This window comes from Lycium ferocissimum, chromosome 8 (assembly GCF_029784015.1).
Source record: "Lycium ferocissimum isolate CSIRO_LF1 chromosome 8, AGI_CSIRO_Lferr_CH_V1, whole genome shotgun sequence".
Lineage (NCBI taxonomy): Eukaryota > Viridiplantae > Streptophyta > Magnoliopsida > Solanales > Solanaceae > Lycium > Lycium ferocissimum.
The window spans coordinates 55,649-127,737 of NC_081349.1; the positions used below are offsets into that span (position 1 = coordinate 55,649).

The 72,089-nt window shown below is 37.1% G+C and overlaps 1 protein-coding gene, 1 long non-coding RNA gene and 1 pseudogene across 2 annotated transcripts; all 3 read right to left on the reverse strand.

The window, feature by feature from the left end:
- Positions 1-32,851: 32,851 nt before the first annotated feature.
- Positions 32,852-36,913, reverse strand: LOC132067111 (uncharacterized). Its single transcript, XR_009417018.1, has 3 exons — positions 36,699-36,913; positions 34,035-34,157; positions 32,852-33,121 (listed from the first exon to the last, which is right to left on the reverse strand). It is a non-coding gene; the product is annotated as an uncharacterized LOC132067111 (long non-coding RNA).
- Positions 36,914-43,930: 7,017 nt separating this feature from the next.
- Positions 43,931-44,735, reverse strand: LOC132067089 (uncharacterized). The gene is made up of 3 exons (XM_059460223.1): positions 44,397-44,735; positions 44,246-44,299; positions 43,931-44,146 (listed from the first exon to the last, which is right to left on the reverse strand). Exons 1-3 carry the CDS (start codon positions 44,733-44,735, stop codon positions 43,931-43,933), a joined length of 609 nt encoding a protein of 202 aa, XP_059316206.1.
- Positions 44,736-55,145: 10,410 nt separating this feature from the next.
- Positions 55,146-56,689, reverse strand: LOC132067090 (probable aspartic proteinase GIP2; annotated as a pseudogene).
- Positions 56,690-72,089: the final 15,400 nt, after the last annotated feature.

Here is a 72,089-nt window from a genome sequence, read left to right on the forward strand (position 1 = left end):
ATAACACAGCATAACACCATAACACAGCGTAACACCATAACATATATATATCATACTCGGCCCTCTAGTGAGGGACACGGTGAACAATGCAGTGAAACTGTGCACGATAACATACCCAGCCCGGGACTCGGTGAAAGATGTAACAACAGTATGCACGAGCAGAGTAGTGAGCAACCATATGCATATAAATCATCTTTTAAGACTCAATAGATAAGTAGACAAATCAACGCTCGAGTATCAGGATGACAGTCATACTCAGTACTCTTTGAATATCATTATGAACTATATCAAATAAAAGCCTCAGGGATCATAGACATATATCAAATTAATACGAGATAGCTTATGAGAGTTAAGGATATTATTCGTTACAGAATCCTTTAAGAACAGGAACTTTTATATATCATTTACCATCCAATCATATAGAAGACTCGAGGGCAGTAGCTCGACTACTTTGAGAATTCGAACATCAAGAAGTGATTAAGAATCATAAATCATGCTCGGAACTTATGAATAGAGTTACCCCAAAGCTCATATCGTACCTTACTTACGTCTAGGACATGCCAAAAGAAAGAAGGGATAGCTTTACATACCTGTTAGCGACTGTCCGTAAATCTGTTCGCCTCGTCGCTCTTTTAGCCTATTTAATATAAGAGTAACGTTATCGTTAGTAACTATATTTTCTAGTTCGTAAATCCGTAGGCCGTCGGTTATAGAACTTATTCTTTAACCTATATGTCTCGTTTAGGATTTCTCATTATTCAAGGACTTAAAAAAAATCGGGCAGCATTTCCCCTATATATTCGCCTAACCCGACTTTCTAATTATCCTCCTGTCAACACAGAAATACCAACAACAGCAATACCAACAATTTCATATCAAACTAGAATTAAATCCATTCTTAAATCACTTCCAAAACAGCCTAATATGCATTCCTATACCGATGCTTGTATATACTTCTTTATTTTTGTATATACGTTGTATAACAACAAACACAACGACAACAACTACAGCCAATCCCTCAACATTCCAGCCCACAAAATGATTCATAACAACCACCAAACAGCCCATATGATAACAACAATAATTTATCCGATTTCCCGCAATTAATTTCGTCGTTCCCATGTCACAATTTAGCTATACCGGGATGAATTTAAATATATCTAGTAGAGGAGAATTATTACCTCATATGCCAAGAAAGAAATGACCTTCTTTCATCTTACTTCCCTTCGAAGAAAGCCCGAATTCAACAACGTGATTAAACAGAACAACAAGATCGAAGCGGTGAGCAAAACCCGAATATTGTTCTTGAGAAAAAAATAAAAATTATACTTGATCTCATTAATTTTTTGATCACGTTACTACGTACAGGGAGTATCATATTGTTGTTCTAGAAATATATGTGAAATAGGTATGTATATCTACGTCCATACTTACTAATTGAGGGAAAAGAGCCTAATATCACTTTTGTGATTACACATGGCACCATTTTGTTTATCCAACTTACACGTAATCTAAGGGTGCCACAAATCATTAATCATGCATATGAGTAGCCTAATCTACCAGCTACCCACTAGTCAAGGGCACACATGGATTGGTGTCTCACTCACCACCATGTCATCAACTTAATTTATTTCTTTATCTCACTACAATCAAACATTTAATCAATTGCACATAATTAATTTCTTGATCTCAATTCACTTAAACATGGACCACTTTTAACACACTTCATATCCTTATTATCATAATCATGTGATATACCATAGTCCATGGCCTCATTTGTTACACATAAAATATTATTATCAATCATCGTCGTCACATTTTTTTGTCTTAATAATTTTGGGACTTCATTCCTTGTATACACCGAGCTCTTGATTTTTATCCTTGGATATGATCGAATTCTCCGGGCTCGGGTAAATTTGCTCATGTTGGACGATTAAATTTTCTAGTCCAAAAATACTGGATATTATAGCTTGGACCGCATTCCATTCAAATAAATTTCGAACCTCGACGAAACTCATTTTCTTCGATTGGTTTAACTTCAATTCCTTACGATACATGTGTACCATTACTTTAACCACCTATAAGCTTGGGGGATAACCTCGTGTCCGTTACTAATATCATTTACTTGCAGACTTTCCGACGCCCGAAAATACGGGATGTAACAAATAAATCCCTGATCTCCACTAATATTTCTATACTAATTAAAATTTATAAGCAATTCGTGCACTTATTAAAATCGGGGATTAAAAGTCCTTGTTGTATATCCCAAAATAATCTTGTCCTTGAACTTATCTCGATTAGCTTACAAATATTCTAATGTGCAAAAATACGGGATATAACAAAACTGCTCGTCGATAGGACATCGGAGTAGAGAATTATGGACGTTACAAGTTCGGCTGACAAAGCAAAAATGCGTGCTACAGTGCTGCTACAGTACTGCTACAGTACCGACTGCTACAGTGACCCGACCCGAATTTGACCCACTATTTAAGGACCAAATCTGATCCAACACCTCATTTTTCAGCCAAGAATCCTCCAAATATTTCCTACATCTTCTAGAAAATTCTCCCAACTTCTATCCACTAGATTTTAACTCGAATTAAGTATAATCTCCGGATTTAAGGTTGGACAACGCGTAGTTGCGATACTACTATCGTATTGAGGTGGAACTTGGCTTGGATTCAAGGTGATAATCGAAGATATTTCAATTCTAGCGGGTGAAAGGTATGAATTTTTCCTTATTAGTATTGATTTAAGCTTATCTACGGATGAAAAGTTACTAAATGAGCATATAAGGAATTTATGGGTCGAAAAATTGGATAAAACATCGTGTGGGATGTTTATGGAATATTTTGGTGTTGATAATATTGTTGTTGATGTTGGTATTGTTGTTGTTGTTGTTGGTTGCTGAGTTGAGATTTTGGGCTAGGCATATAAACAGAGGAGATGCTGCCGAAATTTCGGCAGACTCTAGAAAGGTTTATTTGGAGGCTTAGGATAAGTATATAACAATGGGCCTAATAATAGTATAAATGGTTTTATATGTAGATTTCAAGATAGGAGGTAGGTTGGAAAGTCGGAAAGCGAGCTTCCAGTTATGTTAAGGTTAAACCTTTCTTTCAAAGGCATCACTTCTATGTTTTGATTCCATACATGACATCCATAATATTTTTACTCCTACAAATGCCAGAAGTCTATAGTTTTTGAAGAATCTTACGATGACTCCAATCCTATAGATTTTCAAGCCTAAGGTTCTAGATGATTTCATGACGTGACTGAGTGAGCTATATAACTTATGGCCTCAGCTTATCTCCGAGCGAGCTATATGACATATGGCCTCAGCTTATGTCTGAGCGAGCTATATAACTTATGGCCTCAGCTTATGTCTGAGCGAGCTATATGACATATGGCCTCAGCTTATGTCTGAGCGAGCTATATAACATATGGCCTCAGTTTATGTTATGGATCATTCAAAGTGAGACGTGATAATGGTGATTATTATGGTAGTGATGAAGATCCTTATTATCCAAACGAACCCAGCAAATAAACAAATTCCAAAGACTCTATTCTTAGACAGTGTAGGGATATTCGTATCCTTGACCTCTTAAGTCCCGAAGGGGCACCCATAAGTTGTGCGATTTCATAATGTTGTCTAATTCCCGAAGGGGGCATTCATAAGGTTTTCTCTCTTCTATGCATTTTCATTTGATTTTTGAGTCTCGAAGGAGACAAATGAAAAGGGTAAGAAGTTCCCATTTTTAAGAAAAGGGGAAGAAGTTCCCATTTTTAAGAAAAGGGAAGAAGTTCCCGTTTTGAGATAAAAGTTGCTCCGAAGGGAGTCTTTTGATGGTTTTCAAAGATTTTCATGCATTTGCATATTTACATACATGCACGACATCATTCATAGGGAATGGAAAAGGGCTAAGGCATTATATACGCAAACCACCGATAAATTTGGTATACGATGATTATTAAGCGGAAGCCGGCCGCCCGAAGGGGCCATTATGCTATTATGCCCGAGCGGGCCGAAAGGTGGTAAAGGCATGCATTATATATATATATATATATATATATATATATATATATATATATATATATATATATATATATATATATATATATACATACTCATGCTGCATCAAAAGTTCATATGCACATACATGTTTATCAGAGTTGGTTACAGGTACAGATTGAGTCTGTTACTCTTTTATCATCCGAGTCGAGATATATTATTTCAGTTCTGCCTTACATACTCGGTACATCGTTCGTACTGACGTCCCTTTGCCTGGGGGTGCTGCGTTTCATGCCACGCAGGTGTACACAGACGAGTAGAAGACATTTGGCTATAGGATGTTCCCAGGCTATCAGCTGGATTGGTGAGCTCCATCTCAGTTCGGAGTGTTGCCTAGTCAAACTACTTATATTTTGGTATTTTGTATATGTTAGAGACTTTGCAGACAGTGTCCTGTGGTATGTTTATCGAGATGTCGACAGAGTGATGTCAGTTGAGTCATTTGGGTACTTTAAAAGAGTATGTATTTTAGATGATTTCTTTTTAGAAAAGCTTTATGTTCATAAAAGTTTTTGAAATGACAGGTTTTGATAGAGCGAATGTCTGAGGGTTCGCTCGACTCTGATGAGAGTCGGGTGCCCGTCATGCCCTATCAGGATTGGGGTGTGACAAAGTGTTATCGTAAGTTCGTACTAGGGGTTGCCTCGCAAAGTCGTGTCCAGTAGAGTCTTGTTTATGGTGTGAAGCGCGCCACATTTATAAACAGGAGGCTACAGGACATCTAGGATGGTTACCTTTCTTTCTTTTCTTAGATCGTGCCGTAGAGCTATGTCATAAGTTACGAAATCCCTGGTCCTAACCCCAGAGGTCTTGATTATTGATGAGTGATTGCTTGCTTAGTTTTAAGGTTACTAGTAAGGATTGGTGCTCGTATCAGAAAGGTATGTTTTCCGTCTATTAGTGCTGATATATGAGAAGAATTTGGTATAGGCTCGAACTATGGATCGTTTGTATTTACGCGGTTGCCCCCGAGGCATTGGACTTGCTTTTACGAGGCCGTGGCTGTTTGGGATAGTAAGAATTACAAGGGAAGCTCTTGTTAAAAATCTCTCAAAGCTAAATCATGTGAGTATGTGTACATTGCGAGTAAGGAAATAGGAAACCAAGCGACGAGATGGTAAGTGAAATATGTTGAATTAATACTTGTGAACTGCTCTAGAAGGAACTCTTAGATGGCTCAGTTGAGATTAAGGGGATTCAGATGGGTTATATTAAAGGCTTTATAGGAATGAGACTTATTGGGATTATAAAGAAAATTGATAAACAAGTAAGATATCCTGAATGATCTGCAAGGAAGGTGATCAATAGTACAATTTGAGGTTTTATAAAAACAAGTGAGTGAAGTATTGCGAGTCATATGAAGACAATAAGGTAGTAAATTATCGAAAGGATTATGGAATCAGCTATATGTTCAAGTCAAGTTAAAGAGTATTGCTGTACATAGTTATGGACTGATTTTGAGATTTATGGTCGAAGCTATTGAGATAATTATATACGAGTGGGATTAAGGGGAATAGTAGGATTTTGAGAATGAGGTGATACAATATGAGGGAAAGATTAAGTAAAGAGTTGAGCCCAAAGGTGGGATAACAAGCGAAGGATATATGCCACGATATTACGGATGAATTGAGGGAAAGTACAAAGCAACGCAAGTTAGAGTGTTAAGGTAAAAGCTGAGATCAAGATTAGGCTATTTCGATACTAATGGAAGGATAAAAGTGTAGGGACATAAGGTGAGCTACGAAAGTATTGTTGAGCTAAATTAAATAGAATAAACCAAAGTGAGATCCGAAAAAGACCGAGGACAGAAATGGACTGCAAAGGATGACCAGGGTGGAAAGAAGCAAGGAAGTAGAGATAATCACATGGGATAGTATTTATGGAAAAAGGAAATACAATAAGAGGAAATGAGGAAATGGTTGCTCAAGAAACGGGAACAACTGGTGACAAATAAAAGGAAGCTGACAAATGAAAAACGCAAATGAGTTCAAGAAAAGACATGAGATTTAGAGTTCCGAAAGGTACCATAGGACGATACTTTTAAGGAAAGAATAAAGGAAAAATAAGTGGGCATGTGGAGGCAAAAGGAAAGGATGTTAAGGATCATAACAAAACAACTATGACTACAGATTCGAATGGAATACTCTGGATATAGTGATACCATAAGATAAAACCTTAAAGGGGGGAAGCAAGTAAGCTTGAATACGAGCACAAGGATGGATTATAGATACAGTTTGAAGTAAGTTTCATCTTAATTTAACATTCGAGGACGAATGTTTTAAAGGGGGGAAGGATGTTACACCCCGTAGTTTCGTATGTTGAGATTCGAGTTACCGTTCAGGAGGTATGTGAGCTTATATGTGTTTAACTTATGGTTATAAGGGTTTAAGTACATATAGTGAGCTATGGAAGGATTGAAGGGCAAGTGGATTAAGGAAATTAAATTTGTTGGAACTTGGAAGAGAATACGAGGGGTAATTTTGGCCCAACTTGGAGAAAGAATATCTTTTAGTAGATGAGGAGTTTTGAAGCAAGGTAAAAGCCTAACATGAAGTTCGTCGAGTCTAGTTTCCAACCCAATAAACTGCTCGTCGATAGGACATCGGAGTAGAGAATTATGGACGTTACAATTTCGACTAACAATGTCACGACCCAACCCCGTAGGCCGGGACTAGTGCCCGAGCTTGACACTAACATGTATACCTGTTAACTATAATCAGACCACAACTAGCATGCTAAGAAACTTATATATAAAAGGGCATGATGTCATCTCAAACTGTTGCATATGTATATATACCAAAACCATCTGTCTCCTGTGGAGTCATAGCTACCAACAGATAACATCGTACATAAGTCGGCAAGGCTATCACAACATGTGGGCACACCCCAACTAAACATGAACGCAAGCCGACAAGGCTGCCACTACGTACAACATACCAAAATATATATATACGCAAGCCGACAAGGCTGCCACTACGAATGGGAACGTCCCAAAACATATATCATACAGACAGAACTGAACGACAACTATATACAAACCCACACATATGTCTACAGACCTCTAAGAGTATTAACAGTAACATATGAAGGGACAGGGCCCCGCCGAACCCCTGAGTAAACATATACATATATCAGCAGATCTGTGCCAAAAGTCTAGGCTCCGGAACAATGGAGCACTCCAAGACAGCTGAGTGGAAGTCCTAAGCGGAAGGATCATCAAATTTAGCATCTGTACCTGCGGGCATGAAACGCGGCCCGAAGAAAGGGGGCCGACGAGATACGTACTGAGCATGTAAAGCATGAAATACAGTAAACAGGATCATACTGAAATAAAGAGTATAGAGAACTAGTACAATAACCAGAAAACCACAAGGCTTGCCTTTGAAACATAAATCATGCATGTCAAGATCATATCCCATTTCATTATGGGACTTAGAAACATAATTAGATAATCATCTTGTACATATGCATATATAACGTGTCCCGACCCTCTAGTGAGGGACTCGGTGAATGGAATCATCATATGCCATCCTGGCCGCCATCCCCGTATCATCATATCATCATATACATATACATATAACGTGTCCCGGCCCTCTAGTGAGGGACTCGGTGAATAATGCAGTGAAACTGTGCACGATAACGTGTCCTGGCCCGGACTCAGTGAAAGAAGTAATAACAGCAAGCACGAGCAGAATAGTGAGAAACCATATGCATATAAATCATCTTTTAAGACTCAATAGATAAGTAGACAAATCAACGCTCGAGTATCGGGATAATAGTCATACTTAGTATTCTTTGAATATCATTACGAACTATGTCAAATAACGTCTCGGGGATCATAGACATGTATCAAGTCAATCCGAAGCAACTTATAAAAGTTATGGTCATTAGACAATATAGAGTTTTTCAGGAATAGAAACTTTCATGAATCGTTTACTATCCGATCATATAGAAAGCTCGAGGGCAGTAACTCGACTATTTTGAGAATTCTAATATCAAGAAGTAAATAAGAATCATAAAACAAGCTCGGAACTTATGAATAGAATTACCTCAAAGCTCGTATCGATCATACTTACATCTACGACATGCCAAAAGAAAGAAAGGATAGGCTTTACATACCTTTAGCGTTTACTCGCAACGCAACTCGTATACGCTGCCCAATAGTATCTCAACCTATATTAAGATGTCAAGAATTACGATTAACTTACGAAGAGGTTCAAACGCATCCTAATGATAGCAACTCCTTTCTAAACAACTTGACGACATTTCCATTATATTCAAATCAACTACGTACAATCAAGCCAACATCAATGGTCATGCGTTCAAGTACTAAACCGAGACCATTTAAACAAGACTCGACAACGCCTCGGACAACCCACACAACATCTCAAACAGCCCAACCAATACATCATACCAACCGAAATTCCAATTCAACAAGAACAACAACAACACATTTTTTTCTTTCAATTTCATGAACTACACCAACAACCATGTTATATCCCGCATTTTGTACGTCGGAATATTTTAGGACAATTGCGGGAAGTTAAGGGCAAGACCATCTTCAAAATTATTTTAGTGCATAAGTTGGTTATGAACGTTTATGAATATTATTGGACGGAAATATTGAGAAAGGCTAAGGGCAAGAAGAGAAATTCGCAAAATGGGTCGTGGAAATAATGGCTAGGGACAAAAAATATTAAGTCGAGGGGTAAAATAGTAATTTCATGAGAAGGGCAAGGGTGGACGAAATAAAAAAAAAATTAGAAGATGGCTAAGCAAGTCATCTTTATTTTAGAAAAACTAAGTGAGAAAAGAAAAGTAGAAAAAAAATTAGAAGATGGCTAAGCAAGTCATCTTTATTTTAGACTAAGTCAAAGAAAAGGAAATTTCTAGAAATTAAAAGAAAAGGAAAAGAAAAGAAAATCTAGAGAATAGCATGTGCCCCTCACATGCCTCTACTAACCACATATATATATATATATGTGTAAGCTTGCATTATAAGACATAAGAGTCTTCATCCAAGAAAAAAAAAAAAAAAGAAACAAAAGATGAAGAGAGCAAGAGTTGAGGGGTGCACGCCAAGAGGAAAAAATTTGGCCATGGGAAGTTGGCCAAGAAAATTATTTTCTTCCATGTTTTCTACTCTATGGAAGATGCTAAACACCATGGAACACTCGTTGGAGCAAGTAGAAGGCCTTATGGGTCACGTACCAACCCTAAACCAAGGGTGAAGTTGAATAATAAAGGTAAGATTCTATCCCCCTTTTAGATGTTATGAAGGGTTCATTTGCATTGTAGTATGTAGAAGTGAACGAAAATCATGAAAATTTGGAAGTTGTTGGGGTGGCCGAATAGAGGTGGCATTGTGAAGATGTGATGAATTGATTTTATTTTGGTAGTTTGATTGTTGTGTAGTGAATTCTATAATGTTGAACGGATGAAAAAAACATAAAAATATGAATGTAGCATGTGGCCGTGTGAATGGCATTGTGGCCGTGCATGGTGTGTGTGGGTTGTATTGTATGGAGATGGTGGACTAATGTCATGCATATTTTGGTTGTTGTTGTGATATATAGAAAGTGATAAAAAAAAAAATGCATGAAAACATACATAGGGTTGTTGGGGCCGAATGAAGGGTAAGTTAGCAAATTATGGTAATTGATGTTGTTTGATAGTTTAGTTGTTGTTGTTGTGGGTTTCATGTTGCAAACAAGAGCTTACGATAATTGAATATAAAGTTCTTGCATGTATGGAAAATTAATGATGTTAGTATGGTATTGTTGGGAAGTCTTGAAGGAAGTAGTGTGTTGATTGAATTTGTTGGTATGATCGTTGGTAATGTTGTTAGTTTGGCCGGGTTGCATTCCGGGTTGTTGGTTGATTTAAATCGGCCAAGTTTAACTTGGCGGCATGATATATTTACAGGGAGGTCTTTGCCGAAATTTCGGCGGGCAAGAACCAATTCAAGATTAGAGTTTCAAATCTTATGAATAGTAATTGGTAAGCTTGACCAAAGTGAAGATTTTGGCGAGATTGGGACGGAGATTTGGAGCCCGGCAAGAAGCGGAAAAGGTATGTAAGACTTTGCATTTCTTTCTTGGCATGCCCTAGATATGTAGTCCCGGTTTCGCGCCTCGGGAACCATTCTAACTCCCGAAATTCGCGGTTGAAAAATAGTCACTATTCATTCAGTAACGTTGAACCAAAAGAGCACGAAAGGTGTAAGAAAGGTCGAAACACCCTAGTACGTGCAAGAATAAGACCCGATCACTCTAAGGCTTTCATAAGCAATACTATGAAACGTATTACATGTAAATTGTCTACGCCGCCTCATTCGACCGAGGCGGGCCCACTATTCCCGAATTCTTTCTTATTGTCCCCTTTGACTTATTTTCATTCTATAGTTAAGAAAAGTTTTTGGTTATTATTTTAACTACTAAAGCATAATTGTTTTAACTAATCCTCGATTCCAAAACATGATTTTCCTTCCTAAAAGTTTACAAGTGTTTCCAAAATATTCTTTTCCTTCAAAAACCAAGTTTTACAATATTGATAGTTCTTTCTTATGATCTAAACAACGACTATGAATCTAAGATGCCTATGATCCTATGATGACTATGATTCCATGGGAACTATGATTCTATGAATACTATGGTTCTATGATGACTATGATTCTAAGATTCTATGATGCCTATGATTCTATGATGTCTATGACTTTATGATGACTATGATCCTATGATGACCGTGATTCTAAGATGACTATGATTCTATGACAACTACGATTCTATGATGTCAGATATGCTATGCCTATGATCCGATATACTATGATACGCTCTATGTTGATAGTCTCGCCTTATGATTATCATTCTTCCAAGGTGAGACAAAGCGTCCATGATTACTCCATAATGCGATCGGAGGTGTCCGACCTTACGTCACTCCGATAAGTATATAATTTTCCTTGGGCTCTCTTGCATGCTAAATATGACCAAGGGTTGGGGGGATGGGAACTATGCATACTTGGGGATTGGGAAGGATCTCTGTTTTATTGCCACCTGGTCAGCTGGCTTATCATCCCGGACGCGGGATGCCCGGACGCGGGATTTATGGCTGAGCTGGAGTATTCCGGCGCTATGTGGGCGAGCCGCCTCGTGCGGTACTATGACCTGATATGACCAAGTAAGCATGCATGACATCCGCCCCCAGGGGCACTCATATGCACAGGTTACTCCGATATTCTATGATATATTCTATGTTCTCCATGCAGTATATGATCCCTATGTGCAGGTCACAGCTTGACATGACATGTTCTATGTTTCTATGCGGTTGTTGTTCATGCATACATTTCTTACCATGTTATTATTCATGTCTTACATACTCAGTACATTGTTCGTACTGACGCCCCTTCTTGTGGGCGCTGCGTTTCATGCCGCGCAGGTACCCCCAGACGAGTAGAAGTCATTATAGCAGATGTTCCAGCAATGTTGGCAAGCTCCACTCACCCCGGAGAGTTCCGAGTCGCATACACGTGCTATGGTCCATGATTACGCGTTAGAGACTTTGCGGACGAGTCGTGGGTCTAGAGCGTTAGCTTAAAAAAAGTTTCAGAGTCCCACTGGTTGATGTGTTATTTACTTTAAAAAAAAAAAAATTTACTATGTATTTTACTTTACTTTGTCTTATGATTCCAAGAGAACATGCGTGTACTAAGAGTCCGAGGGTTCGCTCGGCTCCGAATATGGGGTCGGGTGCCCATCACACCCTAGTAAAGTCGGGGTGTGACAAAGTGGTATCGAGCGGGTCGGTCCAAGGGTTGTACGCAAAGTCGTGTCGGTAGAGTCCTGTTTATGGGTGTGAAGCCGGCCACATTTATAAACGGGGAGGTCGCGGGGCATTTAGGAACCGTTGACCTTCTTTCGTCCTATGATCGTGCGATAGAGCCAAGTCCTAGGAAAATGGAATCTCCTACGCGAGGCCTTACCTACGACGAAAGAAAGCGAGAAGTGATATGGAAAGTTATAAGGACAAAAATTGATGTTACGTTTTCGCCACCCGAAGCTAGGGGCTCGGTATGGGCCGAGATGAGTTGTATACATACGCAAGCACCGCAAGGTATTGTTAATAACCGCGTGTGCGGATCTCGAATAGTGAAGATAATAAAGAAGGCCCTACCGTAATGGGCATGTCTAAGAGAAAGAAGCGTGAAAAGGGAATACGATAAACGGACAATAAACGAGATGCGATGTTTCAAGAAGGGTTATGGATTTGGCACGACGACGAAGATGCGATCACTATCTCGGGAACCTGAAGGCCCAGGATAAGAAGTGGTTATGCACACAAGTGAAAGGTGAACATTCGGAACTGAAAGGGGCAAAATGGTAATTTTAAGGAAAGGACGTGTTATGAAAATATTACAGAATCGGTAAGACTTTGACTTGCCCCAGGATATGTAATAAAGGTTATACCAGGAAGTGGACGCGATTATATCAGCGTGAAGACACCGATTTTACCGAGTTTCGAGGTTAAGCGTGCTCGGTGGGAGCAATTCTACGATGGGTGACCCCCTGGGAAGTTACGAGAAATTTTATATGTTCAGACCTAAGAGACACATGAGAGGTTAGGGTAGCCTAAGGGAAACTAAGATATATGGGATGGTTAGAGATCATAAGAAGACGTGTAGGACGAGGCAAACTTGCTTGGTGAAGAGGGGAAGTGTATCACAGCCCTAAGACTAGGATAGGCTTGAACAGCGTTTGGACGTATTTTGTGGGCTAGCTGGTAGTAATTGAATATATGCATATGTGAAGGTGTAGGACATCTCAAATATGATGGTATCGGTGAACATGTGAATCCCAGCGACCAAAGTTACGATACGAAAGGCATTAATCGAGCAAGGGTACCGAAGTTCGAGTGACAGCAAGAGTAAATGGTACAAGTGCCGTAAAGTAAGCTGTTATTATCCTACTATAGATTGAGATTGGGAATAAAGATATGAGACGAAGAATAAATGAATAATGGTATAGGTGCGCCCCAAAAGGGGGGAAGCAGGCGAGAGGAATGTAAGGATAAGGTATAGACAGTTGATGCGGTAATGTATTTAATATGAACACTTGAGCTGTTAAGGAGGCCCTTTCTCGAAGTGAATTGGTAAGGTCGGGGAAACCGACAATGAGCGGATAGAAGTCCGGATGATGTTTAAGGTAATATGAGGAGTTCGCACAAACTTTGAGTAGTGCGACGCCAGAAAATGGACGTGTATGAAGAGGAAGAGTATGACAAAGAGGATGATAACGGATAACTTAAGAGCTAATATGAAGGATGGAAAATAACTTTGAAAAGAGAGCTCCCCCGAGGTGCTTATGCGACCCTGTAAGACTAGTTGAACATTCGAGGACGAATGTTTCAAAAGGGGGGAAGGATGTTATATCCCGCATTTTGTACGTCGGAATATTTTAGGACAATTGCGGGAAGTTAAGGGCAAGACCATCTTCAAAATTATTTTAGTGCATAAGTTGGTTATGAATACTGTTTATGAATATTATTGGACGGAAATATTGAGAAAGGCTAAGGGCAAGAAGAGAAATTCGCAAAATGGGCCGTGGAAATAATGCGGAAGGCTAGGGACAAAATGGTAATATTGAGAAAAGTCGAGGGGTAAAATAGTAATTTCATGAGAAGGGCAAGGGTGGACGAAATTGTAGAAAAAAAAAATTAGAAGATGGCTAAGCAAGTCATCTTTATTTTAGACTAAGTCAAAGAAAAGGAAATTTCTAGAAATTAAAAGAAAAGGAAAAGAAAAGAAAAATCTAGAGAATAGCATGTGCCCCTCACATGCCTCTACTAACCACATATATATATATGTGTAAGCTTGCATTATAAGACATAAGAGTCTTCATCCAAGAAAAAAAAAAAAAGAGAAACAAAAGATGAAGAGAGCAAGAGTTGAGGGGTGCACGGCCAAGAGGAAAAAATTTGGCCATGGGAAGTTGGCCAAGAAAAATTATTTTCTTCCATGTTTTCTACTCTATGGAAGATGCTAAACACCATGGAACACTCGTTGGAGCAAGTAGAAGGCCTTATGGGTCACGTACCAACCCTAAACCAAGGGTGAAGTTGAATAATAAAGGTAAGATTCTATCCCCCTTTTAGATGTTATGAAGGGTTCATTTGCATTGTAGTATGTAGAAGTGAACGAAAATCATGAAAATTTGGAAGTTGTTGGGGTGGCCGAATAGAGGTGGCATTGTGAAGATGTGATGAATTGATTTTATTTTGGTAGTTTGATTGTTGTGTAGTGAATTCTATAATGTTGAACGGATGAAAAAAAAACATAAAAATATGAATGTAGCATGTTGGCCGTGTGAATGGCATTGTGGCCGTGCATGGTGTGTGTGGGTTGTATTGTATGGAGATGGTGGACTAATGTCATGCATATTTTGGTTGTTGTTGTGATATATAGAAAGTGATAAAAAAAAAAAATGCATGAAAACATACATAGGGTTGTTGGGGCCGAATGAAGGGTAAGTTAGCAAATTATGGTAATTGATGTTGTTTGATAGTTTAGTTGTTGTTGTTGTGGGTTTCATGTTGCAAACAAGAGCTTACGATAATTGAATATAAAGTTCTTGCATGTATGGAAAATTAATGATGTTAGTATGGTATTGTTGGGAAGTCTTGAAGGAAGTAGTGTGTTGATTGAATTTGTTGGTATGATCGTTGGTAATGTTGTTAGTTTGGCCGGGTTGCATTCCCGGGTTGTTGGTTGATTTAAATCGGCCAAGTTTAACTTGGCGGCATGATATATTTACAGGGGAGGTCTTTGCCGAAATTTCGGCAGGCAAGAACCAATTCAAGATTAGAGTTTCAAATCTTATGAATAGTAATTGGTAAGCTTGACCAAAGTGAAGATTTTGGCGAGATTGGGACGGAGATTTGGAGCCCGGCAAGAAGCGGAAAAGGTATGTAAGACTTTGCATTTCTTTCTTGGCATGCCCTAGATATGTAGTCCCGGTTTCGCGCCTCGGGAACCATTCTAACTCCCGAAATTCGCGGTTGAAAAATAGTCACTATTCATTCAGTAACGTTGAACCAAAAGAGCCTGAAAGGTGTAAGAAAGGTCGAAACACCCTAGTACGTGCAAGAATAAGACCCGATCACTCTAAGGCTTTCATAAGCAATACTATGAAACGTATTACATGTAAATTGTCTACGCCGCCTCATTCGACCGAGGCGGGCCCACTATTCCCGAATTCTTTCTTATTGTCCCCTTTGACTTATTTTCATTCTATAGTTAAGAAAAGTTTTTGGTTATTATTTTAACTACTAAAGCATAATTGTTTTAACTAATCCCTCGATTCCAAAACATGATTTTCCTTCCTAAAAGTTTACAAGTGTTTCCAAAATATTCTTTTCCTTCAAAAACCAAGTTTTACAATATTGATAGTTCTTTCTTATGATCTAAACAACGACTATGAATCTAAGATGCCTATGATCCTATGATGACTATGATTCCATGGGAACTATGATTCTATGAATACTATGGTTCTATGATGACTATGATTCTAAGATTCTATGATGCCTATGATTCTATGATGTCTATGACTTTATGATGACTATGATCCTATGATGACCGTGATTCTAAGATGACTATGATTCTATGACAACTACGATTCTATGATGTCAGATATGCTATGCCTATGATCCGATATACTATGATACGCTCTATGTTGATAGTCTCGCCTTATGATTATCATTCTTCCAAGGTGAGACAAAGCGTCCATGATTACTCCATAATGCGATCGGAGGTGTCCGACCTTACGTCACTCCGATAAGTATATAATTTTCCTTGGGCTCTCTTGCATGCTAAATATGACCAAGGGTTGGGGGGACGGGAACTATGCATACTTGGGGATTGGGAAGGATCTCTCGTTTTTATTGCCACCGGTCGGTGGCTTATCATCCGGACGCGGGATGCCGGACGCGGGATTTATGGCCGAGCCGATAGTATTCGGCGCTATGTGGGCGAGCCGCCTCGTGCGGTACTATGACCGATATGACCAAGTAAGCATGCATGACATCCGCCCCCGGGGGCACTCATATGCACAAAGTTACTCCGATATTCTATGATATATTCTATGTTCTCCCGCAAGATATGATCCCTATGTGCGGTGTCACGACTTGACATGACATGTTCTATGTTTCTATGCGGTTGTTGTTCATGCATACATTTCTTACCATGTTATTATTCATGTCTTACATACTCGCACATTGTTCGTACCGACGCCCTTCTTGTGGGCGCTCGCGTTTCATGCCGCGCAGTACCCCTGACGAGTAGAAGTCATTATAGCAGATGTTCCAGCAATGTTGGCAAGCTCCACTCACCCCGGAGAGTTCTTTGAGTCGGCATACACGTGCTATGGTCCATGATTACAGTTAGAGACTTTGCAGACAGAGTCGTGGGTCTAGAGCGTTAGCTTAAAAACAGAGTCCCACTGGTTGATGTGTTATTTACTTAAAAAAAAAAAAAAAAAAAAAATTTACTATGTATTTTACTTTACTTTGTCTTATGATTCCAAGAGAACATGTGTGTACTAAGAGTCCGAGGGTTCGCTCGGCTCCGAATATGGGGTCGGGTGCCCATCACACCCTAGTAAAGTCGGGGTGTGACAAACCACATGTTGACAACATCATTTACATAACTATAACAAACTATATTAACATCATATTAACCCCTACAACAGCCCACAACAATTACAACTTCAATCTAGAACCATCAAACCTTCATTTTCACCATACAATCCATAATAACAACAATCAAATACCAAGTAAAATTAATTCATCATTTTCCCTTAAATCAGCTCCTACACGGCTTGGACAGCCTTCCAACATCAACATACATAATTTTTATACACATCTACACATTACCACACGTCCAAATCATTCACAACACATTCAAGAGAAGATTGAATCTTACCTTATAGACTTGGTTTCTCAACTTGGTTCCAACTTGTGCCTTGAATTTATTCTTGTTTTTGTTGCTCTAAGCTCAGCTCCACATTATTATACACTTCCTACTGAGTTGAATTACTTGGAAAAATAATTTTTTTGGATCAAGGTTGAAGGGTCATTCTCGGCCAGCCATGGCCGAGAGTGTCTCTCTTTATCTCTTAGGGTTCTTGGTTTGGAGAAGATGAAATGAGTTCTATATTGGATGTATGATTCATCATCTATGTATATATATGAAGTCCAAGGCCTGGACATGTGTCCCACCCAAAACGTGCAATTGAATTATACTTGGCCACGTCACGGGTGGGGCCCACACGGCCACTATGGCCAATTAATGATGTGATTAAGTATTAATTCCACTTTAATAATCTAATCTTGGTGAATTAATCCCTAATCTCCAATAATATTTCCATACCAAATAAAATTTGTAAGCAACTTGTGATTAAAACAAAATCGGAGATTAAAAATCTCTACCCCGTATCCCAAAATAGTCTTGTCCTTAACTTGTCGCGATTAGCTTTAGAGTGTCTCAATGTTTAAAAATACGGGATATAACATCCTTCCCCACTTTGGAACATTCGTCCTCGAATGTTAAATTAGTCTTACAGGGGCTTATAAGCACTTTGGGGGGAATCTCTTTCATGACTATCATATACAGCTCTCTTAATATTTAACATAACCATTTTAGGAGTTTAGATTACCTGTAGATGTAGGAAACAAGTGAGGATATTTCTTCTTCATCTCCTCTTCAGCTTTCCAAGTCATCTCCTCCCTGTTATTGTTCCGCCATAGTACCTTGACGGAAGCCACGTCTTTAGTACGCAACCTTCTCACCTGACGGTCCAGTATAGCTACAGGGTTCTCCTACTACGATAACTCCTCTGTCACTTGGATATCATTCACGGGAAATACCCTGGAAGGGTCACCAATGCATTTACGAAGCATAGACACATGGAACACCAGGTGTACTGCTTCCAGATCAGACGGGAGGTCTAATTCATAGGCAACCTTGCCTACCTTACGGACAATCTGATAAGGCCCAATATACCTCGGGCTAAGCTTTCCCTTCTTACCGAATCTCATCACACGTTTCATGGGCGATACCTTCAAGAATACCCAATCGCCAACCTGGAACTCCAAGTGTCGACGTCGATTATCTGCATATGATTTCGGTCGACTCTGGGTTGCTAATAATCTTTCCTGAACAAGCTTTACTTTATCAACTGCTTGCTAAATCATATCTGGGCCAATTAGCTTAGTCTTTTCAACATCAAACCAGCCAATAGGTGTCCTGCACTTCCTGCCATACAAAGCCTCATACGGTGCCATCTGGATGCTAGAATAGTAACTATTATTATAGGCAAACTCAATAAGTGGCAGATGATCATCCTAGCTGCCTCTGAAATCAATAACACAGGCCCGCAACATATCTCCTAGCGTCTGAATAGTACGCTCGGCCTGTCCGTCAGTCTGAAGGTGAAATGCTGTGCTAAGACTCACCTGTGTCCCCAATCCCTTCTGGAATGATCCCCAGAAGTTAGCTGTAAACTGAGCTCTTCTGTCCGATATAATAGATGTGAGAACTCCATGAAGTCTTACCATTTCCTTGATGTATAACCTTACATAGTCCTTAGCTGAATAAGTAGTCCTGACTGAGAGAAAATGGGCTGATTTTGTCAGTCTATCCACAATAACCCATATAGAGTCATAATTCCGTGGAGTGCGAGGTAAGCTTGTAATGAAGTTCATTTTCTGGAATCTTTAGCCTCATACATTACTTCTTGACTTCTTTGAAAGACTTTAACTGTCGCTCTGCTTTTTAGCTCTTAATCTCTATCCTTAGAGTTAGTTATCAAGTAGCGATGGAGTTTCCCCCATATAATAGTTTTACATTGCCACTCTGTGCTTTAACTATCATCAGTTGGTATAATTCTGACACGTTTCTGATTCGACATATAAGTTCATTCGTCATCCGCAAACTTGTTTCTGATCGTCTCACTTAAACCATTTCACAATTTCCCTTAATCCAACTTGTAACACTTTAAGCACATTATCTCGTGTCATTTCTTTATTTTTAACTCAAACTCTTCTATTGCCCCTTTGTTCAAATTTTCCTCTTAACTTTCCTGTCACACATTATGTTGCAACCTTTACAAAAATATGCGAAGGTGCTCAAATTAGCCCGAGAAATACCTTAGCGTCATCTCACTAGCCTTCATGCTTTACCTTGCATTCTCCTTTCATATCTTACAATCAGTTTCGGGGTACCTTCGACTCAACCATAACCATGTCCTGTTTGCCCTCAGTACTGATTCCATCTCGACAATTTGGCTTGAACCATCTGTACATCTTTCTGTAATGTACCCAATTATTATAACTGCATTGTCATTATTGATTCCTTACTCCTCTTACCAAGTATTCACTCACTTGGTCTTACGCTTAACATACAAATATCCGTAGGTTGCATAACTATTCTTGTACAATTTGTATAAGGTATATTCAATCTCAGTCATAGTCTTTCCTTCTCCTGGTTTATTCTGCTCTACATATCTTATTATACTAAAACTCACTTGTTGTTTACTCTGTCATGCCCCTTTTCCTTCCTTTACTACTTATGTATCACCATGTCATTAGCCAATAACTCCGTTGCCAACATCTTAACCTCTAGTCCAGTATAGCCTTGCTATCCTTTATAGTATCCTTTAAGTTACTCATTACCATTCTCTTGTCATATTCTCCCTTTTTATAAGCATCCGTATTCAGATGTCATATTATCCAAAATCTTTTCCAATAATTCTCAGCACTGCCTCAAATACCATTTTGGCTTCTATCCGTTTGTCACTGGCTTTCAGATTTTACCAACTTGCTTCAACAGGGGATCTCACTTTGAAGTTTAAGTTTTCACATCAAACGTATTGCAGTGTGAATCGTCTCCATCTTACACTTGCATTTCTCGTACCCGCTTCCCCCCTTAAGGGTGTACTTACATCGTTATCCGTTTATATTCTGCTCTATGTCCTTGTTTCCTATTTCAAATCCATCTAATCCTTTTTCCAATTCACTTGGTACACTGTACCTTATCCTTGTCTTTTCCTCATGATGTATAACTTTGATTATCCACGTACGAAACCTTGCCTAAATCACGAAGCGACGAGAACCTTTCCATATATAGTGCAGAATCTCATCTAATAATCTGTACTTGAGTAATGCGACCAATGCAACAACTAGTCCAAGGCCACATTCTACTCATCCCAACCAATAATTAGTTAATACTTGTAGTCGTTCCGATCTCAATTAGGCAGCACTTATATTCCGACGATAAGTGTCCAAAGTTCTCTTGAAATATTATCTTATCCCAACCTATATCATCTATTTCCTTGATGAATTTATAATGCACCATCTGTTCCTCAAGCCTACCATCTTTGTCCTCTAAGGCTTCCACTATTTTCGAGGTGGAGTCGTGTACGCGTAGTACTCCTTTATACCTTATGGCCTTGTACCCTTGTTGTGTGCTCAGTACCGACTTCTAACTTACTCAAGTCATCTCAATTTTTACTTTAATGATGGCCTTATCTTATCACCTTGTCATCGTACCACACCTTTAGATTCATAACCATATATTCCCCTTTTATTCCATATTCGTACTTAATTAATTACATCTATCTCGGGTGCTTCCTTTAGAATTTCCTTATCATTTCTCCCGCCTACGTCTATCTTTTATTCTGTATACGAGGAATCTTATGCTACCTCTGCATCCTTCGAAACACATTACTTCCGCATAATCCTTTTCTCATTTTTAAAACATATTCTGTTCATTGATGTTTATTCATATCGTACCAATCATTTTCTAACACTCATTCTACCTCGTTTCTCATCCTTTCTATAGTTTGGTCTTTCACCCTTCCATCACTTATATAACTCGTGTTCTCGGCTATAAACGTCATGACCTATTACTTACACTATTACCTCACTTTCTTCTTATTTCCTTCTTTCAATTACTCTTTCTTCCCTTGTGCTCTCTATCATTTCCGTTATCATATAATCTTCATTCTAAACTTTCCCTACAGAACTTGATAAGTTTTTCTTGCTCACTCTACAACTCGCTTTTCTGTTTCACACTTGCCTTTATACTCTAATCACGTAGATCCTGTCATATCTTTTAATCACTCCCTCACTACGTTTTACTCATTTTCGTAACAATCCTTATTATATTCGCGTTATATCTCGTTCGTATTCGATCCCATAGTGTAACACTTCTTAACCTCCTACCCTTTCTGGTCAATCTTATCCTTAATATCTCACAAGCTGTCTTATCAATACATTCATATCCGTCACAATTCATCCCTGCTTATCAATTCAATCAGTGCCTTAATATAACACTCTATCAAGATTTGCTAGCCTTTTCTAAATCATCTCTTGGTATCATAAGCCCTTTCCGAATTCTTTTTACCATTTCGATACCGACCTCCTAATTACTATTACCATCAATTCAGCAGTTAACTCATCACTCGAGGTCAGCCGTACTCGCAACTTAATCAAATCTTATCATTACCATTGACACGGCCCTTTCAGGACATATCACAAACCTATATCTCATTCTCTTTTTATTTCTAGAAAAAAATTTGGCAGAGTTTCCTCTGTATTTCTTACTATCTCAAAACCTGCACACAGGAAATACCAACAATGCCTCACAGGGCCAACATACATATATATATATATATATATATATATATATATATATATATCATATCATATCATAGCCACACAGGGCTCCCAATATCAACAACAGTACGAAAACGATGAACTTACCTCGTATGTTCTTGTTCAACTCAAACTGCACCTGTTACACTTTCCTGTTTACTTTCCCTTTCGGTGCCCAACTTTACATTTTGATCGTACTTCAATACCTTAATCGACATATATCTTTCGTACCTTTGCTTACCTGCGTGCTTTGTAACTTCCAATATCGCTAGTCACTTTCTTCTGTCGATGCCATTCTTCTGCTGAAATCAAAGGTTAGTATAAGGAATTTCATTTCCTATGACTTTGCTCTATCGGACGATCTTAGATATGAAAGAAAGATAACATCCTAAATGTCCTGCAGCTTCCTGCTTATAGATGTGGTGCACAACGCACCGCTAAACAAGACTCTACTAGACACGGTCTGTAGACACTCCGAGGATGAACTGCTCTGATACCACTTTTGTCACGACCCAACCCCGTAGGCCGTGACTAGTGCCCGAGCTGGACACTAACATGTATACCTGTTAACTATAATCAGACCACAACTAGCATGATAAGAAACTTATATATAAAAGGGCAGATGTCGTCTCAAACTGTTGCATATGTATATATACCAAAACCATCTGTCTCCTGTGGAGTCACAGCTATCAACAGATAACATCGTACATAAGCCGGCAAAGCTATCACAACATGTGGGCACACCCCAACTAAACATGAACGCAAGCCGACAAGGCTGCCACTACGTACAACATACCAAAATATGTATATACGCAAGCCGGGTATATATTTTGCCACTACGAATGGAACGTCCCAAAACATATATCATACGTTGGGAATCGAACGACAACTATATACAAACCCACACATATGTCTACGGACCTCTAAGAGTATTAACGGTAACATATGACGGGACGGGGCCCCGCCGTACCCCCCGAGTAAACATATATATATATATATATATATATATATATATATAAAGTCTAGGCTCGAAAAACGGAGCACTCCAAGACAAATCATGTGAGTGGAAGTCCTAGCGGAAGCATCATCAAATCGAGCATCAGCACTGGGGCATGAAATGAAGCCCCCGAAGAAAGGGGTCGTACGGAATATATCGAGCATGTAAAGCATGAAATACAGTAAACAGGATCATACTGAAATAAGGAGTATAGAAAACTAGTACAATAACCAGAAAACCACAAGGCTTGCCTTTGAAACATAAATCATGCATGTCAAGGTCATATCCCATTTCATTATGGGACTTAGAAACATAATTAGATAATCATCTTGTATATATGCATATATAACGTGTTCCGGCCCTCTAGTGAGGGACTCGGTGAATAATGCAGTGAAACTGTGCACGATAACGTGTCCTGGCCCGGGACTCAGTGAAAGAAGTAATAACAACAAGCACGAGCAGAATAGTGAGAAACCATATGCATATAAATCATCTTTTAAGACTCAATAGATAAATAGACCAATCAACGCTCGAGTATCGGGATAATAGTCATACTTAGTATTCTTTGAATATCGTTACGAACTATGTCAAATAACGTCTCGGGGATCATAGACATGTATCAAGTCAATCCGAGGCAACTTATAAAAGTTATGGTCATTAGACAATATAGAGTTTTTCAGGAATAGAAACTTTCATGAATCGTTTACTATCCGATCATATAGAAAGCTCGAGGGCAATAACTCGACTATTTTGAGAATTCTAATATCAAGAAGTAAATAAGAATCATAAAACATGTCTTTAACTTATGAATAGAATTACCTCAAAGCTCGTATCGATCATACTTACATCTAGGACATGCCAAAAGAAAGAAATGATAGGCTTTACATACATTAAGCGTTTACTCGCAACGCAACTCGTATACGCTGCCCAATAGTATCTCAACCTATATTAAGACATCAAGAATTACGATTAACTTACGAAGAGGTTCAAACGCATCCTAATGATAGTAACTCCTTTCTAAACAACTTGACGACATTTCCTTTATATTCAAATCAACTACGTATAATCAAGCCAACATCAATGGTCATGCGTTCAAGTGCTAAACCGAGACCATTTAAACAAGACTCGACAACGCCTCAGACAACCCACACAACATCTCAAACAGCCAAACAAATACACCATACCACCCGAAATTCCAATTCAACAAGAACAACAACAACACATTCTTTTCTTTCAATTTCATGAACTACACCAACAACCACATGTTGACAACATCATTTACATAACTATAACAAACTATATTAACATCATATTAACCCCTAAAACAGCCCACAATAATTACAACTTCAATCTAGAACCATTAAACCTTCATTTTCACCATACAATCCATAATAACAATAATCAAATACCAAGTAAAATTAATTCATCATTTTCCCTTAAATCAGCTCCTACACGGCTTGGACAGCCTTCCAACATCAACATACATGATTTTTATACACATCTACCCATTACCACACGTCCAAATCATTCACAACACATTCAAGAGAAGATTGAATCTTACCTTATAGACTTGGTTTCTCAACTTGTGCCTTGAATTTATTCTTGTTTTTGTTGCTCTAAGCTCAGCTCCATGTTATTATACACTTCCTACTGAGTTGAATTACTTGGAAAAATATTTTTTTTGGATCAAGGTTGAAGGGTCATTCTCTTTAATATGTACCATGGTCGAGAGTATCTCTCTCTATCTCTTAGGGTTCTTGGTTTGGAGAAGATGAAATGAGTTCTATATTGGATGTATGATTAATCATCTATGTATATATATGAAGTCCAAGGGCTGTACATGTGTCCCACCCAAAACGTGGGCCAATTATACTTGGCCACGTCACGGGTGGGGCCCACACGGCCACTATGGCCAATTGATGATGTGATTAAGTATTAATACCACTTTAATAATCTAATCTTGGTTAATTAATACCTAATCTCCAATAATATTTCCATACCAAATAAAATTTGTAAGCAACTTGTGATTAAAACAAAATCGGAGATTAAAAATCTCTACCCCGTATCCCAAAATAGTCTTGTTCTTAACTTGTCGCGATTAGCTTTAGAGTATCTCAATGTTTAAAAATATGGGATATAACAGACAAAGCAAAAATGCGTGCTACGGTCTTGCTACGGTCTTGCTACGATCATCGATCGCCACAATCTTCTTTGCAGTGACCCGACCCGAATTTGACCCACTATTTAAGGACCAAATCTGATCCAACACCTCATTTTTCAGCCAAGAATCCTCCAAATATTTCCTACATCTTCTAGAAAATTCTCCCAACTTCTATCCGCTATATCTTAACGCGAATTAAGTATAATATCCAGATTTAAGGTTGGACAACGTGTAGTTGCGATTCTACTATCTTATTGGGCGGAACTTGGCTTGGATTCAAGGTGATAACCGAAGATATTGCAATTCTAGTGAGTGAAAGGTATGAATTTTTCCTTATTAGTGTTGATTTAAGCTTATCTACGGATGAAAAGTTACTAAATGAGCATATAAGGAATTTATGGGTCAAAAAATTGGATAAAACATCGTGTGGGATGTTTATGGAATATTTTGGTGTTGATAATATTGTTGTTGATGTTGGTATTGTTGTTGTTGTTGTTGGTTACTGAGTTGAGATTTTGGGCTAGGCATATAAATAGAGGAGATGCTGCCGAAATTTCGGTAGACTCTAGAAAGGTTTATTTGGAGGCTTAGGATAAGTATATAACAACCGGCCTAATAATAGTATAAATGGTTTTATATGTAGATTTCAAGACAAGAGGTAGGTTGGAAAGTCGAGAAGCGAGCTTCCAGGTATGTTAAGGTTAAACCTTTCTTTCAGAGGCATGACTCCTATGTTTTGATTCCATACATGACATCCATAATGTTTTTACTCCTAGAAATGCCAGAAGTCTATAGTTTTTGAAAAATCTTACGATGACTCCAATCCTAGAGATTTTCAAGCCTAAGGTTCTAGATGATTTCATGACGTGACTGAGTGAGCTATATAACTTATGGCCTCAGCTTATCTCTGAGCGAGCTATATGACATATGGCCTCAGCTTATGTCTGAGCGAGCTATATAACTTATGGACTCAGCTTATGTCTGAGCGAGCTATATGACATATGGCCTCAGCTTATGCCTGAGCGAGCTATATAACATATGGCCTCAGTTTATGTTATGGATCATTCAAAGTGAGACGTGATAATGGTGATTATTATTGTAGTGATGAAGATCCTTATTATCCAAACGAACCCAACAAATAAACAAATTCCAAAGACTCTATTCTTAGACAGTGTAGGGATATTCGTATCCTTGACTTCTTAAGTCCTGAAGGGGGCACCCATAAGTTGTGCGATTTCATAATGTTGTCTAATTCCCGAAGGGGACATTCATAAGGTTTTCTCTCTCCTATGCATTTTACATTTGATTTTTGAGTCTCGAAGGAGACAAATGAAAAGGGGAAGAAGTTTCCATTTTTAAGAAAAGGGGAAGAAGTTCCCATTTTTAAGAAAAGGGAAGAAGTTCCCGTTTTGAGATAAAAGTTGCTCCGGCGGAGTCTTTTGATGGTTTTCAAAGATTTTCATGCATTTTATATTTACATACATGCACGACATCATTCATGGGGAAGGGAAAAGGGCTAAGGCGTTATATACGCAAACCACCAGATCAGCTGGTATACGATGATTATTAAGCCGGAAGCGGCTGCCCGAAGGGGCCATTATACTATTATGCCCGAAGAGGCTGCGAGCAGGGTAAAGGCATGCATTATATATATATATATATATATACATGTACATCCTCATGTTGCATCAAAAGTTCATATGCACATACATGTTTATCAGAGTTGGTTACAGGTACAGATTGAGTCCGTTACTCTTTTATCATCAGAGTCGAGATATATTGTTTCAATTCTGCCTTACATACTCGGTACATCGTTCGTACTGACGTCCCTTTGCCTGGGGGCGCTGTGTTTCATGCCACGCAGGTGTACACAGACGAGTAGAAAACATTTGGCTATCGGATGTTCCCAGGCTATCAGCTGTATTGATGAGCTCCATCTCAGTTCGGAGTATTGCCGAGTCAAAGTACTTATGTTATGGTATTTTGTATATGTTAGAGACTTTGCAGATAGTGTCCTGTGGTATGTTTGTCGAGATGTCGACAGAGTGATGTCAGTTGTGTCTTTTGGGTACTTTAAAAGAGTATGTATTTTAGATGATTTATTTTTGGAAAAGCTTTATGTTCTTAAAAGTTTTTGAAATGACAGGTTTTGATAGAGCGAATGTCTGAGGGTTCGCTCGACTCTGATGAGAGTCGGGTGCCCGTCATGCCCTCTCAGGATTGGGGTGTGACACATTCTGAGCTAACTCTTCAGGATTGTAACACCTCCCCGAGCAGGTCATGCCTTTAACCATGGATGCTTGTACAGTGATTGGCTCTTTGGGTGTGAGAGCAATTTGTTATACTGCCAGTGCTACCATGGGTGCTGGAATTAAGGTTCTGAACCTCTTTGTAGCTTTGTGAGGGAAGCCACTATTTGTTTCCAGGGATTCAACTTCTTTGGGGACCACTGCTCTGCAGGCTTCCCAGTCTTCATTCCTCTTAATCATGTGGACTCCGTTGTTCCCATGGTTAGGCAACGGGTTTGTGTTCACATTGGGAGCTGCGGTTTCAAAGATTTCCCTTTTGTCAATCCGATCCTAGATTTTGTGCTTTAGATTTATGCAATCTTCTATACAGTGCCCATTTCCTCTTGAATGATAGGCACAAGTCTGATCACCCCTGTAAAACCTGTTCCTCGGCTGCGCTGGCTTTGGGGGGGCCTTTTGGATCAAGCCTGAACGCCAATAGCCTTTTGAAGAGTCGAGCCCTAGGCTCGAGGAGTGTTGTGAATTCTCTTACCGGCCTCTTATCGAAAGCAGGACGTGGAGCATTGTATGCTGGGGGTACTGGTTGGTTTTGGTAATTTTGAGGTGGCTTATATACTTGTGGTAGGTTGTTTCGTAGTAGGCTGTAATTTTGTTGAGGTGGTGTTTGGTAAGTGGGAGCGGACATATGAAAATTAGGCAGAGCCGTGTAAGCTGGTACAGTGGCGGTGAAGCTTGGTTATGCGTAATACACAGCTGTTGGATAATTTATGAGGGGTGTAGTTATGTGGGAGGATTGTGGTTCTTTTGGACTTGGATTTGGAATGTGGGATATGCTTGCCACGTCCTCTTTCTTCTTGCAGAAGATTCCTGCAGTAGCTTGTCCAGATGCCAGTTAAAGACACTAACGATTTTCTCAAATTTGAGACCATCATCTATGGCCTCTCCCGTTTTGACCAATTCAGTAAACAAGTTCCCAGCCATGGATAACATTTTATCATAGAAATCAGGCTCCTGGGATCTATTAAACACGGGGACTAGCTCTCCCTCACACATTAGTGGCTGCACACCGGCTTCCTCAGCCCTCCATCTGCTGGCAAACTCCCTATAGTTATTTGTTGATTTCTGCTTGACCTTTTCAAGGTAATAGCAGTCTGGTACCGTTTCGACATTAAAGCAAAATCTCTCCAAGAAGGATTCTGCCATGTCCTCCCAAGTGTACCATTGGCGTATATCTTGAGTTGCGAAACACTCAGCGGCTTCTCCGGTCAATCTACGCCTAAATAGTCACATGATTAGAGGTTCGTTTTTGTTCACTCCGACCAATTGGTCACAGTAGGATCGGAGGTGTGCCTTGGGATTCCCTGTCCCGTTGAACATCTCAAATTTTGGGATTTTAAACCCTTCTGGCAAGTCCAAATCTGGATGCATGCACAGGTCATCGTATCTTAGACCTGTGGCCTTCTTGGCGGACCTGTTGGATTTCTCCAGTAATTCCTCCATCTTTTTCTCCATATCTTTTTTGGGCTTATCCTGCTTGGCACTCCAGGCCTTTTCCATTTCTTCATAATGATCTACTACTTGATGTCCTAGGCAAAATTCATTCGGGATGTTGGGAGTGAAGAATGATACTTGGTGGGTGGTATGGTTGAGCAGGGCAGTGGTGGTTTGTCCAGTTGGTCAAGCTGGAGCGTGTACTTGGCTTCCCAGATTAATGAAAACGGACTGAGGAACCTGGTAAGAAGGAACTGAGTGAGTGGTTCCTGGGATTTGAGTGTATTTTATTGGTGGAGGAGTGCGGTAGGAAGGACTGTCATGGTTTGGGTTGGTGGAGATTAGTGGAGGCGGAATGGTTCCTAGTGGGTATATAGGAAAGTGATCAGGCATTGGGGAGCTCAATGAAGGGAACAGAGGAGGAGGCCATCTTTCCTCTATCAAGGCATCCTTGTCCATATTTGTTTCCTCATTCCTAGCCACCTTTTCTTGGAGGGTCATAATGGCAGTCAGTAATGTTGCAATCACATCTTCTTGAAATGATACTTCTTGTGGGTCTCGGGCATCTCCGTCACGGAGAGCAAGCTCATTTTTGTTATCGGGTGTACCAGTCATCGTCACTTCGCCGTTATCTGTGAGGGATGCTAACGCGACTTTGGATCTTGTGAAGTATGCCAGCAATCAGTACTATGCTAATCAGCCTCATTCTATAAGACAAGAATAACTCAATGTCACGCCCCAAACCCAACCCTGGTCATAACAGGCATCCGATCCTATGAACAACACCGGAAGCATCTTATTGTAATCAACGAACACCTAATTTTTTCTGTTAACAACTATCTTAACAAATATTAAACAAGTCTTTAAAATTGAATGAAAGCATAACCATTCTTAGAGATAATTCAGCGGAAGTCAAATCAAATACTCAGTTAATAAACGTGGTGAAATGCCTGAACGAGTCATACGAGACTACAACATACTACCCATAATCTGATAACTATCTATAGAGGTTCTAAGATAATGAATAAATGTCTAACTCATCAGGACGTAGCCCGAAAACTAAAATACGAAAAGTAAAGATAGAATGCTGCCCCACAAAAAAATCATGTGGGCTCACCGAATGGTCTCGAAAGTAGTAAGTTCTCCAAAGTCGTAGGCATATCACAAACCTGCTCTTCTACGTTACCTGACACACCATCAGAAACAACAATGGTATGCCTGAGTACTGGGTACTGTCACGACCCAACCCCGTATGTCGTGACTAGTGCCCGAGCTGGGCACCCATACGCGCTCATTAACCAGATTCGGCATACAACCGACTCATACATTTATAAAATTCAAACGTGGCTCCAAACTGACGCATATAAACCAATATACTGCACATAAGCCGGCAAGGCTATCATAATATACATAACATATCAAAGCATACATACACACAGCCGATAAGGCTGCCACGGTGGATGGGCCGCCCAAACACAACTTGCTCGACGCCTCCGAACAAAACTGTACATAACCCACATCTATGTCTACAGACCTCTGTCTACGAGAACAACGGAATCGGATGACGGGACGGGGCCCCGTCGTGCCTCGAATAAACATGATCATATACATCGGGAGAGTATATACCCAAAATATTGGCTCCGAGAACAAAGGGAGCACTATGAACGACGGAGAATGGAAATCCTACGCGGTGGATCACCAAAATGCACTGCGGGCATGAAACGCGACCCAGAAGAAAGGGGGTCGATGCGGAATGTGTACTGAGTATGCAAACCAGACAAAAAAAATACAGTAATCAAATCTGAGTCATAATCGAAACGGAAGTACAGAAAGTAGGTACATATCCAAAAATGCCAAAATGTTTATTTATTATATTATTTTTGTTTCTCAAGAAAAACAAATTGTGCATAGGACTCAGTGTCACACCACATACCGCGGTCAAAATCCTACGGCAATATCTCATCACATAACACACCGCGGCCAAATACCCAGCGGTAATATCCTGAGAACATACCGCGGCCAAATACCCGGCGGCAATATCCTGAGAACATACCGCGGCCAAATACCCGGCGGCAATATCACATAACATACCGCGGACCAAATACCCGGCGGTAATATCACATCTGCATACAAATCAATATTACAAACCCAACAGAATAACCAAAGCGAACTATTATTTCCAAACCAAGACAATAACCAAATCAAATTTCCTCCGAATATCACTCGGGAACATATCAGACCGAACTTCAGAATCTATAGTCACGTATCGGAATCATAGGTATACGAACTATTATTTCAGACTCAACAGACAACTATATAATCATACTTGGGGGTCAGAAAGGTAGTCATATTAAGTTCTTTTCAAAGAGCCATCAAGATCATACAGAAGAAGATCGCGGGACCCACGGACGAGCGTCAACCCAGTCCGGGCCCGCCTACGAAATTCATAGTCATCACGTGTTATCGGACCATTATTACAAACTCGAAAGATACGTAACCTGATCGTACTTGAAATCGAAATAATAGTCATATCATATCCTTTCAAAAATCGTCAAAGTACATAAGGAAAGTCGCGGGGCCCACGGAGGGTGTCGACTCAAGTCGGGCCCGCCCATGAAAATCATAGTCCTTATACGTCATAGAATCATATACGAGCATATCAAAGCCATCGGTTACGTCGTGAAAGTTACGGGCGTTCGTAGTTTTCGAATCGTTTAGGAACGAAACTCTTTTAAGAAAGAAAACCCAACTTTTATGCAACTTTTGAAAATCAAACATACAAAGACATATAAACCATAACTTGTCCACATAAGGATGCCAACATCAAAAGCAAATACGACACATCAACGTACTCGGATTTTTGAGAATAGAATTACCCCGAAGCTCATAACGTATCATAACTTAGCCATATCTAAGACATGCCAAAAGAATGAAGGTAAACTTTACATACCTCAACGCTATCAAAGTTACTTCAAACTCAAGCTAAAGCCAACCTACGCCTCGGGCTCTCCAAGGTCTACAAACAAGTCATACTATGCCAAACATTAGCTAAAGACTTTTTGGGCATTTAATTCCAATTTAGCCCTTAATTCTACAGAAATTTGTGCAGCATTTCCCCCGTAAATAGACCAACCCCGAGAATTTAACTCGGCCAAATCAACAACAACAACATCAACAACTAACCTAGCAACATCAATAACAAATCCGAAAGGCAATATAGCATTAATAACTCTCTTTTATGTCATTCGACGACATTCAATACTTTCAATTCAACGGCTTACATTCAAGCCAACATTAACGCTTATATATTCAAATACTAACCCGAACCCGTACCAACAATATTCAAAGACATTATAAGCAATTCATACAATATTTCCAACAATTCAACAAATGCTCCAATTTACCCGAAAACAGTCCCAAACCTGAGAACAACATCCATAACACATTTCTAGCTTCCGAATCATGATTTGTACCAACAATTCACATTCTAGCAACATCATTCTCATAAACATAAAATTCACATTAAATGCACATAATTCTCCAATTCAGCCCATAGACATCCCAATATCAATCTTGAGACATTAAACTCTTATCGTCAACATAAAATTCACGACGACTACAATCAAAATTCCAAATAGAGTTTATTCATTCTTTGCTACACTTCACAAGCCATACTCGGCCAACACTACATATGCCAACTTCATGATTTTCATTCATCTCATCATATCACAACACTCAAAACATGCTAACTAGGCTTTAATTCATTGCTTCGACACAACACAACACACACACACTTAAAGGTCAATAGCGACCAGTAATATCTGGTCCCTAAAAGTGTGATTCTCGTCCCCTAAAGGTCAATAGAGACCAGTAATATCTGGTCGCCAGCCGTCGCTATAGGCTTCGCCGCTAAAGGTCAATAGCGACGAGATTGAGAAACTGGTCCTTAAAGCGTTTTTTGCCACTGGTAATATTCTGGTCCCTAAAAGTGCTTTAGGGACCTTAAACCTGGTCCCTACCAATCGCTTTTCTGGTCTCTAAGCATAAATCAAAGGGCCGCTACAATATTTTAGCTACCAGTTTTACTGGTCCTAAAATCTTCTTAAAATCTGGTCTTCAACGAGTCTTTTTCAGTCATTTATATGTGAATTATAAAGATATAAATATAGAAAACCACATGCACATAAACAAAAAGATCAATAAAAATCATACTTTATTATACAAATACGCATATGCATGCATATCATAATTGATAATTAATCACCAAAAATGTAATATCTCACTATTAAACGTATAACCATGATGCATCAGTCATGGTAACATTTGCACAAGCTCCTAGCAAAATGTATTTTTTTCCTGACAACCCTAGCAAAATGGTAATGAATTCGTCGAGAGGTATGAAGTCTTCAAAACTTGCATCTAGACTTGTAAGCTCAACTCTTGAAACCCTGTTAAAAAAAAGTAGATTTTGTTAAGTAATTGAAAAATAACAACAACAAGAGGAACACCTGAATCTTGCATATATAGTTGTTATTGCAAAATCTCCGCAAGGTTATCAATATTATAAAAAATCTATTATTACATAACAACTTGAATTTGAAAGCTCAACACAATATTTTTCTCCCATCCCAAAGCATATGTAATTGCATACAATGAAAGTGCTTAAACATTAGCATCATACAACCTTTTATCAGCCATAAAAACATAAATTTGCTCTTGGAAGAAATGTTTTTAAATGTATCATCAGACAATAGACACTATGTAAAGGCAAACACCTCATAAACATTTACCAACTTAAAGACAAAATTTGTAACTGCAACTTGATAGCTTAGAGGATATGTCCAAGTTCAGAACTATCACAAAACACTCAAAACTTTCGAACTGTGTCCTAAAAATGAAGAGATCTCAAAGCTACAAGCATAAATATCATATGTATGAGTATGATCCTAATCAATATTTTTTAAATAACATTATACCAAGATAAGTACTTTTTAGTCAAATAATACTAAAGTAACACTGATCAAAATGCAGTGCATCGAAAAAGAACTAACATGGTAATAAGCATATCGTTTAAAAAACATGCTCAGCGATGTGGATTATTCATCAATCTGTAGCTGGAAAGTTTCTATCAAAAATCTTCAAAGACGGGAGCATTTTATCAAACTACTAAGACACACAACTTTGCACTTTAAAGAAATAAAGTATTTCAATTCAATTATATCCTGTTAATTTTACTGTTGTAATAGAGTAACAGAAGGTTAAACAAATAATCAAACAGAAAAGAACCTCAGCAGAAAAAACTCTAAATTTACATTTGTCGTATCAACTAATTGAAGTTGAAACAGAATAAGTAAAACAAACCTAATTAAGACTAGTCAACTGCTTTATGTTCATGGGAATTGAAATGAAGTGCTTCACAAAAGAATGAGAGCCGAACTCCAAAGGAGGACATGGGAACCTGACATACGAACGAAGACAAAAAACCTGAAAATGCATGAAGCAGAAGTGTTGTAATAAGGGATGTATCCTACTCCAAAATAAATCCTCAAATTTATTTAATATAGAAACTTAAAACTACAGAAAAATAATTGAAATCGACTCAAAAGAAGAGTCATCGATATTATTTTTAAGATTATTTACCAAAGGCTTCCATCTCCTTGTCAATCGAGCTTCCAATTGGGGTGCAAAGCCCAAAAAGATTTTACATCAGCAAAGAGGGAAGAAATAGGCTATTTATCATTTGTGCATGTTAAAGTCCTCAAATCAGATCTATGATGGCCACATATGTCAACATTAGTTAAACATTTCATCACGAGACAAATAGGAGCTAAAGTCCAAGAAGTGCCAATTAAATTGACTTGTTAATCTTTTCTAGCTAAACCTATCCATATTCTATCTATACATTATTCGCCTAATACTCATACAGTATATCGTTTTCTTGTGATAAAGAATGTTGTTTTAATGAGAATAAATTGCGTTATACTGATGTTTAAGAAATGGTGAAGTAGCTTATTTTGCAAACTCAAAGGCAAAACACTATTAAGTGAGGAAATCAAAAAAAAAAAAAAATTGTTGAACATAAGTTTTGTACAGATTTTGGCATAAGTGCATAACTCTCTTTTCTTTCTTCCTTTCCTAAGCAGGTGGAGTCTAGGCATTAATTAGTACCTACATGCATTTTAATAGCTAATGACTAAGCAATTTTAATAAATAACTTCCACAACAGTGCATTTTTATGCTCTATTTTATGAGGAAAAAAATTTATATCTAGGTAAAGAGTAGATGAAATAGTATAAAGCATGTTCACTGTAGTTTTAACACATTCAGAATATGAACACATTCAGAATATGAACACATTCTAACAAAGTTCTTCAGATTTAGTGAACTTGTAGAGAGAAAACTGGTTCTTGCACTATTCTCATTGTCTTTGTATTATTTGATTTACGCGCGATTAGGTTGTACATTTTCGTGCATCAGTACAATAGAAGGAAGGAAGGGTATAAGTACTTACCGATTAATTATATCTATTCAAGATCCTTGACTTTGAGGATTTCCGTTACTATAGAAATCATTATTTCACTTTGATCTGGTCTAAGTGCTCGATCTTTCTGTAATGAAACTCAATTAAATTTTGATTTTATATCTATATGCTGCATCCTATACGCATATATCCATAGACGCTTCAGAAAAGAAAGTTACAAACAAGAGCATATGGAGGCAAAACAAAACCCAAAGGATTTGATTATATCTACTACCACATCTCATCTTCCACAAGTGTCGCATACATAATTACAAGTACTCATTGTATAATCAACTTGTGAAAAGAATTTTTGTGTACTTAAAACCACCTGTTAAGAAGAATCATCTTAATACCCCATTGTACATGCTTAAGATCCACTTGCTGTGAAAAACAATCTGCTATACTTAAGCAGTATTATCACTGCTACAAAATATATGTTCAATAGTTTTCTTACAAGGTTTAAGCCAACAAGAGCATCTGGAGGCAAAACGAAAGGCAAAGGACTTGATCTCATCATCTGTAGGAAGCTTTCTCTGTAACAACATGCACTTAAAAAAGGCCTTATATAGAAGGTGTTTCATCTTAGTCATTCTAACAAGAGATCGATTTTGACACTAATTAATAAGGTTTTGTGCATTCAGGCATATAAATTTTTCGTTAGAGCAATCCCAACCTCCTAGCCATCTTTTGACACCAAATGAATTTTAATCCATTTACCTATACTGCAACAGATCTGGAAATGTAGTGAGTCAAGTACAGCCTCAAGATTACTCATCTATATTTTCAAAGAATGTATTTCCCTTTCCTAATACAATAGGTCAAATTTGGTTGCAGGATCTTTTTTTGTTGTTCTATCTAACTCTGGATTAATAAAAACTCAAACTTATTTTACTATAATAACTATTTTGATCAGCTTTAGTATTTTTTATCAGTTTTGAGGATGGTCTCTCACAATCCGAAGAACAAAATTGCTCGCACTTGCATTCAAAAGGACATATCAGGGGAGAAAAAAATACTTTGAATGCAACTAAATCTAATCCCAGCCACCATTTCTTTTCTTTATCAGTTACCCACATTTCTTCACAAACAAAACAACTAAAAGGAATGTCAGTAGACCTCCAAGAAAATTGAATTGAATTCGCATAAGAACCTTAAAACGCCCTAAAAATTGAAGCTTTTGATCAAAGGAGCAAGCAAGAACAAGGAATTACAATCCAGATTAAATGACTTCCACAAAGATCTAGAGACCTTCCAAGATAATTAAATTCACCAGAAATGGCTGATACCCAGAATCAGAAACACGCAAGAATTCACTAACCTAGATCTTTTATTTCAGATCACAAAACACCCATCTAACTCAAATTCTCCAAACACCATAAACTACAGTCACATTAGATCTCTTTATCAAATAAAAAGCATCATCACTTATAAAACAAATAGAAAAAGAACATATGAATACATCTTAAAAGGGAACTTATGAATTGGATAAGAAGACAGGAGCATACCTGATACAGGGGGCTTGAATTTTTCATCCTCCTTACGCTCCAAGCCTCAACTTTAAACCTAACCCTAGCCACCATCCTCAACTCAAGCCCAATACTCCACTTTAAGCTCTTACACCAAAACAATCATTATTCAGTAGAATTGGTACAAAATATTATCACTTTATACACTCAATATTCACTAAAATAAGAAATTTCTTGTCTTACACCAAAAAAAAGAAGAATTGGTACAAAATATTATCACTTTATACACTCAGTATTCACTAAAATAAGAAATTTCTTGTCGCAACTCGTAATGGCAACTCTTATCATTGTCGGTTTGTGAGTCTTCACCCATTCCAAATAGATGTTGTCATGAGTCTTCCGCTTTCAGAGAGAAATTTGGAAGAGTCAATTGTTAGAAATTTTACATGCTTTGGAGAGAAATTTGACATGCAGAGGTTAGGGTTTATTTTGGGGAAAAAACGAGAGACAGAGAGAAGGGAGCATTGGGGTATTAATTAATTAAGACAAGTAGAATATTTTATAGGGCTTATTAGGACGAGATATTTATCTTTTCAGCGATTAGATTTGGGCCCTTCGTTAATTTAGATACTAGTTAGGATCAGAAAAAAAACTTGTCCCCATAAGTATACATTTGCAAGACCAAGTGTACGGACTCCAATCCATTCAAGCTGTGAGGATGACCAAAGGATATCAAGACCCCATGGAGAGGCACGAAAGCCCCATAAGAAGGCCTATGAAGTATGGAAAGTAGCTTGGAGGGGAATGAAAGAGAAAGTTACAAGAAAGAAGGCCAACATTCAAAGCACAGAGTTGCAAAGGGACATAAATGCAAATGTGGCTAGACGTGCAAAGAAAGGCCATAGATGCAAAAGGGTCACAATTGCAAGCTTGAGGATTGGATGATGGCTATTTGTGCAAGAGGAGCCTTTTTTTGGATTTCAAGCCAACATCCAACTAGCCAAACAAGGCTCTTGCCTCATTAATGGCATTCTTGTAATACCTAGCCTAGCTCTTAAGTCTCTTAGTATAAATACTAGACTTAGGTTATTTTCATCTTTAGATTATGTTGGATGAAGAAACTTTTATGAGATATTGTAATTGGTAGCTTTAGATTAATATAGATTGTTTGGTTGGTTAACCAAGTGTTACTTCCTAGTTGTGAAGTGAATTGCTTATTTTCATCGAATTCAATGTTGCTCATTTGTGGATTCATTTGAGTCGTTTGTTGATTCGAATTGCTTAGGTTTTAGGGTTTGTAAATCCGATTGGAAGGGTTAGGATTTGGTATACCCTTTCTTGTCCATAGATTTCTTGCTCTTGGGTCAAGTATCTATCCATCTACCCTCTTCCATTTCTATTCTTCATCCCCTTTTTATTTTGATTTTCTTGTTCTTTGTTTTTCTAGAGTTTCCCTAGGTTGAATCTTATCAAAACAACAACAAAGTACTTTGTATTTAAGTCCCCAATTTTGATCCAATTAGCTTTGGAGTTTTGCTTGAGGACACTCTCTTTAATCATTGACCATCTTTTTAAGTTTTACAAGACTTTTTTCTCCTTGTGCAATAAAGTTTCAGTGCATTGCCATTTGAGTGCTTTTTGTACATCTTGCAATTCCACTCTAGCTTGTTCAATATGCATAGTAATTCCTTTGAAATGATCATTATTCAGCTTCTGTAGAGCAAGTTTAAAGGCCTTCAGTTTTTCCCAGATATCCTCCATTTTCCCCCATCTAAATTTTCGATCCCATACATACTTGACTAGTCCTAAGAATTGGTCATATGTATTCCATATGTTGAAGAATCTGAAGGGTGTTTGAGTGGGTTGTTAACCTATCTGTAGTCTCAAAAGCATAAGGGCATGATCGAAGATATATGGAAGATCATATTCTATTGACACTTTCCCTCACTGCATCATCCAGTCCCCATTTCTAAAGATTCTATCAATCCTACTATAAATCCTGTCAGCTTCATTTTGTTTATTGATCCATGTGAAATATTCACCCCTCCGGTTGAGTTTATTAAGCACTAAGTTTGTGATACAGTCAGAAAAATCTTGTGTTTTAGTTAAGGTGATAGTGTTACCTCCTTCCATATCCATGATGTGCAACACTGCTTTAAAATCACACCTATGATCCATGGACCATTGACACCCGTAGCATAATCAGCTAGGCTTTCCCATAATGCTTTCCTATGATCAGCTGTTTTATACCCATAGATTATTATCATTTGGCAGTCGACTTGGTTGGTTGTTCCAATGACCTTACAATGTATAAACTGAGCACCTTGTTTGATGATAGTGATGTTGTACCATGCAGGGTCCCAAATCACCAGACCCTTCCATTACTTGCTTTTGTATAGTTGCTTAATGTGTCCCAATCAGGTGCAACATTAGATATGTTTGGCTATGTACTCCTTGACTCTTGTTTCAATTATGCCAGCTATTGTGATTTTTTTATTCCTCAGGTACTGCTTAAGTTCCTTCTACTTGTACCTCTTATTCACATCCCTAACATTCTAAATTAACCAATTCACTGATAACTAGGTCCACCCCTATCAAGAGGTAAGTTCAGGACACTATTACTCAATGGGGAACCCTGTTTGTCACTCTCCATTTGGGGGGGAGGGGGAGGGGACACCAACGGGAAAGTTCTGGGGCGGCGAGCCTGGCCACAATTGTGACATTTCGTGCTTTGTTTTGAACCACAACCCCTCTGCTATTGATGATAACACTAGTAGTATCCTGTTGTTGGGACAAGAAATGTGGTTTGTTACTTGGGCCAGCTAGCTCATTGTTTGGAAGATCACTAGTTGCTTGCGGCATTGCTTGGACTGGAGCCAAGCCTGGTTCAATGACACTTTTAGATTTCCATTCCTGAGGGACTCTAGTGCTCAGTCTTCTTCTATTTGGTACACCTACAAGGGGTGCTTGAGGTTGGCATTTGTGACCAATAGTCAAGCACTTGTCATAATACTCAGGTTTTTAGTCATATGTAATCACTTGCTGGAACTTTTTGCCCTTGGGATCAATCACAGGAATTTCACTAGGAAGTTATTTAGTAACATTAACCTCCACAAGCATCCTAGCATATGAACTCTAGTTTGATTGGTAGTGCATTCATCCGCAAACAAGGATTTCCCTATAGCACTAGGTATTCTACTTAAAGATTTTGTTCCCCAACAAGAATAGCCAATCTAGGAAATTTGATCCATAAAGGGATTTCTGTGGGAATTTGCTGTGAGAAATCAAAATCTGGGATCAATGGTGCAAAATTATGGGTTTGTTGTTGATGGTTAAGGGGCCAGAATAGAAAATTTCATTTCTATCATCAGTGGTTTTGAATTTGATAAGATAATAGCCCTCTTCATGATAGTGTAGATAAGGTGTAACAACATTTGCCCAATTCAAATTTATGTATCTTTTCATGTGCATCAGAGTCTCTGAGAGTTTCTTTAATGACTTAAGCAATTAGTTCTCTACTCCATTTTTCCACCTTCTCCTAGAGCTCTTCTTGCTCTAACTGCACCACCGTCTGTCCATTTACTATCTTTGGAGGGATGTATTCCAGCGCCATACCATTCGCCGCAAGTCTATTCTTCCACAAGGTCTATGGGTGCGAGGTTCGCTATGCCGTGTCAGGTGGAGGCTCAATAGCCTGTTATGGATTAATATTGGCAACCCTAGTATTAGGATCTGCACTCACCTCATTACGTTGTTGCTTTAGTGGTTGTATTGCACAAACCACCGGAGAACCACTTATCTGATCACTATCGATTAGGCTAGGAGGCATCAATAGTAGCCGTTTGGATACACCATTGTTCGTCGAGGTAGAGCTCCCCACCACTGCAGTGGTAAGAGTAGTGTTGAGCCCCACCGCTGTAGTTGGAGTATTTTGCTCCAATAGAATCTTAATGGTGGTGGTTCCTTTTTCTCCAAAATGCTCCGGTATTTTTGGTTTTCCTCTACTATTGCTTCCTTCGTTAATCCAGTCTTTCGGAGGGCGACCTTGCCTACATTTTTTTCCAGTATGTTTGCCTCCTTTCCCTATGTTTACCACCAGCGGCGCAGGTTTACTAACCGTTACAAGCTATGCATCCACCAAACAGTATATGAGGGACCTGGTTATGTACCAGTTCTGTTACGCAATGCAGTAAGTAAAGAAGACACGATTTTACCGTGAAAAACTCCTTGCTCAAGGGATTAAAAATCACGACTTACCCCAGTAGGATTTTAACTCCACTACATAAGCAACTTCAGGTTACAATTCTATCGTAAGCTAGGAGTTAACTCCCATAATCCCTCACCCTTATGATAACGCTTATGCAACCTAGGAACTAACCCCCGTAGTCCCTCCTCATTTGCAATGCTCCGATTGCAAGCACCGCACTTTTGACTAACTCTAGTCATGGACCACTAATACACCTAGACTAACTCTAGCCTAGTGTACCACTTAATACATTCAAAGGTAAATTGCCTAACAACTACTAAGAATTTAAATTACCTACAAAAGCTTCTTATAAGAAAAGAATAATTTTACAAGTTAAAGCACATAAATAAAGCTTAATGCAAACTAAGAGAGTAAAGCATCTTCAGTGTTGGAACAAATCCTTCAGTTTAAGATTAGCTTTTTTGAACACTTGGAGTGTCTTGTGATGGCTGCACCTTTTGAGTGATTTTTAGGTTTTTCAAGTGATGCCCAATATTTTGTACCATCACATAGCAGCACAGAACTAGACAACAAAGGAAAGGAAGGAAAAATTTAAGGAGCTGGTTACTGGGAATGATTTATATAGTTAAAATTCCTATCAATTCTATCAAAAATTTCACCCTAATCCTGAAGCATTTGGTTTCGGAGTTCTTCCACTCTTGCTTTCAGCTGATCCTTCAGGGGAGCATTCTCAGTGTTTAGTTATTCAATTTCTTAATTTACTGCTTTTAAGGCTTCGGTCAGGACAGAGATGGTGGAACCCATTCCTTCGGCGACACATTCGCAATCTTCTAGATTAGCCATAAAGAGTGTGTTCTCTGTTGTTCCTAAAGTTTCTTTTCCAGTTCTTGCATTTTAGTTCCCCAAGACTTTGTCGTGATTAAGCCATGGGAAGACTGTGTTCATCTTTCCTAATACGCACTACTTTGATCATTTGTCAGATCATGATGGCTGCTAGATTGATCGGTTCCAAAACCGATAGAGCTTCCATGAGAACCAAATGTCTTTGGAGTGCGTTAGCACTTCCTCTAGTTCTTGGTATGAGCACTTTGTCCATAAATTCAATGACTAGTTGATAGACAGGGTGGATCTCTCTTTTGAAGAGTTTTTCTGTACAAGTTGATGATCCGTTTTTAATAATCACATTTTTTAAGGAGGTAGAAACTCTTCCAATCACTTCCCTTACCCCTACAGCTGGTACTCCTAGAATTTTTGCCAGCATTGATTCATTTAAAATAAAATCTATCACATTTACTATTAGAGCCAATGTTCTATTATCAAGGTGACATAAGTTTGCATACAGTTCATCCACTTCAGTTTTGTACACGCAAGGAGCCGATGGAGTAAAAAGATGAGTACAATTTTGAAATTCTAGCATTTCCATCAATTCTTTCATACCTACTCCTCCCCCAGGCTTGTATTAATCATCATTCCAAAAAGAACTTTTTGTTTCCAAAGGGATGAGTTTGATATTGATAGGTATGAATTTTCAAGACTATCAATGGAGTAGTGTGGTTGACAGAGTAGACTGTAGCAGAATGGATAGTAGACGTGGACTTCCACCAGTTCTCGTTGTTGGCCGACTCCAAGAGAAACAGAGTCGATGGTATTGTGGTCTGAGGAGGTTGGATCATATGAGGATGATGACACAGAACTATTTTGCTTTGGTTAGATGTCGCATGTCACACTAGACGCATTTAGCATCGGGAAAGAGAGCGGAGGCGATGTGAACAAAGAAGGCATTATGTAAGAGAGAGAGATTGACGGTGAACACACGTGAGATCCTGTAGTTGCTATTAAGCTATTAGGGATGACTGTTAAGAGTGGATATAAGAGAAAGGGTATTAGTTTAGAATTAAAGCGTCGATTCGAGATTTGTGTTTGTTTTTTACTTTTGAGGTGGGAGACGTTTGACAGACTTATTACTTTAACTAGTTAAAAGACATATGAAAGTATTGAGAGAACTACGTACCTGAGTCACTGGGAGGCTGGGTCTTTGGACAATCTTGATCATACAGAGCAGCAATTCTGAAAACTTAAACCTGTTCATGCACTGTATTGTACTTCTCATGTGTGCATACGCCTTTTTCTGTCACATCCTCCTTTTGAGACCATGCAGAGCAGCAATTCTGAAAACTTAAACTTGTTCATGCACTACTGTACTTCTCATGTATGCATACGCCTTTTTCTGTCACGACCACCTTTTGACCCAGCATGTTTACACTCTATTTTTTCCTCTTTCTTATCTTCCTTCTTGCTTCCCTAGGAGTGATTGGATTTTGAGTTGCAGCTTCTGGTATTGAGATGTGTCCTTTCTATTAAATGACAATGACACATCCTGTTGAAGGCTTTGAGGAGAGACTTCTCAAGTTAATTCGGAGGATTAATTTACTATTTCCTTTCTTCTCTCTCTTCTCAACCTACACAAGATGTCAGTGTTTGGATTTAGGAACCCAAACCAGCTTGGGTCCTTTATAATTATAGAAGGGATGGATCAGGTTCCTTTTCACCCAAAAAGTGCATCACATTCCCCTTTCTCCTTCGAGGTCCTCTTTCGGAGAGGCAGTTTATTTTGTACCCAAACTTACTCTCCTTGTGATAAACTCTCTATTCCTCTTAACCGATTTGATTCTTGCTTCATAAGACTCCTTGTAGTGACTTGCTCGTCCCCAATATGTGCATAAGCAATTTTCAGGGGTGGAGACATTCTTGCTGTGTTGATTGTAGAGGGTCTTCTCTTTCACAAAACCACTTCTTTCTTTATCATTTCCCTTACTTTTTTACATGGAAGTGATCACATCAGAAGACCACGTCCACTTGAGAGCTCTGTCAAGATCAAACATAATTCTATTCAAGTCTTCCTTTAATAGTTTGCTTCTCTCAATCTCAAGAGACTCGCTTTGCCTTTTGAGTTCATCTTTGAGTTCCAAGTGAGCTTCCCCATCGCTTCGCCCTTTCCTTTAAGATGCGCATTTGCATCCCTTTCAATTCCCTTTCTAGCATGATATTCAGCTGATTAGTCTCTTCAACTTGTTCCCTTATCTCTCCAATTGACACCAACATATCTCTCCAATTGACACCTACATCTTGTCTCTTTCGAGTTCAGAATCACAATTTTATGAACGAGTGCACCTTTCTCAACGATAAGGGCATGATATGCATCAATTGGCATGCCTAACAGCGACCTGAGTTTATTCTGAGAGTAAGCTTTCAGGTTCTTCTTTACCTCAAAAAGATTTACCTATACGTCTTCATTGCTCTCATCACCATTATCTGAATCTGATTTTTCCATGAGTGGAAAAATTGACTCATACTTAGAGGCTTCATTTTATATGGTTACCATTGATGTGTTCATTTTTTCATCATCTTCTTCAGACTCACTGGAAGAATCCCTCTACACAACAAGTTCTTGTTTTATCACAAAGATTGGTAGCTTCCTTTTCTTCTCGAACTTTCTACGAGGCAATTAGTTCCTTCTGCGCTCGTCATACTGCATTCCGTTTGTTTAGAGGGCACTCTTTAGCAAAGTGGCCAGGGTCTCCACACCTATGGCAAGAATATTCATTTCTTTTGAGATTCTTGCTGAAGCTTCCCATCCTCTGGATTCCACCAATTTTTCGAATCAATTTATGGAATCTCCATGTGAGATATTGCAACTCTGATTCGTCGTCACTTGAATCTTCCCTAGCCGCTTTGAGAGCTAGACTCTTTTCCCTTTTGATTTCATTCTTTTCTTCCTTCTGCATAGACATCTTCATCGCATATGTCTTAAGGTTTCTGATGAGCTCATCGACAGTCAATGTGCTGAGATCTTTGGCCGGAGATGACATTTACCTTGTTGTCTCAGAATCGTGTAACACATCAACAACTTTCTTACCAAGCCATGGTGGTGATGACTTCTCCGCAGAATGAAGCTCATTTATAGTAGAGGTGAATCTAGTGTGCATATCATGAATATATTATCTCTATTTCATTTTGAACATTTCATACTCTGTGGTGAGCATGTCAATCTTGGAGTTCTTCACCTGTGTTGTTTCTTCATGGGCAGTTTGAAGAGCTTCCCAGATCTCTTTAGCAATGGTATTTATGAGGTCCTATTCCACACACAAGGATCTTCTTGCTTTATAACTTTTCTCCACTGCTTTCCTGTCAGCATCATTGCATTCTTTCCTTATTTTGGCAGTGGTCTTTATACCATATTCACCTATGTGTACTGGAATATAGGGACCATCACAGAGGATATCCCACAGTTCTAAGTCTTCAGCAATGATTAAGTCGTGCATTCTAGTCTTCTACCACCCATAGTATTTTCTGTTAAATCTGGGTGGCCTAGCGAAGGATTGAACTTCTTCCGTGTTGGGTGAAGCAGCCATTTTATAGATTCTTTCTAGGTGTTAACCTTTTAGAAAGCACCTGTTCTGATACCACTCATTTGCAAGCTGTGTCCACCAAATGTAAGTATATGAGGGATCTGGTTGTGTACCAATTCCCTTATGCAATACAGTAAGTAAAGAAGGCACGATTTTACCGTGGAAAACTCCTTCCTGAAGAGATTAAAAATCACAGCCTACCCCAGTAGGATTTCAACTCTACTACATAAGCAACTTCAGGTTACAACTCTATCGTAAGCTAGGAATTAACTCCCATAAACCCTCACCCTTACAATAACGCTTATGCAACCTAAGAACTAACCCCCATAGTCCTTGCTCACTTGTAATGCTCCGATTGCAAGCACCTCCACTTGACTAACTCTAGCCAAGGACCACTAATACACTTAGACTAACTCTAGCCTAGTGTACCACTTAATAGATTGAAAGGTAAGCTATCTAACAACTACTAAGAATTTGAAATACCTACAACAGCTTCTTATAAGAGAAGAGTAGGTTTACAAGTTAAAGCACATAAACAAATCTTAATGCAAACTAAGAGAGTAAAGCATCTTCAGTGTTGGAATAGATCCTGTCACACCCCTTTTTTCGCGCCAGAAGGACACGAGTTTTATTTATTAAAGGGTTTTTCCAATTGAAGTGATGATTTTGAAAAGGGATTATTTATTTACAGAGTCGCCACTTGGAATTGAGTTTTGGTGTTCCAATTCACCTTATGAATGCCTAATCAAAAGGAAATGACTCTTTTTATTGGTCTGCAAAAATAAAAGACCGGGTAAGGAATTCTGTTGACCGGGGAGAAGGTATTAGGCATTCCCCGAGTCCCGTGGTAAAACAAGGGGACAACTCGAGTCGGGAAGGGACAGTTTACCGGAAGCAGTGCTTTCCAACCTCACTCTTTGTCCTTCCCATCCAAAAGCATGTGTGACTATAAAATCCGTCCCAGGAGCGTAAACATATCTCCGGTATCTCAGAGAAAGGCTCGAGAGCGTAATCGCATCTCCGAGTGCATAGTGTGTGAAGTGTCTGCCAGAAGACTTAAATGGGTGTGCGGAAGAAAACAGTTTATAACAGTTCAATCAATATCGAAGTGATAAATAAGCGGGCCAAGAGCACATTAGGCCAACATGATATCCAAAAATTAAATAAAGCTAAATAACTGTCAACATATCAAAGCTCGAATTCTGGCTATTCCCCAACAGAGTCGCCAGAGACGCCACACCCATTTTTTCTCGCCAGAAGGACACGAGTTTTATTTATTAAAGGGTTTTTCCAATTGAAGTGACGATTTTGAAAAGGGATTATTTATTTACAGAGTCGCCACTTGAAATTGAGTTTTGGTGTTTCAAGTCACCTTATGAATTCCTAATAAAAAGGAAATGACTCTTTTTATTGGTCTGCAAAAATAAAAGACCGGGTAAGAAATTCTGTTGACCGGAGAGAAGGTATTAGGCATTCTCCGAGTCTCATGGTTCTAACACAGTCGCTTTATCAACTAATATTGAGCTTAACTAAATTTTTAGATAAAGTTTATGCATATGAGCCTTGAAATACCTATGGTCCACCTTTTATTCGCTTTTGATAATTATTTTATCTTATTAATGTATGGCGTATGGCAGCGCTTTCCGCTTCATCGCAAATTTCGATTTTGTGGCTCTCGCGCCTTTTGAGGCATTTATGGACGTCCCAATTCCCGTGCCTAAATAAGCATCTAGCGTGCTTAAAGTCTATCCATCCCAATTAATTCGGCTTCGAATATGGTAAGTAAATTTTATTTGAAATGATTCGTTAGTAGCAGCGCTTTCCGACTTCATCATCAATTATCACTTAAATTAATTAATTAATAACTTCTAAATTCTTTTGATTTGGGTCGTAACCCAACAAACTCTCTTTCGAGTATTTCTCTTAACAATGAGTCTTGAAGTTATTCGCAACTCATCTTGCTCCCAAATGTTTTTATCACTCCTTTCTTTTAATTTTAGAATGGGATTTGAAATAAATCCGCACCCCATATCGCTCGCTCACAATTAATAATTAACTAGGCCTTCGTATTAGCCTAGGCCCGAAATTTAAGGTAATATCCCCGTAGAGTCCAATTTAAAAACAATCGTAAGTTAGTCCAATGCTTATTTTAAGCCAATTTTCAATTTCATTGACAACACGTGGCAGATTCTAATTCAACTGAAACTTCACGGCGTATTAAGAACTAAATCATGGCTAAAATGAACTCAAGCAATGACTACACACTAATGAAAAGACATCATATTAAGATCAAAATCACCTAAACATATAAGCATGCAGTTGGTTAAAAATTGTTACTATCCACGTTGTTACAACATTAAATGCTCATCAGCAACAAGAAATGAACAAATCACTTTAAGAAATAATGATAACATTATGCCAAACAAGGAATCCATGCTTAGCACTTAGCAGTCAACTTCATCATGCTACCCAAGCTAAACGTGATAATCATATTCACTATTTAAAATAAAAGTAATCTGGTCAAACTTCAATTGATTGCATAACTTAGCATGGAACTTCATGTATTATTCAAGAACAAGGTAAAGATTGGACCTTTATGCCAAAATATGAAATCCGCAATTTTTCCCTTCTTAGTTCTTAAGTTGCGGACAGAGAGCTTGAAACAGAGGCGCCGGAGCCACGAACCGAAAACTCGACCTTTGTTCATGGATTTAGGTGTGAAAAGAAAACTATTTTTCTACTGTAGTATGCCAAAATTCTCATGGCATTTTCATGTATTCAAGGCAATGAAGAATGAGCCGGTCGTTATGTTTTTGGAATGAAGCAAAGCAGATTAGTGTATGTGGTCTCCTCTAGGAAATTTATATGAAATATTGCTAATCCCCTGACAGTTACGGCTGTTCTCTTTGATGTGTGTCTCTATATTTAGCTTTTTGTAGGTGTCTAGTTTAGGGTTTTGAGTGTGTTATTCCTTTTTTTTTCTTTTTTTAAAATGCCCATATGAATAAAAATATGTTGAAGGATGAAAGGAATATTCCCCTCCCAAAGTGGATTGTACTTTTTTTTTTGGGTGGATAGGGTGGAATTTTGCCAAGTGGCGGGCTATCATTGGTTCCATTTTTTATTTTCTTTTTCATTAAAAGGATATATACAATACTAAAATAAATATATTAATCAACTACTTTTAAACCAAAACTAAGCAAAGATTAAATAACTAGACTAAGGAAAAATCCAAAAGATATAATTAACTTTTAAAAAAAAAAAAAAAAAAAAAAAAAACTAGACTAAAAGAAAACCTATTTTTTGTAATTTTTCTTTCTTTTAAACAAAAAACTTGTACTCTAAAATAGTGAATATTTTTGTTCTCTTTTTTTTCGTAAATAAACCTACTAAATAAAATAGATAAAATCGACAAATCAAAATTAAAATTAAAAGAAATATTTAGACACTAGAAGGTGAAACACCCGGGGGAGGGTCAAAAATCATATGTGTAACATCCCGTAAATCCGAGTTAGGTGTGAATGTGTGAAAACTAGTATTAAATTGATATTTTAGCCATATGAATCCATTGGGGATGAATTCAGGTGATAAACAGTCGTTTTGAAGTCAAACCAAAAAGTGAAGTTCTTAAGGCCTTCTAAATTCGTCTAAATCTGAGACAGTCTGCACTTATGTCCATTTTTAGGGTATTTACATTGGTAATTTGACAAAAATTATAAAATGAAAGTTGTAGGCCTCTGAAATACCTTTCCAACCATATAAAGTGGGGCTCAAACGGAGCTACGTACAGGGAGTTATAATCGTTTTACTTGATCGAGTCAAATGTCAATTGTCTTAAAATGTGTTGGGCGCGCGTTTGCTATGACCCGCATTTAAAAACACATCTGCAGACCAAAAAACGATATGATCAAGTGCTGAACCCATGACTCGGACTCAACATGGATAAGGTTATTTTTCTGGTTCCGGATTTTCTTTAAGTCCTACTTCGTTGTGTTATTTCCCACTTCGTTTTAAACCTATTTTTCTGAAGAAAAGAGCCCTAGAAAAAGTCTCTCTAACCCTAAGGTGAGTCTATACTCAATCTCCATCAATCACACACCAAATTTCATCCCTTCTTGATCATAAATCATCTCTCCAAACCCTAAGTTATTGAAAAATTCAAGAAGAGGAAGAAGAGAGGCGTGTGGGATTCCATCAAAAGGTAAGACTCTTGCTTTTATGAGATTATTATTGTTGTTTGAACTAGTATAGAATAAAAAAAAGGTTAGAATCCACCAATGATTTCCATAAGCTTCAAGAACAAGATTTAAGGCTTGCGAAAAGCCTTAGTTTTCGAAATTCTAAGAAAACTTCAAGAAACTATTCAAGTTCTAATCTTTACCATTGTAGTGTGATTATTGAGTCTTGGAAAGTGCGTTTGAGCGGGATTTGAGGTATGTCTATATTTCAAAAATAGTCTTTTCAAGTATGTCTAGATTTCCAAAATCTTCCTTGAAGTATGTCTAGATTTTCCCAAAAATCTTTCTAGAAGTATGTCTACTTTTGAAGTACACTTATACTGTGAAAGCATGATTTGTATTTGAGAATCCTTCCTTGATTTTTGTATAAGTTATAACTCTTGTTTGGTGGAAGTTCTTTTGGAATTAAATATGAATTCTTTTAGAAAAGGTCATGCGTGTGTAGGGTCAAGCCCGCATCGAACTTTATATGAACTATAGTACTTTGTGAAACTCGCTTTTCCCAATATTGGATGATTGAACTTATTTTTCAAAAGGTTGTACCTTAAACTTGTTTTGTTGTTGAAAGGATTTCTTGAACTTGAAAATTGAATAAGAGATTTGGATAAGATTCTAAATCGGTTATGATTTGAAATGCCTCTATTTTAAGATGATGACTTGAGAAGTGAGATTCAGCTCTAAGCCATGATTGATGATTGGGTAATATGCCATTATTTGTATTTTGTTTGTGTTTCGGCCTGTACGGGCAAGTCGTGCTAGTCCGCAGACGATTAGCCAGTTATGGATCCTAACATATCGATACGAGTATTGCCGTGTCGATTCCGCAGGACGATTGATATCCGTTGCTTCCTAGCCCGAGTATCTCCATCGTGTCGATCCGCAGGACGATTGACCTCAATTGCTTCCTAGCCCGGGAGTATCTATTGGCCGTGCTAGTCTTGGTGAGGACGATTAGCCTCCGTATCTTCCTAGACCGGAGTATCTAGTTCAGAGGACGCATTAGCCTCTCGCCGCTTCCTAACCCTAGAGTATCTATTGTTGTGCAGTTCGTAGGACGATTAGCCTCCGTGGTTTCCTAACCCGGAGTATCATTGATTAATCACCTACGAGTGGCTTATTTCGTAATTTGATTAGCCCATGAGCGGCTTGTTTCATATCTTGTCGCTTTGTGAGTGGCTTGTGGTAATAGTGAATCTCGCCGAAATGAAATACTTCATTCCGGTAAATGGTAAGGAGTTAAGTTAATGTGTTTGTCATTGTTGGATTCTTTGATGACTCTTTAATATTACTGACTCACTTTATTCCTGGGTTTGAACTGTTATTATCATTGATATCATTTTATTGATTTTATTCATTATATCTTGTTTTGTTAACTAGTGCCCCTTAGACACTCACTGAGTACCCAGTACTCAGGCATACCATTATTGTTTTTTATGGTATGTTAGGTATCATTGAGGAGGAGGTTCGTGATACGCCTATGACTTAAGAGAACTTGCTGTTTTCGAGACTATTCTATGAGCTCACATGATTGTTCGTGGGGCACCATTCTATTTTTACTTTTTGTATTTTAGTTTCGGGTTGCGTCTCGATGATTTAGACATTACTCATTATCTTAGAAGCTCCTTAGATAGCTGTCAGATTATGGGTAGTGTGTTGGAGTCTCATATGACTCGTTGGGGCATTTGTGCCACGTTTATTAACTAAGTATTTGATTTGACTTCCGTCGGTTTTGTTTCATAATTCGATCTTAAATTTTATTTAGTTGTTTTATCACTTGTTTAATTAAAATAAATGAAAGATTATCGAAAAAGGGTTTGACGTTATTGATTTATAAGGTTCTTCCGATATTGTTCATGACGTCGGATGCCGGTCACGTCTAGGGTGGGTTTTGGGGCGTGACAATATGTCTACAGATCCTTCGGATTGAGATTAGCTTTGTTGAACACTTGGAGTGTCTTGTGACAACTGCACCTTTTGAGTGATTTTTAGGTTTTCCAAGTGCTGCCAATATATTGCAATATGTCATATATATATATATATATATAGTAGGAAGAACGTGGGATGGATAGAGACCACTCATTCAATATTTGACCTAAAGCATAGGCCAGCTTAACTGTTGTACTTGTAGTGAGTAGCTCGGCTTTACAGCTATCTCTGCTTACCGTGCTAGGTGCACAGAGAGCAAATCACAGACCAGGTCTCAATCTGGTTTTGAATCAGTTTGACAATCATCAAAACAAGACTGCACTTGAGCTTATCACTTACCGTGCGCCGAGAGCATGGAGAGAGAAAATATTTGTCTTCTTTCTTACATTAGTGATCGATGACAAGGATATATATGAGTATAGTTTTTCTTAAGAAAATAAAATTTAGATTGAACTCAATCCTAAAAGTTGGATCTTGAAATGAGGATTGTCCAAAAACATATGGGGAGACAATAATCTATTGTCCAATAAACATCAGGCAATTAACAATACGTTATAACACACACATGAAATCACATGTAATAAGGAAATACTGAAAAATATTAAGAATCTAGGAAGGCAGATCCACAATGGATTTCAACTACCTATGTGAAACAAATATGTTATAATACACATGAAATGTAATTATATTACGAGCAGTGTGAAGAATATGATACATATACCAGACTTCAAATTCAAATTATTGTCAGTACCCAAACTTACAAAAGATCACAATTGTTCAGCTTTCTTCTATCTTATTGATGTGTGTTGCAGGTGCTTTACAATGGCAAGGGGTAGAGAATTGGTAGAGCGCCTGTCTATATATAAGTAAGGAAGGGGCAACGGTAACAACTGCAACTATTTTGAAAAGGAAAACAGAGACTACTACATTGTAATACATCAAGCTAGGACATGCCTAAATAAGATCCATTCAACATATACCATTTCTTCACAACAAATTTAGTGATAATAAAGCAAAACATTGTGATGTTTTCCCTATAACAAAATAATTCAGGTTACAGTTTCCTACTAACAGTGGTGAATCAACTGTTTTTTCAGCTTGTTCTTTTGGATATTTGAGGACCTTATAAAATCTCAACATATGATATGAAACATTTTGTTATTATTGTTGATGACTTTAATAGATACACTTGGGTGATACGGTCCAAATGTGAGGTTTATGTGGTGTTGAAGAATTTTCTTTCCATAAAATTCTGTTTGCTGTGAATGTCAAAACTGTAAGATCTGACACTGGGACAAAATTTTTAATTCTCAGAATTATGAGTTGTTAGCTTCTCTTGAGATCTTACATCAGGGTATACTTACACTCCGCAACAAAATGAGATTTTGAAAAGAAACATAGACATGTTTTGGATGTGGGAAGGGCACTAGAATTCAAAAGTGGAACATTAATCAGGTTATGGGGAGATTTTTGTCAAGAGTCTAGTTTATTTGATCAATAGACTGCCTACATTAGGGCTGGATATTGCAAGACCCCATATGGCATGTTTATGTTTAGGAGTGGTAAATGGACCGTCCGGGATGATGTTCAGCGGGTCAAGATGGGCCAACGCCCAACTCGATCTGCCCACAGCTTGTTTGGGCTGAGATGGGCTCAGTCAAGACGGGCTAAATAATGGGTCATAATTCAACCCGTCCAACTTAACGTACTTTTCAAATATTTTGAGAAACTAAGAATATCGATATCCTTTTCGTTGATTGCAAACATTCTCTCACTCATGTTTTTCCAAATAAACGATGTCTTGAAAATCAAATCTAAATACCTTTTGGATATATAAAAAAAAAAAATCAAGCGTATGCTTTCACTACAAATAATAACGATATTCACTATTAAATATTCACTCGTTATTTATCAATACATAAATTCTATTCGAAACTGTTTTAACTTGTCATCCGAAAACTAAGTCAAAAGAAAATTAAATGTTGAAGTAATGAATAATGATTTTGTCAGATTCCTACGTTTTATCGATGTGCCTTATTTATATATTTTTATGGTTGTCATATACATAATTAGGAGTGGCAAACGGACGAGTCCGGTCGGATGTGGGCGGGTCAAAAATAGATTACACAAAAACGTTTAAGATATCAGACCCACTCATACTTAGCACGAATGAAAAATAAACTAACCGACAGATAATATGGATATGAATATTATTCATGGCGTCGTTAGATTAGAACACAAGCTAAAAACAAAAATAATCTTAGACTCTTACGAAAAAAAAATTAAAAAATTAAAAATTAAAAATTAAAAATAGGAAAATATTTTAAAAAATGTTATCACATTTTGTAGTTGTTACACTTCTGAACAGAGGGCAGTTGATGCCTCCGTTTGGGCTCATTTGATGGTTTAGATTTGGGATGATGATCTCTGATGCATGAACTTAGGCTAGCTCAAATCAACCCATTTTTAAAATCGTTATAGCCCAAATTCATTAAAACTTAGCGGGTTGGATGGGTTAAATGAATTTGGGTTAATTTTTCCACCCCTATCTATTTTAAATTGGACAAAATAGATTAGGGCCATTGGCACTTATGCCTCTGTTTTGCGCTGGTCTTTAATTTTTGTTCCTCATAATAAATAAATTTTTAGTGAAGCATAAGTTTATATTTTCGCATCATTATATTTCACAAGTTATGCCCCGCATGACCAGGGACCGCTCAACGGATCTCGTGGCCTAAGGTGAATTCAATTGAGAGGACTTAAATTCATTTTATAAAAAATTTACACTTATAAAACAAATTTGGCTTATAAAACAAATTTGCTTTCTAAACAACAAATTAATCATTTAGGACAAAAAAAAAAAAAAAAAACTAGGAAGAAGAGTACAAAGAATAAACTGGTGGATTATCGGATGTTGAGGTCCAGAACTCAGAAGAAATGAACGTACATAACGTAGTAGTTTAAGTTTTAAACATTAACAGTGTCAAAAGTATTTACACTTTCTGACCAATTTAAACAATAATTGCAGCTCATTTTAATAGTAGACTCGTTGGTTATCTAAAATAAATTGTAAATAACCTAATATAATATGTTGAAGTACATTAAAAGGAAACCAGTGCATGAATGCTTATGTGTTCATGCAGTTTTACAAAAGATTGTACAATAAATTCAGTATGTTGTTGATGTATATAACTTAATTCCTATATAAAAAGAATAAAATTAAAATTGAGTGAAGCAAATATACTAACTAATGTGAAGAAAATTATCACAATTTATGAACTTATTGGTATAAAATTACATCAATCAACTAACAAAAAAATATAATGTAACGCTTTTATTTATATAATTATTATATAAATTAGATAGTATATTATTATTATTATTATTATTATAATAATAATAATAATAATAATAATAATAATAATAATAATCATATGAGTTTAAAATAAATTTGGGGCCTTCAAATTTTGGGCAGTGCCCTCACTGGCCTAGCCTTAGAGCCACCCCTGCGCATGACTTTTGCCCTTAAAAAAATTATGTCCAGATAGGCATAAGTTCGACTACTAAAGGGTAAAAATGAAAGACCAAACTATTTGAAAGACAAAAATTAAAGACCATCGCATTTGAAGGACAAAATCGTCCAATTTCACGATAGATCATCTAAACGATCTTCAGTTGTTTATGCTATGCAAGCAACTTTCAACTTACCTGAAGGGGACAAGTTTGCTCCTAGAGCAAGAAAAGCAGCATTTGCTTATTACTCTAGTAACATTTCAAAAAGAACAAAAGTAACTAACAAAAGTAATTTGTTTATTTGATGATTGAGCTTTGAGAAGTTACAGACAAGGTTGATTGCCATCAGCAAAGTAAATTTACACACCAATAGTTTTTAGTAATTGACTAGACCATTATGACCGGCACGAAAAGAACAACCAAAAGCAAACAGGAGTGCATTTATTCTTGGCCAACTCCAACCTCTGGAAAATAAAAGAAATTACTTTTACTACTAAAATCCGAATCTGATATTCCAAAAGCGCCACTTGTTTTTGGGAAAGACCATCAAGCTTTGGATGTAAAGTTGAAGTTCGCACATGTTGTTTGACCAAACAAGAGTGAAGAAGTAAAACCCAACTTTTTATTAGCAATGTCAAATTGCAAAAGGTTGTCTTCAATTTGATGTGCTCCAATGACTATAGAAGTTGTTGGTTCAAATTCAACTTCCCTCCATCCACAAATCCAAGACACAGCACCTCATTATTCACGGCCACCATAGAATTCGCACCCCAGATAGTCCAAGATGTAGTAGCATTTTTGCTTCCCAACACCAGTTCAATGGGTGGAACACCAGGACCAACACGAGTACTGCCAACTCGGTTTCCTCTATTATAACACACCTTGAAAGGAGCCACGGGTTTCACCCTTGGAACCTTAGCAAGCGATTTGACAAATGCCTTTGTAAGAGCATTGTAAATCAAGTCTCTAATTTAGACAAGGTTCAGCAGTACTTATTTTTGTTCCTCTTTGCCATCTTTGGTGATGGTCAGCAACGTGATATTTATTGGCACGACATTACCATTTATTTTAATGGATGTCACTCCAATAAAGTGCAGTCCGTCGAAGGCTCTCCTGAAGTACGAACCTGATGTACTAACAGGATTTTTAAGAAGTGGGGTGTAGACAAGTCTTTTTGAAACATCCATTCCAGGAAGAAAAACATAAGGACTATCACCAAAGAACATAACTCCTTTAGAAGTTATGGATGAACTCAAGCAGATAGCAAATTTTCGGGGTACACGCATATTAGCCAATTGAGTAGGAAATCCTACATAACTGTTTCCAAGTCCAACAATTCCTTTAACACCCTTTGCTAGTCCTTCAAGAAGAGAATTAGGAGCACAGTCAAAAACTACTCCATTTGCTGATAAAAATTTACCAGGATTTGAGCCATCAGTTGATTGGACTGAGACAATATCTTGAGCAAGTTCACCACTAGTGCTGGTTCGAATAAAGGGGTTATAAGGAATATGTGAACAAGTGTTATTGTTGCACCCTGGTGAAGGAGCACCTACACATGATTCAACACAGGCACCGGATAGTGAACGTTTACACGGGATAGAACCACAAGGGACAGGTTTATAAGATGAACTAACATAGCCTTTTTCACAATCAACCCATAAAAAATCGCTGACCAAGATCGACAGTAAGTTTGACTGGCACAAGGGGTGTTCTTTGGTTTAATGACGGTGACATATTGTTTTGGTGGCTGCATCTTTGGTTACGGGAAGAAGAAAAGCTCGAGGTCTTGAGTGTTTTGGCTGAGGAGAGGGAAAATAAGAGGAGCAAAGAAAGAAAGAAGGATAGAGAATGTATTTGGAAAGCATTGTTACGTTATTGAAAGTTTAGAATGATGGAGTGAGTAGAATTTGGAGAGGTAGCATCTTGATTTATAGTGATGTAAAGCTTCTTTAATTTGATTCTTGGTGATTTATGACAGGACATTATTTTATCTGCGAAGGGGCAAGACGAAAGCTGAAAGAAATCAGAAATCGTGTTATTGTTCATTTATTTAAGTATACAAGTTGCTGTGTAGAGAATTCAACGATCGATGAACATTGACTATTATAATAGATATTAAATTGCTTTGCCAGATCATTTCGTCCAAACGAAGAAAGAAAAGGAATGGTGGAAGCATTATCCTATTAATCTTTCAAAAACCATTAGTGCATAACCGCAATTGATGGAGTTAAATATTCACATTAATTATACCATACCTTTTGAATATTCTCCTTTGTTTATCTAATTATCAGATTATTTGAAGAATTACAAGATGCATTAGTCTTTCCTCCTTTTTTGTTTTCCACACAATGATACTTGTTTCGAAACCCAATTAATACAAAATGTAGTAGTCAAAACGAAGAAACAGTGGTAGAATTGCTCTATGTTGCTCAAATTACCTAGTAGATAACAACAAACATGAGCGTACTACAAATTAAAGAGAAAAAGAAATATCTATGGTACCTTGGCATATTCCTTCTGTCTCATGAAAAATAGCATGATTTGGTGTATGAGGGTCTATGCATATAATTTTGACGTTAAATTCATACATTTGTATTAAAAAAAAAAAAAAAAACTTAAAAGAAATTTATGTATCTAAAGAATTCATTAAAAGTCACAAAAAAAAAGAAAAAGATATGTCTCATCAAATAGTAATTGTACCAATTTTTTGGTGGATCCGAGAAGTATCTAAGAACTCAATCTAGCATAATCTATCAATTGGATGTTTAATTATTTAGAGAAAGTAAACATTGTCCTTAAGCCCGCCTTAAAAGAAACACTTTTCACCAACATTATAGAGCTTAGCTCTAATGTGTACATTAGAAAGAGGCAATTGAATGACATTTATCGTTCAAAACGTAGAAAATACGAATCCTGATTTATGTTTTCTCCATCAACTCTACTTTATATTTGAAAAAGTACGGAAGGGGAAGTGTGTATATATATATATATATATATAGGGTTTTTTCTTATCTTCCATTTTTTAATTTCCCCAAATTACCCCTGTCGACACATCAAACAAGAATAATGAAAAGGACTTTTCCGTCTTTCCGCTAAAAAGTAAATTCAGCTGTCTTCATCCTCTCTCTTCCCCCTTCTCTTTCTCTGCCCTTCCTTTCTCTTTAGTCCATGCTTAACTCAAAGCTAAAATTCGAACTGATAATGCATTGAATTCGACGTCATATCTTGATAATCCAACCCATTTTGTTGGTTATTGATAGTTAGCAAATTAGTGGCGTTTATTGTATAAAATTTGGACCTTTATTTCACCATTTCTGAAAAAGAAAATGGAAACGAGCTCCACATTTTCGTTAGACAAAACCTGAACATTTTTCTTCTCCTGCTTTTGGGAAAATCAATCAAATATTAAGAACAATTTGACCGACAATTGCAAATTTTTCTGACAAACTACGAAAACACTTAAAGATAAACTATAGTTTTATAAACGATTTCATTCGACTTCAGTTGAATCAGCAGTTCCCATTCAAGATTCATTATTTTCAAAGAATTGAGAGTAAAACAAGAAAATTCAAATTTTTTTCTTCAGACAAAACAGAAAAAGAAAGGGGAAATGATTATCTTTTGTGGTGTTTCTTCAAGTATTTAGTTGCGCTACAAGATTTATGAGAAGGTGTTAAAAATACTTATTTCATACCTCATTTATGCGTTAGTTAATATTGGAAGAAGAGGAAAAAATAGATAGTACTATGGGTATAAAATGGTTGATTCATCAAAGCAGCAGGGGAACTGCGAAGAGGGAAAGGATAGGCTGGGTTTTAATTTTTGCATAAAAGACAAAAAAGTCCATACTAATAATGCAATAGTAAACTAAAATGAGTGAGTTCTTCAACCTACGACTTTCTACGTATTTAGAGTTAAGAAGAGCCATATATATATATATATATTATACGAGCATAGATGGATGGTATACGGTATAAATATACTTCATACTAAAAAAGAATATAATATAATACACACATATAAACAATATATATGATATATTAGTGCAAATGTAAAATTGAAAATGAATTACATATGTATATTAAGTATACTGTGTTATATGTATAAACAGTAGATATACGCTATATTTTTCTAAGTGTAAGTAATGTATTAATTGCATATACTATATTCATATCAAGTATACACCATTAATATATGGGAAAAGGGTCAAATAAAGTAATCAATAAAGTTTTCAATATATCATAAATAACGTAAATTATCACCCAAAATAACCCAAATCATTTTTTAAAACCCGCTCTATCATTTTAAACCCGACCCAACTAAATAATAACGGAAGATCACTTATTCCGATTCCACACGAAACTTCATACTTACGTATTGGGGGAATAAGGAGTCTTATGGGTTATTATTTAGTTGGTATTTCGGTTTAAATGATAGCCGGGTTAAAAAATGATTTCGAAAGTTATTTTAGTCAAAGTATATTTAAAAACTTTAAGGACGGGAGGGGTATTTTTGACCCAAAATAAGTTCGGAGGATATTTTTAGCCTTTTTTCCAAAATAGAGGGGTATTTTTGACCCTTTTCCCTTAATATATCATTCTTTAAAAGACTATCAAATAGATTTAAGCAAAAGATTTTATTGGTGGTTTGTTTCCACACACAAAAAAAAAAAAAAAAAAAAAAAATAAAATAAAAAAGTTTCTTAATGAAAAACATTATTCATATATGAAAACAGTACCTTTTTTCTATTTTTGGGTAAGCAAATCTGCATATAACGAATGCCTATGTTTTCCGAATCTCGTGGTGGGTTGTTTTTCTAACTTAGGAATGGTTATTATTATAACTGATAAAGACATAATTAATTGATTAGCTTAGATTTAGGGATTTTTATAATGTGAACTTCTTGATTTCGGGAGAGAGAATAGGTTCTTTTTTTATATATCATGCAAACTTATTTTGTTGTACTATATGTAATAATGAAATTGGTTGTAGATTATGTAATAATTTACTCATTTGCTAGTATTATTTGTGTAATTTCCCCTTTTTGTTTTCCAACTTTTTCTTGGTACCAAAAGCATTTCAAAACAGACTACGGACTCTAATAGAAATGGGAACTTGTGACATCCCCCGCCCCCCAACCCCCAGATGGCCCACAACTGAGAGATAGATTCAGAATGGTAAAGTCTATGAGTTTGAAAGTAACAACTTAATTTAAATACTGATAATTAAGTTTACAATCAAATAAGTCTAAATATGTAAAAGTTTTAAAATACATATACAGAATTCTATCAAATCGAGTTCATGCGAACCCAAATATACGTTGTGTATCCGCCACATGTTACTATGTTTTTTATGAAATAGTTGAGATTTTCTCATCACTAACTAAAGGTTTTGGTTCAAATTCTGAGAGAAGTTTCTCATTAGAGAATACTACTTAGCTTCTTTAGCTGATCTATCTGACATGAATCCAAATTAATCAGTACATAAATTTCAAATACTGAATTTCTTAAAGAAATACTAATAAATAAACAAAGCTCTTGCCCCACACAAAAATAAATCCAAAGTACTTATTGGTATTGATTAAAGTAGATCTAGACAACTATAAAGTTCACACTGGCTTGTCATTCCTATTCAAACAAAATTTAAAGCATAACCAGAGTGGAAAGAGATAGGGATGCAAACAAATTAATGTGCAGCATTAATTGCAAATATATTATAAATTATAAGTCACTTGTAATATTTTGGTACATGTTATGAAGTTCTAAACTAGAAAGGAAACAATAAGTAGGTGAAAAACGTTAAAGTATTAGCAACTAACCACTAAATAATGGACAGTCTTTGAAGAAAGCATCCAATGCTTGTATTTTTGCATTTTGATATCCGTATTCTACAATACTTTTGGGGGTTACGAGGAAAAAATTGTGGATCATGGACAACTATGTTTCATAATTTACAATGATGAATTCATATATTATGATCAAATTTTACCGTACCACGTTGTTATATCACTTAAAATATGACTGAGTAATTCTCTATACTCCAAAAGTTCATTAAAGCTTTTTTAAAAAAATTAAGGGACAGCAAGGGAATCCTCTTGTATATGCATGGTTCTCAGTTGGCATATTGTAATCAACTTAATTTATCTCGTATAAAGAGTGACCTCCAGTTTCCATGATATTAATAAGTAAAATTTTCACAAACAGCTACCTTTTAACTCTTTCTAACAACCTATAACTACATATTCTATATTTACAATTAGTAACTAGAGGAGCCTATATTTATCTAGTAGTCTGGGTATACCAAAATATAGCATAAATATAGCGGAAATACGTACGCGAGTTTTCTTGTGATCTTTTATATTTATGAAACAAAATCGTTTCAATTTTAATTAGAATCGGTTATATTGTTCCCGATTCACGCAAATATCCTCCCATTCCATATCTCGATTCCATATCTCATTCAAAACATAACAAATTCAAACAAATTTGAATTCAAAGACAATCATATTTTTAACCAAAAATAAAAAGGTTGAAAAACCTTTGAAAAATAACAATATCAAAACAAATTGAACATAGCTTGATTATCACGACGAATATATATTTGATTTCATCAAGTTGAGTTCATAATTGAGGTAACGATTTTTTTACGCAAACTTTTTTTTTTTTGTTCGTCTTTTCCGAAATTGTTTTAGCTAAATTGAATTTAACACATTCGTATTCGAAAACAACGAGATAATGACAAGCGTATCGCGTTGATCCGTCATTCGTTTTTGGAACGATCAAGCGCTTTTGTGAATTACAAAATTGATGTTGTTGTGTTCATTGATAATTGCAATTACGATGAGTTAGTTTGTACGATTATAAATCAATTAGGCGTGGATCTTGTTAGGAAAACTATTTCAATAAAATATCTTTGAAGGCGATTTTCAACCAATTGAAATACACAACGATATGGGAGTTCGTGTGTACGTTGAGCTTAAGAGAGAAAACGAGTTTGGGGATGTATCCGATGTGCGTTAGTATTCATGATTTGGATGTTGAGGATTGTGCAAGCTGGTAATCGTATTATTGGAGATGATGTGCGCAAATTGGATATAGCGAGAATCGGGATGATATGAAAGTTTGTGATTCCCGTAAACACCGTTGTTTTGTTTGGGAATGATAACAATTTGATAATTTGGCTTAGGAAGCGAAAGGAGTTTTTGTCGATCAAATTTACCAGGATAAGGAAACTTTGAAAATTGCGATGACGAAATACGCAATTCGTGAAAGATTCAATTTCAAAACAGAGATCGAATGCTATAAAGTATGATTTTCTAAATGTATTACGGTATCGGAAAGTGCAGATGTATTTTTGTTATATTTGTCTTGTATTTATATGATCTGTTAACTTATTTAGCTTTTTTGTTAATTTTAAAAATGTTTGATGCAATATATTCGATATATTTTTTATATATATTTATACGTATTTAATTGATTCAATATGTACTATTTGAATTGTATTATGTAGCTACACTGCGGCATCTTTGGTCGCCGAATGTAAATGGAAATTCGGAGCGTCGAGAATTGGGGATTACGAAATGTTCGGGGGTTAGAGCTTTCGATGACGAACATACATGTCCGTTGAAGGACAAGGTGTATTCACAAAGGCAGCAACAAGTTGGTTTATTGGAGAAGCGGTTGTGAAGGCGAAAATAACTAACCATAAAAGGAAGGTCACACACGGGGATATAATAGATGATGTTAAGAATGAATTCGGCGTAGATGTTTCTTATATGATGGCATGGAGAGCTAGAGAGAAGGCTATAAAAGATTTCAGAGGTGATCCGGTGATTCATACAAGAAGTTGCCGGCATATATATACATACTTGATAAAACGTATCCTGGATCGCTCGTTAAAATGCATAAATCACCATAAAATGAGTTTATGTATTTGTTTGTAGCACTCAAAGCATTCATAAAGGGATTCGAGTGTTGTAGACCAATAGTTGTAGTGGATGGTGCACACCTTAAATCAACGTATAATGGTACATTTGTGTCGGCAAGTACTTTGGATGGAACAGGTATGTGTAATTCTATTCTACGAATGTTTTTTTTATAAATACAACATTATGCATATTGATTTGCAAATAAAGCTGCTAAAAACATACTCTGGATATATTGCTGGTGTAAATTTGTGAATATTATATGATGAAATACACTGTAAATATGAGGTAAATTTATTGTAAATATATCCGTTGTTTTATAAATGATGGTGCTAAAAATACGGTGTGAGATCAAATTCGGTTGAAATATGTTTTGAATATAATATAAATATAAACCGATTTTTGTAGGTAATATCCTACCACTAGCGTATGGTGTGATAGATTCGAGAATAATAAGTCGTGGACGTGGTTCTTGAACTGTTCAAAAGCGGCTTATGGTGTTAGGCAAAATATGTGTGTCGTGTCCGATAGACATGAAAGCATAATACACGCGACTTTCTAAGGTGTATCCTCTCGTTCCTCATTTGGCTTGTGTATGGCATTTTTGGAAAAATGTGACAAAGCAATACACAACAAACGGTGAGGTGTTGAGTCCTATATTTTATTCACTAGCGAAAGCATACAGCCGGGGATGAGTTCGATAAATTGATGGAGAAGATTGGGAATGTTGATATTCGGGTAAAACGATACCAGAAGATCGGAAGAGATAAATGGTCTAGGCTTTATTCACTTGTTAATAGAGGATGGACAATGACTTCGAATATAGCCGAATGTATTAATGGAAAGCTGGTTCGCAAGAGTTACATATTTTTGATTTCTTGAAGAAGAGAGGAAGATGTTTGGTAGATGGAATTGCACAAATAGAAAAAATGGTACCTATACATTCACAACACGATGAGGCGGTATCAAGAGATGTTGTCGATCAACGAGTACAAATCAATACGAATGAGGGTAACTTTTTTGCAACACAAAAATTTAATCTACATTTTTACTATATGTAATGTATATTTATATATATTCCCAATATGGTAAAACTGCTCAGGTAATGCTTGTTTATTTGTTAAATGGTTCTCAGGTTGAAGCGTCAACTGAATATGTGTACACAGTGAATGATGGACCGAGGCGTTTCATAATAGATTTGAAGAAGAAAACTTTATTTCAGGATGTTCCAACTAGACGAGATACCGTGTTCTCATGGGCGTATTGAAGAATAAAAATTTACTGGCCGATGTATATTGTTCGATTTATTCAAGCTAGGAAACGATTGTGAACACATATGATGTGCCAGTTGATCCTCTTCCCGATGAGACCGAGCGGAATGTTCCTAAAAGTATATTAGATGAAGTTGTTATGCCACCGATCTATAAGAGACCCCCGGGAGGCCAAAAAAGAAGAGGGACAAGCCATTACGAGTTGATGATTGGTAAAAGTAAATTCGTGCGGTAAATGTGGACGTCTTGGTCATAATAGGCGTTCGTGTGATAATCCGCCGCTCAATAAGAAGAATAAATAAGTCCATTTTGATTTTATTTGTTAAGACAATTCTACTTTAAATTTGAGTTAAAAATAAAAAATGAATTCATCTTGAATTCATATCGTTCTAGTATGATGTATTTCACATCGTTGAACATCCGATGTTTTTCAATGTAATGCTATATTGGTGGTTAAATGGCATTTGGAAAGTCTACTCTATGTTAACTTATTAGACCTTTTGTTTTGGATTTATGATTTAATAGTTGTATTTCGTATATATTTTGGCTATATTTTAGTTGTATTTTGTATGATCCGGTAGATAATACTTATTCTCGTTTTCGTTAACTATATTTGATATATATTTTATATATATTTGAAGTGTATTTAGTTGAAATTTTAAATTTTGTAACAAAGCGTAATTTTAAAATGATCTTATGGAATATATCAAGTTATATTTTCCGTATATACCGTATTTAAATGGTTATATATACTACTTTGTTAAATTAATACATTTCCTGAGATAATGAAAAATGGAATTTATGCATTGAAAAGATAACATACTTGAAAGAAACAACAATATAAAAACCATAAGGTGGTGTTCAATATTAATCATCCTAAAAAAGATTGCCACATGAAACAACATATTTTTGCACGGATTGCCCTTCTTTTGGGGTGGTCTTTAAATTTTGCCCCTCATATTTGTGTTCTTTAAGTTTTGCCTTCGCTTGGATACGAGGTTACAAACCGAACCCCCGCTCGGCATAAAATAAAAAAATAATTTCGCAACCCGGGGAGAGTGTATCTGGGAGCATACAATCCTTAAGGAAAAACCAAAGTTATGCCGGAGGGGGCAGACTTTGCCTTGAGACATTTTTTTTTTTTTTTAAACTTTTCAAGGCACACTTTTAGTTAAGGCATACTTTTGGTTATGCCTTAATTAAAAGTATACCCCATAAGGCATAGTTCCTTAAGGAAAATTTTGCCCATAAGGCAAAACTAAATTACCTCGAGGAAAAAGTTATGCCCCCTCCGCATAACTTTAGTTTTTCCTTAAGGAAGTTATCCGGAGGGAAGACTTTGCCTTGAGACATTTTTTTTTTTTTTTAACTTTTCAAGGCACACTTTTAGTTAAGGCATACTTTTGGTTATACCTTAATTAAAAAGTTATGCCCCCTACGATAACTTTAGTTTTTTAATTATCTTGAGGGGGCGTACTTTGCCTTGAGACATTTTTTTTTTTTTAAACTTTTCAAGGCACACTTTAGTTAAGGCATACTTTTGGTTATGCCTTAATTAAAAGTACGTCCATAAGGCATAGTTCCTTAAAAAAAGTTTTGCTCCATAAGGCATAACTAAACTATGTCTTGAGGAAAAGTTATGCCCCCTCCGGCATAACTTTAGTTTTTCCTTAAGGAAGTTATGCCGGAGGGGGCAGACACTCCCTCCAGCCCTGCCTTGCGAAATTATTTCTTTATTTTATGCTTGAGCGGGGGTTCGAACCCAAAACCTCAGGTATCCAAGCTAAGGGCAAAACTTAAAGACCACAAATATGAGGGGCAAAATTTAAAGACCGCAAATATGAGGGGCAAAATTTAAAGACCACCCCAAAAGAAGGGCAATTCTGCGAATTGCCCATGAAACAATATGTCCAAAATGAAAAAACAGCAACAAAAGTCGCAACCAACTATGCTATTGTTCAACATGAAAATGAAAAAACACAAATGAATTGCGGCCTAATCAAGATCCTCTTTATCAACTGCATCATAATCAACTTTTCTAATTGGTCTTGGAGGCTGCTCGTTATCACTGACGCATTGTTGTTTGACTTATCCACGCATAGTCGCATAAAAGGGCGCCGTATCTCATACGGAGTAACTTTGCATCGAATTCGGTTGGGATGACTGCACTTGAGCTCAGGTATTCAGCGAAGGCGGTCACATACACACCACAATCCCTGGAACAAAAATAATCAAAAAATTTACTTATCAAAAAACCACAAAAAAAAAGATGTATTTATTGTGTTTTTTATTGGAAGAGATTCTTACATGCTAGATGGAGCTTGTTGCGGGAGATTGTCTACATTCACAATGTCAAAGTTGTCGGTTTGTTCTCTATTTCTGTAAGAAGGATGTGTGGCAAAATCTATATCCGCCTTCTTCTCATAGAAATCAGTCATTTGTAGACTGTGTGTCACTAGAGTAGCCAACATTTTCACTCCGACTCTAACGACAACATCATGCCCCGCTAGACTTTTATGAGTTGTATACGTAGATGGACTTTGTTTGTAAAAAGAAAAAATAAGAAAAAAACAAACATATAAAATTTGTGAAAAATGAATGATCTTTTCATTTTTTTGAATGATATCACAACCAAAATCCGGTGATTTTCCTCTTTTATGTTGACAGGAATTAGCACGTTGTCAACAGTATACCATGGTACATTAGCCATTGCCGTTAATGTACTCACACAAGATTCATCTTCCTTCTTGGCGACACATGTGGATGGTAACCAAAAATTAAATTCCCGTCTTAAGCTGCAATGGTGGACGTGGACTTTTGAGCAACATTCATACAACCATACTTGCATAGCAAGGCAAACCATGAATCCTATAATATTTCTTAAAACCAAAAGCATATTTCGCCTGACAAGCACAACCAACTCTCTAAACGAATCTTTACCCCAAGGATACTCATTATATCTCCCGTCCTCTACAACATCAAAATGGATCCTTGGTATGTTTGTTGAGTTCCTACCACAATGTACCCACGTATTTATGAAATACAATATTGCCATCTTGCGCGTCATCCCCTTTATCATCCTGCATATCTTGTTAAAACACTCAATAAGCTCGTGTCTTTTAATCCGGCAATTGATTCTCGATTTCTACCAAAATAGTCCACCATTTTTTGAGTTATCATAAACAAAATCATTTTCATCGGATACAATCTAGCCCAAATGATCGTTGCAAATTCTAAGGCCAAAGCGTTAACTTTACCATTTATTTCAAATGTAAAGCACCTATATCTTGCCCTAAGTTCTTTGACCATAAAGCACCGAAAAATCTGTGCTTGTACATCCAATTGCTGCATTCTGAGATATTTACCAAAACAAGAATTCCTAAACATATCCATCTGTGGATCTGTTAGTTTGCCTCTAATATCTTGCATTACATTAACATTCGTGTATCTACACATAGAAGGTGCTTGTAACCAAAAATTTAGATACCGAAACAACATGCCAAAAAACACGTATGATTAACATATATTGACTAAATGTACTTAAAAATATACACAAAATAAGCGCCAACAAAATAATAACTGAATGTACTTAAAAATCTTAAAAATCACTGTAATAACTGTCAACAAAATATACACAAAAATAACTGAATGTACTTAAAAATCTTAAAAATCACAGTTATGGTGAAGAAAAATACGCACGAAATAACTGAAGAAACAAGTGTAAAAAAAACACAGAAAATATACTTAAAATGCACACAAAATATAAATCTGTTTTTAATTCATAGATCCGTAATAAGCGAACAAAAAAAAAAAGAACTAAATATCGAAAATACAACAAAAATATACCTCTTCATCATCATCCTCATCCACATTACGTTTGGCTTTAGCAATTTTCTTGCCCTTAACATTAACAACATTGTCACCGACCTTTCTCTTCTTTTGTTTCTCCATTTGAGAAACATTTTTCAATTTTTCTTGTTGTTTACTCTTGAATCAACATATTCCTTATAACGCCTAGGATCGTTAATTCTTTTTGAACGATTCTCAGCATAAGAGCCTGCAATGGAAGTTTCATGTTGAGAAATTCCCAAAGAAAAATTAGGAATCGCACATTCGGGTTCTATACCTGTATTTCTCATCGGAGTAGCGCTTTTTTAGTCATTCCAATTGAATCTAAGAAAAACAACCAAGAACAAACACCGATAGTTACTTACTTAGACTTGCATTCCCGATTCAAACGAAAAAAAAAAAAACACCCAAAATATAGGTTAAATACAAGGTAAAAAATAAAAATCAGATAGAATCTTACTTTATTTTGGGAATTAGATTTGAAACGTGAGAGAAATCAATGAGTAGTTAATTAGAGATAAAAAAGGAAGTTGAATAATTGAAAAACTGATTTGAAATTGGATGAAAGTAATGGATATGGTGAATAATGGCGTCTATTTAGGATGAAGGAGAGAGACACGTTTTTTTTTTTTTTGCTTAAATTTAGGGGAGTGGGAAGTTATCAGATGAGTGGTAAAAACATGGTAGCTATGTGAAGTAAATATGATATATTTTAGCTATTAAATATAATTATTGAAAAGTTTAGTTATGTTCCATAAATAGGTAATAATGGAACCTATGCCAAGTAAATTTTACTATTAATAATTTGTATAAAGAGTGACCTCCAGTCTCCATAGTCCAAATTAAGTCATCTAAGACCTCATTTGTTCACACTTAATGGACATTTTATTTTACTCATTCAAATTTCAATTATTAAATATGTTAATTTTCTAGGTTTGAATCTTAATCATTAAGTATGTTTATTTTCTTACTATTACAACAACTTAGTGGGTCTAAATAGATCTGAATGATTAAGATGTATAACAAATTCTTAATTGTTACACCTTAGGAATTTCCCCTTAGCGTACAGTGAATAGACTAACGAAGAGCATGACGTATACGATGTTTGGACAAGTAAGAAATAGTCTTTAATGGTCCTAATTAAGATTTCCAAAGACATTCGAGGTAAGAGAAGAAAGTTGCTAAGGAAAGCGAGTCGTATGTAGTGTGTCGGGCAAGAATCACGAGTGGCGAGTTAATGACGACCTAATGATGTTTTGGGGAAGAGTTATAACGCCCCTTAGATTGTTAATGAAGTGATAAACAAGTGTTAAGAAGGTTCCATAAGGATTTAGAGATCAATGAGACGACGGGAACAACATCGGAGAAATTGTGGATTACACGGCCACTTCCACGGACCGTGTAATCTTATACGGACCGTGGAAGGGTCCGTAGAACTCCTAGCGAGTTGGTGGCTGGACCGGTGGTGAACCACGACCAGTTCCACGGACCGTACCATGTTCCACGGACCGTGAAAGTGTCCGTGGAAGTCCCGACGAGCTGAACAAGTTCTGATTATATAAGTGTGCTCCCACTTCATTTATTTCATTTCCCACATTTTCTTCATCTCTCTCAAGACCTCTAGAAGGTTCCATATATTTCATCCACAAGAAAACAAAGTAAATCAAAGATCAATATCAAGAATTCAAGTGAATCAAGTGTATGAAACCTCATTAAAGTCATCTAAGTCAAGAAATCCCAAGAAAAGTGAACTAGGGTTTTGGGTGCAAGGAGAGTATTCCACTCAAGACTTATTCTACCATTATGTAAGGTAAGTTTTATGGTAGTTTCATGATGTTTGAAGTATTGTAAAGTTGAAACACTTGAATTGTAGAAGAATATGTGAAATGGGTCATAAATGTGGGAATAGTGTCATTGTTGAGTAGAAGTTTGGATTGAGTTGTGGATATTGATATGTTGAGATTGTAAATACGTTATGAATGACATTTATAACCTGGAATGAGTATTATATGTGGAGAAACATGATGATGAACTATGATCATGATTTTGGAGAATTGAAGGTAAATCACGAAATGTGAATAATGTAAACGAATGACGATTGTTGTTTATGATATTGTGATTGTTGTTATGAATGTTTGGGAGTTGATAGGGAATATGGCGGAAGTCGTATAAACAAAGGAAATGCTGCCCAATTTTCTCTAGCTTTAGTAAGAACGTCTTTATAAATGTTTACCTAATGTCGATACGAATTCTCTTGAAGGTATAGACGTGGGCATTAAAGGAGAACAAGCAAGCGATAGATTAGTTAGAAGACAAAGGTATGTGAGGCTAATCCTTTCTTTCTAAGGCATGAATCTTATGACATGAAATTCCTTCTTCTTCATGAATTCCCTATCTTCAAGGAAACAAAGAGTCTATGTTCATGAATAGCTATATAACATGAGAGGTGCATTATGAATACGATAATGATAATGATGAGCTTAAGTCTAAAGATTCTAGAGTTCATGATATGATGTCTTTACGGAGTTAATGATGTCGACTATGATTTATTGATGTTTTCCTTATGTGTACTCACCTTAAAACGTTAGTCCCTCCAAGGTGAGATATAACGCTTATGATTACCCCATAACGTAATCGGGGGCTCACGACCTTATATCACCCCGATATAGCTATAGCTGCTTTCAAGTCCTAGTGTATGTTTAATGATAAAAATATAGTAATTCTAAGTGATGATAAAGCTATGATGTGCCTATGAGACGAATGATAATGATAAGTATATGATATGTACGATGATATGATTCCACCGCGCTTGGATGGCCGGGCATGTCACCGCTAAGGCGAGCTGCATATGATTACACCGTGCCTAGATGTCCGGGCATGTAACCGCTAAAGTGGGCTGCTATGTTTACACCGAGCCTAGAGGGCCGGGCATGACACCACTAGTGGGAGGCATATGATGGTTACCCGGACGCGGGTTAACGATTATGATGTACATGGAATATGATGATGATGTATATGAGATATGATGATGAGGTACACGCTATGGTAATACGTATGATATGTTTATGTATGATGTATGTATGAAATGTATTCCTTAAAAAGTACGTAGGTTACCTCCTCGTTCTATGACTTATGATTTCTCTATTATGTTCATTTCATTCATGCCTTACATACTTAGTACAATGTTCGTACTGACGTCCGTTTTCTTTGGACGATGTGTTCATGCCACAGTAGACAGGAGGCGATCCGACTCGTAGGAGCTATTAGGCCGAGCACCCCATTTTCCCGGAGGTGCCATTGATTATTCTTTTGGTACATGTATGTATATATTCATGTTTTGGGCACGACGGGGTCCGTCCCGTCTACATGTCTAGCACTCAGTAGCAGAGGCTCGTAGGTACGTATGTGTGGGCAATATGGTCTCACCAGTTATTATGTGTAAGTATGTATATATGTATTATTTTGATAGCCAAAGGGTTCATGTATATAAAGTAAATATGTTTCAAATGAAAATGACTTTCTATGATTATGAGTATAAGAAATACGAATGACGCGGGATGAGTACTAATAGAATGAGAGGTGCTCGGTGGTTAGTCCCGAGTACCCGTCGTGTTCGTAGCCGGTCGTGATAGAAGTGGTATCGAAGCAGCTTCACCCTAGGAAGTATCTACGAGCCGTGTCTAGTAGAGTCTTGTTTATGGTGTGTTGCGCGCCACGCTAATAAACAAGAGGCTACTGGGAATTTAGGAAAAATGACCATCTTTCTTCTTATGAGATTGTGCGATAGAGCCGTGTATAAGATTTAATCCTCCCTAATAAGTGTGCTATGATTTCAGAAATGCCGCCAAAGGGAAAAGCTAAAGCCGCCCAGAAGGGCAAGACTACGATGAAAAGGAGGGCAGAAAGATTGTAGTGTTCACCACGACAGTACTACTCCATTCACTTTCACCGCTAATCATTGTTTTCGACCACCATTATCAACTACTACCACCGACCACCCACAACTACCATCCTCAACTACAACAGCTACAGTCTTCAATCACCACAACCAGCTGTCACTACTATAAATTAGTCATCATTTACAATCATC

What these genes read in the sequence shown, in the direction of transcription:
- LOC132067089 (XM_059460223.1), bottom strand. Translation starts at nt 44,735, where the DNA reads ATGTCATCTCCGGCCAAAGATCTCAGCACATTGACTGTCGATGAGCTC. An exon ending in CTCTAAACAAACGGAATGCA is followed by an intron (nt 44,300 to 44,396) that starts GTATGACGAGCG and finishes CTTGTTGTGTAG; the next exon opens with AGGGATTCTTCCAGTGAGTC. An exon ending in AAAAAATGAACACATCAATG is followed by an intron (nt 44,147 to 44,245) that starts GTAACCATATAA and finishes GAAGACGTATAG; the next exon opens with GTAAATCTTTTTGAGGTAAA.